The sequence below is a fragment of the Rosa chinensis genome, chromosome 4 (genome assembly GCF_002994745.2).
Source record: "Rosa chinensis cultivar Old Blush chromosome 4, RchiOBHm-V2, whole genome shotgun sequence".
Lineage (NCBI taxonomy): Eukaryota > Viridiplantae > Streptophyta > Magnoliopsida > Rosales > Rosaceae > Rosa > Rosa chinensis.
The window spans coordinates 37,127,726-37,199,814 of record NC_037091.1 but is presented as its reverse complement, the minus strand read 5'-3'; the positions used below and the strand labels follow the sequence as shown (position 1 = coordinate 37,199,814).

The window sequence follows — 72,089 nt, the reverse complement described above, 5'->3', positions numbered from 1 at the left end:
AACAAGCCCCTCAAGCTGCTGCTGATGCCAGCTTTCACCTGGATGAACATTTCCTCCGCCTGACTTATGCAGGCCGAGGGCTTTAGGCCTCTAATATTAGGCCCACTATTTTGTACGAACAATATTACTATTAATATCATTATTTATGGTTTGGTGAAATATCCAGCCCACATTTCTTGGCCCAAATATTTTGGAATTGCAGGCAGTTAAAGCGCTCAATTTTGCCTTTATTGCATTTAAAACTATTTGAAAAGATAACCTCGAAACAGAGTGGTTACTTCCTCGAAGACTGCTCCGCTTCCCACGCGTCTTCAAATTTCTCTCCTTTCTGAGATCATAGTATTCAATTCAATCCGTATTCCCATTGATGGTATTGAATTGCTTCAACTGCCCATCGAAAGGATGAAGCCACTGAGGTTGACCCTATAAATAGTCACATTCCGGAGAAGTGAACACATACACAAGCATGGCTAACCCAGAAATAACTCTACAAGCCCTGCTCCTTTTCCTTCTGTTTTTGAAATCTTCTCCTCACGATCTCACCCTTAGCCTTCAACTTTTAGGCGTTATGGCTTAATCTCAATGCCTGGGTAGGCCTTATGGCCTAATATCAGGATCAAACTCGTATCTTTGGTCTCTAGAACTCCGGATGGGATTCACCGGTTCCAGTTAGACTGAAGAACACGAGGGGCTCCTAGCGCGGGATATCAAATTCTGGGGATTCCCTCTCCTCAGATTTCCCTGCGCGGAGCACAATGAAGAAGGGCAGAAGGCCACTTGAGGCCGACCGTTCTTCTTCCGCAGTTTACCTCCGGGGTCTGACGCAACGGCTTCTGTTTTTCCCCTAGAGGTAGATGAGGCAACTGGGCTACACTGATGCGCTGATTCCATCTCCATCCCGGAGGATAGCCAACTGGAAGGGCTGCGATGGATTATTTCCTTCCCTCTTCTTTCAGTACAAATGATAGCAGCTGCCGCCCAGAGTCAAGAGATGTGGGTGAAGAGAGGAAGAGTAAAACCATCTCACTGTCTCTTCCTGCCACAAGATCCAGACGCTCTTAAAAGATATGAAATCCTTATGATATTTAGCCACTTTTGGCTTTCTAAACCGCAAATGTAATTTTCTCGAATCACATTAGACTGCTTTTGGCCGCAAAGCCATTTTATGTATGAAGTTTTCTGAGTTCTGTCATGTTCTAAAAAATTATGATATAATATGGCCTTTGGTATAGGCCCTTACATATATTCCTAACACGTATTGTCAAGAAAATTGAAAGAAAAAGTCGAAACTAAAAATCAACTAAAAATGATTGCACAATGTAATGTAATGGCCACAATCAAATGGCCTAGATGCATAGAGGGTTTCCCCCCCTAGTGTTCTTAGGTGGAGCGAATACATGAGGAGGAGGCCACAAGTTGGCCTAAATACAAAGGATGGAGCAAACCAAGGAACACTAAGATTGCCCCCCAATCCCAGGAACAGCCGGATCCGGTGGGTCTTCAAACTCCCAAATACTGGGGTAATACTTCTTCAGGAACCTGTCGTTGATGGGGTTGCGGTGGAGGTCGCTGTCTAAATCCTTGAGATGAAAAGCCCCGTGTTCCAGAATTTGGTGAATAACAAAAGGTCCTTCCTAGCGAGGAGTCCATTTACCACGGCCAGTCAACTTTTTGCCAAATGGAAGGACTGCTTTCCAAACGAGTTCACCCTCCTTGTAACTTCGACCACGTGTCTGCTTATCATAGGCGCGGGCGATCCGCTACTTTTCCATTACCAAGGTGTCCAAAGCCTCTAAGCGTTTCTCACTAAGGCCTTCATGCTCTTGCCACATAGCCTGGACATAATCTTCACCAATCAGATGCTGTTGATCTTGGACGCGCAGAGATTGAACATTGATTTCCAAAGGTAGAACCGCATCATGTCCAAACATTAACGCATAAGGGATGGTGGCAGTAGGGTTCTGCTTAAAAATACGATAGGCCCATAACGTCTCATACAATGTGTCTTTCCACTGGCGAGGGTTCTCTACAAGCAGCTTTTTCAATAGAGTAATGATGACCTTGTTGCTGGCCTCCGCTTGGCCATTGGATTGAGCGTAATAAGGCGTGCTATGGATAAATTGGATGCCATAATCATTGAAAAGCTTCTCAACATCACCACCCATGAATGCTGCCCACCTATCCGACACTAAAACCTCTGGAATGCCAAACCTGCAGATAATATTGCGAAAGATGAATTGGCTAATGGTGGCACCGGAAGCCTCCTTTAAGGGCTCAGCTTCCACCCACTTCGTGAAAAAATCGGTAGTGACGATGATGAACTTGTGCTGGAGTGAAGAATGCGGGTGAATCATGCCGATCAAGTCCAAAGCCCGACCTCATGCAGGCCAAGGTTTAATGATGGGCTGCATAGGAATATTAGGAATGTGCTGGACTGGTCCATGTGCCTGGAAATCTTGGCATCCTTTCGCGAAGGCGATACAATCCTTCAAAATGCTGGGCCAATAGTAGCCATGTCTCCTGATAAGCCAGCGCATCTTTGGACCCACTTGATGGGCTCCACACACGCCTTCATGCACTTCTCGCATTAATTGTTTCGCTTCGCGGCCATAGACTTACCTGAAATCGATGCCATCTTCACCGCGTTGACGTAGCTCATCACCTTTAAGGAAGTAATTTAAAGCAAGAAAACGGATTTTCCTGTCTGTCGTGGATTCTGGTTGCTTGCGGTAATCTATCAAAGGGATGCGCCAGTCTATGTTAATAGGCTCTAGGACCACGACGACCGGATCGTCAGGCGGGTCAGGTCGCACAAGCCACGAAGGCAGCGTGCATCGCTCAACCTTGAGAATGCGCTCGCGAACCACATATTTCAATGTAATCCCTGTAGCCAGTTGGGGGAGTTCATTGGCCGTGAAGTTGCGCTCGCTAGGAATGTACTCCAAACCCACGTCAACGAATTGGTCCAGGAGTTCAATGGCGTGATTCAAATATGGTACGAGCAGGCAGCTGACACACCTGTACTTCTCTTGAAGTTGATTGATCACTAGCAAGGAGTCAACGCGTACCAGGACATCTCTTACTACTAGCTCCAACAATACCTCTAGGCTGATAATGAGAGTGTGATGCCTCGGAAATTTACAGTTATTTTTTGAGGATTTTCCAAAATCTAATTTATGGTTATTGGACGGTTTCGTGGCTCGTGGATGGAGCGGAAGTGGTTCGGACGAATTTTTATTTGAAAAGTATGGTTTTAGGGGAGTGCAAAGGTTGACTTTTTATAGGTTGGGATTCTCCAAAAACTTTATTCATGAAAGTCGTAGAGCGCGTCGATACGAGTTCGTGGACATATGGACGCGAAAATCGGAGTTCGTATGAAGACGTTATGGCTATTGGAAGAAGTTTCCATTTTGGTATAAATAAGGAATTTCCAAAAATATTTTCAAAAAATCCCATTTCCTTTTTCGGAAACTCTCCATTCTCTTCGTTCTCTCTCCTCAGCCTCCGCGCGACCCAACCCAAACCCGCCGACCCAACCCGACTGGTTCTCTCACCTCCGGCCACCTCCGACGGCACAAGCCGAAAACAACTCAGACTAGCCTCGTGCTTTGCTCTGTGGTGTTGGCTTGCATGGTGGTTCACCGAAAAGTGGAGATCGGAGCAGCTATAGTCGACGCGATTGGGACCCGGTCGGAAGTTCACTTTTCTGGCGACGTTTCGGCCGATCCTTCGTGGTTTTGGAATCTCCTCCTCCTCTTGATCATCCTCATACCCGCCTAGAGGGACGATTTTGTGTGTGGAGTGGAAGATCAAGGTTTGAAGATCAGCGGCACACAACGAATCTGGGGCTTGATCAGACGGCAGCGATTGGCCAATCTTGTAAGCTTGATCTAGGACGATCTAGGCCGAACCAGACTTAGCCCCAGGTATGAAAGTTGCTCTATTCTTCATGATGAACATTTCTGATTGACTTGATTGCTGTGGTTTTGAGTTTTAGTTGGTGGTGGTTGTGGTGGTTGCACCGCCGACTATGGCGGAGTTTTGGCGGCCTTCCGGCCATATAAGGGATAGTTTCTGCTATTATATATCTTCTACTCGTCGATACGAGCGTTTTGATATATAATACATAATTTTTGGAGATCGAATGAATATGTTATGATTTTTACGGTTTCGGACCGTTCGATGTTTTGATCCAAGAGGAACCGAGCGTCCGATCGACTTGTGGTTTGGACATATCGATCGTAGAAGTATTCTGGAGACATTGGGTGGTCTCGGATGTGGTTTCGCCTCGATTGGCGCCACTTTGGGGATTTTAGTTCAAAACAGGGGTTTCAGACTTAAATCATTTGTGAATCGTTACTGATTTGAGATCATTGGTGATTAGGTGCTTCTAAAGGTGAATTGGACGAGTTGTTGGTGATAGTGTTAGTTCAGTTTTGTATAGAACATGCAGCAGGATTCTGAGGTGAGTAATCTCACAAGGTTCAAGGTTCATTAATGAACGGATTGCCTTTATCGTTTTGAGAGTTATTGATTTAACTGCAAACTATGGTTGGTATTAGTAGGCATTCCTGAGCGGATGACTACGTAATTATATATTTATGTGAAATATATATGTTTTGGTGGATTTGTGGATTTATGGAAACAATATGCATGAATGATGCGTTTTATTGTTTGTGATGTGACTTTTCGGAAAACAAATGGTGGGAAATGGTATTTCTATTGTTTTGAAAAGTGTTTGATGATTTGAGAGTCACAGGTTGTGATTTCTCCTTTTGGTTTGATTTAATATTTTGATCTGACGACCGGTGGTCTGAGGATTTGAGAGTCACAGGTTGTTATTTTTCCTTTGGTTTGATTTGACGTTTTGATCTGACGACCGGTGGTCTGAGGATTTGAGAATCACAGGTTGTGATTTCTCCTTTTGATTTGATTTGACATTTTGATCTGAGGGTCAGGTTGGCCTAAGGATCGGGGGTTGCAAGTTGCATCCTCATGGCAATGTTATATCGTAAGGTTAAACCTTGGCCGGGTGACATGTTACGATTCAGTTAGAGCTCTAGTCTGTCTGCCATCGTACCTCATGGATCTAAGTAGGTTACTTAAGACTCCTGGGTATATATTTTTTCCAAGTTAGACTAAAGAATCATATTCTATTTATTAGGTTAACGATAGGTATGGTTGATTTGTGTTGATACTTTGTCCATATTGGACCGATTTGATGTTTTGTCCATGTTGGACCTATTTTGATGTTTTGTCCAGGTTCGACCGATTTGATGTTTTGTCCAGGTTGGACCTATTAGATGTTTTGTCCAGGTTGGACCTATTTTGATGTTTTGTCCAGGTTGGACCGATTTGAGGTTTTGTCCAGGTTGGACCGATTTTGATGTTTTGTCCAGGTTGGACCGATTTGCTGTTTTATCCAGGTTTGATCGATTTATCATATTTGAATTGTTAGGTTAACGATTTATATGATTTTTTCACGGTGTGGCTTTCGTTGTTTTCTTTTGGGAAAAGAGTATAGGTTGAACCGATTTTGATGTTTTGTCTAGGTTGGACCGATTTGCTGTTTTATCCAGGTTTGATCGATTTATCATATTTGAATTGTTAGGTTAACGATTTATATGATTTTGTCACGGTGTGGCTTTCGTTGTTTTCTTTTGGGAAAAGAGTATTGTTTTGGGAAGCATGGTATGTTTTCTTTATTCGCGAGTTGAAAGGTTTTCTTTGTTTTTGGCGTGAGTTGTGTGTGTGTATCTTAAGTTACTCATACGGGCTTGCCAAAACTTACCGGGTTTGTTGTGTGACAACCCGGTATACTATTCAAACGGTGTAGGGGTTAATCCTGCAGGTCAGGGAAACGTGGCTAAATCTGGGGTAGCGTGCTAGCAGCTTTACGGTAGGAAGTCAATTTTGCGACTTTACCGCTATCAAGACTTCCGCTTGTAGTGTGCTCTGAGGAGCATTTACGTTTTATTTTTTTGTGGACAATTTAATTCGTAAGCTTGTGTAATATATAACTCTGTGGAGAGTGAGTGTATATTAACTTTGAGGGTTCAGGGCATCAGTACGTACTTGGTTTAAAGGGAAAAAGTTTTCAGGTATTTTGTATTGATGACTGAACGTTCACGCATATATAATTATGGGATTATATATCGATTTTATTTGTGTTAAAAATCAGGGGCGTGACAGAGGGCCTCATACTCTGCTTGGTTATTGGTGCACTTAAACTTAACTAGAAAGAATATGAAAAACGATCGCCTGCTGGGTTTCCCAGAACCACCCCTGCCCCTGCCAGTGTTTCTGTTCTTGAGCAGTCAAAAAACAATACCCAGGGTTGAAGGGAAACTGTGGCTTGATACCATACAACATATTCTGGAATGGGTGCCAAATCTGGTGGAGTTGTGGTGGCGGTCGCTATCTCTAACTCTTTCACTGCGGGGACATCCAACATAGGGTGATGCGCTAAGAAGTCTGCAATGGCCTGTCCCTTTACTGCTTTTTGTGGAACGTATTGTAACGAGAACTCGGATATGGCCAGCACCCACTTGCCAATGCGACCTCTCAGGATAGGTCGCGATAGCATATACTTAACCAGGTCGGTTTGAGCAATGATGCAAGTAGTAAAGGACAACATGTAGTGCCGTAACTTGCATGCCGAGAAATATAGCGTGAGACACAGCTTCTCCATTGGAGTATACCTTGTTTCGCAATCTGTAAGTGTCCTACTGAGGTAAAAGATGGCATGTTCAACGCCTTGTCTGACAGGACCCGACCCAAGAATCACTCCGAAACCTGGATACGAGCCTGCGGGGCCCACGTTAGGTGAAATCCAACCGAAAAATCGGCAGAACCTCCCCTAATATGGGCTACCCAAATAGTTCACAAACCTGGACATGCTTTCAACTATAACTTCTACTCAACCTACCATATCAAATTTACAATCCAAGCACATATATTACATCCGGAAAGTTCAATTCCCAACATAATCCTCCGTAAGCAACAACATCCATCAAACTTAAAAGAAAAGGTTTATCAGAGCAACATTAAACTAAGCCGATATCATACAAGGTAGGTTAAGTAATAACCTACGGACAAAAACGGAAGCGCTGATTTCCAAGTCCTTGAGCCTGGACGCGATCTCGGCAAATCTGAAATCTGGGCATTTGAAAACGAATGGCCCAGGGGAAAACATATAAAATCCATTAGAGTGAGTGGACAAAACCGAAGCAAGAATTAGAACAATTTGTGGTATGCTTCCCCATTTCTCTTTTTAACAAAACCATCATGCAGCGAGACTTTATGAAATTCCAACTCAATCCTTTTTCCAATGAAACTCATTTGATGACTAGGAAGGACTGCTTCCTAGGCATATCATACCATCTGGGAGGGACTGCCACCCAGATGACGCATCGGAAGGGACTGCCAACCGGAATAGGAGGCGGTGGTTAGTTGGGACTGCCAACTAGTCACAGGTAGTAGACGGGACTGCCGACTAACTACCTCAAGTCATCTAGAAGGGACTGCCAACCAGATGACGCATCGGATGGGACTGCCAACCGAGCTGTAGTCTGGACGGGACCGCCGACCAGACTATTACCTAGGAGGGACTGCCAACTAGGTAAAATACGCATGCGCCAAAACTGGCCTCCTTGTCAACTGCTTTCTTTTTAAATCCTTTACTTTCCACAAATCACATTTCCTCAAAATAATAAATCAACTGAAAACTTATTTCCATGCTGCATGCATTATTTAAATAAAATAAAAGTCCACTCACAAGTGAGTCCCGCAGCTAACCCTGCTGCCTGCCTGTATCCTCCTTGCTCGAGGGCTCAGTACGTCCTGTCACAATACAATAGGATATAATTGACCATAATAAGGAAATACTCTCAAAATCAACTCATTCCCCTCGGAATAAGCATCCGTTATTCATAAATTGTTATAGAACTCCCACACTTCAATTCGGAATTAAAATTCTATAATTCCTTACAATCTCAATGCCCTCCAAATCAAAACAACTCAACCGATTTTTACTTCGATTCCTTAACCATTCCATGACCTCGCTTAATCTAAACATTCACAAAGACCGTTCGATAACTTAACAAATTTTTAATTCACTTCCTTCAACACAATTTACCACCAATTTATAATATAAATCCTTTTCCAACAATTCCACATTCATTCTTAATTTTTCTCCTTTGCAAAAAAAATCACAATTTCAACTATAACAATCTCAAATTCTCTCTAAATTTCCTTTTCCAAACCACAATTTCAACACCAAATTCCTCAACAATAAAGACCAATCCCACAATAACATTGACAATAAATTACCAAGAGATTAAGTCAAAAGATTCATCAACTAAAACATTTAAAACATCCGAAAATTCCAAATTTCTCTTTGACATTCGAAACCCAATATACTTCTTCAACCTCTCAACACTCTCAACTCAACACCAAAAACATGACAACAAATTCTCAACCCAAGATAATAATCTTAACCACCTTAGAACCACAACCAACATCAAACTCGAAGGAAACTCATTAACCAACAACCTTAAATCTAACACAACAATTCATAGACTACAACTAACAGTTCCTATACCTGCAACAACAACCAAATTCAAGTAGAAATAACCAGAAAAATCAAACAAGAACCCAAGAATTCGAGAGTTACTGTTCAAGGTACTGTTCACAGTCTCAAACACCCTCAAATCTTCTTCCACCGATCAAAACGAGCTGCAACAAGGTTAGGAATACGTTCAGTACTTCCCCAACAACCAAAACCCCCAAAGAATCAGGCCAGAATTCGCCGGAAACCGGACATCAAAGCAAAAATCTATTTTTTCCCATTTCTGCAATTCTCCTCACATCTCCAAAACCAAAGCTACCCAAGGTGAAATACTTACATGGCTAGAAGGAGAAGGAAGAGAGGATCACGCCGTGCCCAAGCTTTCGTCCTGGGGTGGCCGGACGGCGACGGAATCGCCGGAGAGAGGGAGAGCAACGACGGAAGAAAAAAAAAGAAGAGGGGGGGGGGGGTGACTCGGGTTCTACCCGTGCTCTCTCTCTTTCCTCTTTTTTTTTTTTTTTTTCTGATTCTTTCCCTTTCTCTCTCTTCCATCTATTTTAATCCTTCCTTACTACAAATAAAAGCTCACAAACAAAAGCCATGCCAAAAATAGAAATTTCTATTTTTGGTCATAACTTTTCCAATATAAATCCAATTTAAACAAACTACGTGTCCACGAACTCGATTTTTCGTATTCTACGACAATCTCAAATAAATTTTCTAATTTACCGGACTAAAGAAAAAGTCACTCCTCGGTCAACCACGGTAAAAAGTAACTAGTAAAGACTTTAAGGTACGGGGCATTACATTGTCATCTTAAGCGAGTAGGCTGCCAATGGAAGCCTCAGCTGCTAAAATATACAGCTTCAATGGAAATCCAGCTCTAGGTGGAATAAGTACTGGCAGGCTCGCCAAATAGGCCTTAATTTTGTTAAAAGCCTCTTGATGTTTAGGTTCCCACACAAACTCATTTTGTCCTCGCAACTTCAGCAGTGGGGAGAAGGGCTGGATTTTACCTGCAGAGTTAGAAATGAAACGTCTCAGAAAATTGATCTTACCCAGCAGTCGCTGTAGTTCCTTCTTTGTTCGCCGGGGAGACGCGTTGATAACTGTGCTTGCTTTATCTTCAGGGACCTCAATCCCTCTCTGGCGGACTATAAATCCTAGAAAGTCACCTGCGTGAACTCCAAAACGCATTTAGCGGGATTCATTTTGAGCTTGTGTTGCCGCATGCGCTCGAAGACCTTTCTAAGATCAACGATATGGTCTCCTCTTTGCTTAGATTTCACGACGACGTCATCAATGTAAACCTCTAAAATCTTCCCGATGATGTCATGGAAAATCAGGTTCATGGCCCTCTGATACGTTGCCCCAGCATTCTTCAGTCCAAAAGGCATGACCACATATTCAAAAACACCAGCGAATCCTGGGCAACGGAACGCGGTCTTGTGTCTGTCTTCCGCCGCCACCGGAATCTGGTGATACTCTGCGGTGCTGTCCATGAAGGACAATAGTTCATGTCCTGCTACTGCGTCGACCAACATATCCGCGACCGGCATGGGGTAGACGTCTTTCGGAGTAGCAATATTAAGGTCTCTGTAGTCCACGCAGACCCTCATCTTGCCATTCTTCTTGCGGACTGGCACTATGTTGGATAGCCACTTATTGTATTTGGCTACCCTGATGATGCCTGACTTGTGCATCTTTTCAACTTCCTCTTTGACCAGGACTTAGGTCTCAGAGTTCATTCTTCGTGGCTCTTGCTTCACAGGCCTCTTGTCAGGGAGTGTGGGTAGCTGATGGCATACCAAATCCGGTGACAGGCCTGGCATGTCTTCATATTTCTCTGCGAAGCAGTCTTTGAATTCCAGTAATAAAACAATGAGCCTCTGTGTTTCGCTAGGCTCTAAATAGGCGCTAATAGCCACTTCCATAGGCTCATCTACTGTTCTAAGATTGACCTTCTAGGTAGGATCTCTAACCTTAGGAGGAGTATCATCCAGTGCTGCTGGAGCCAGCTGAATCTCCTCTTCGTCTTCTTGTTCTTGGTCAGAGAACTCCTCGTTGACTATTTCCAAGGTTGCGATTCGATCACAAGCCTCTTTTTCCACTAGGTATGAGGATAGTCTCTCGCACAGCGAGTGGAAGGCCTCTATTCCTTCCTCTGGAAGGTCGTAATTCATTAATCGTTTAAGGGTTTGGGCAAAGCGTGGCCAGGCCTTTCCAGGCCTTCTTTTACGAGCATGAGCCTCCACTGTGCCAATGCAGAGGCCGTCACCCATGTGGGACAGCCTTCATCATCGATGCCACTGACCTGCAATGGAGTAATGGGCTCCAAGTAGTACCTGGCATCTACATAGTTAGCGGAAACTAGGAAAGGACGAGGATCCGCTTTAATTACCTCAGCTTTATCTGTGACTCTGTTCCACATAATTAGTTCTTGATGAAGAATTGACGGAACACAGTAACTCCAGTGGATGCAGTCCCTGCCTAGAATGGCGATGTACGCCACATAGAAATCCTTCACGAAGAAAGCATAAACGCCCTTTGCGGGACCCACCTTGATACGTAGGAACAATAAGCCCAATGTTTTCGTTACAGTCCCTGCGAAGTTCTTGAGCGTAAGAGACGTAGACTGGATCTTTTCTTTCTTAATCCCAAGTAAATGCATGGTTCTTGTTGTGATGACGTTGACTGCGGCTCTAGTATCAACCATGATTTTGCTAACCTTGGTGCCACCAATCTCCGCCGTGATGTACAGAGGCCTCATGTGTTGGACCATGGCTGGGGTTGGCCTTGTAAAGCTCATGAAGAACTCCTTACTGTTGACATCCTCAGTTTCCAGAAACAGAGCCTTCTCGACAGGTGTCATTGCCGCTGAAGTAATCTGTAGAGGCTGCTCATTGTGCTCTTCAGTTTCAATACATTCTTGCGCGGCAACTGGCTGTGCGTACTTTGTCGGGAGCACGTAGACCATGTTGCAAGAGGTATCAACTGTATCTGTTTCGTCCATGTCCTCCTCAAGGTTGAGCTTGGGCTCATCAAGCGGGATGTCGGTGTTGAACTGCTTAACCAACTAGTCTACTAATGACTCTTTTGTAAGGCCTTTTACCTCACACTGCTTGTGTTCCTGCACCACTTCCCCTGCTGGACTTTTTTTTGGGCGAGCGACCACTATGCTTTGGACTTTTTTAGGTCTCCACTGTAAAGCTTCGGCAGTGTTGTCCTTGCCCCCCAGTCTCTCAAAGACCGAGGATTTGATGTCTGGTTCCTCGCGAAACAACCTGCGCCTGACATGTGGCCGCTTAGTTGGTGAGCTTGCCCTCCTAGCTGGCGGAGGTGTTCGTTCTTTAGTGATCCTGCAGAAGACACTGGGCTTAGAGGCCCCTGCTTCCTAGCGTGCTTGCTTTTGAAAACTGCGGGGAGCTACCAATGGCTCAGCAGCTAATGCCTCCATCTCCCTCTGATATTTCTCAGGAGATTTGACCAGTTGTAAGGGTTTGATCAAACCCTGTGTTAATGCTCAAGTCCGGCGATAGCCGATTCCTTACTTAACGCGGGTCCGGTGGGCGGACCGCTACTCCTAGGATTAGGTGATTCCTGTTCATCGAGCCGTCTCCTCGTCATTAATGTCGAGTAATGATGGATTTTGTAACCGAGGCGACGCCTCGGTTAATCCGGAGAGTAACTGTAGCTGTCGGACACGCGTATGGCTGGCAGTCGATGTCGTTTTTTAAACGGACGGCGTGGGATTGTTTGACGTTGACATAAAAGGGGGGGAAGGTAGCATATTTGGCACTGCTCTAAACTTCGAACTGTGCCCTTGTCGTCTTCAAGTGTTCTGTGTCTGAGATCGGAGAAGAAAGGTGAGGTGATATCGGCGAGTTTTCGTGTGTGGAAGAACCGACGATCTCCGGCTTCGAAGATTAGTGTACACACTGCTGTCAGAGGCTCCACTGTTAAGGTTGGTAATCTGGCCTTTTTTCCTGTTTGATTGGGTGTCTGCCTTGTTGAATTTCTGGGTTTTTCTGTGATATGTTCTTTGTCGACGTACTGTGAGGGTGTGAGTGGGTTTGGGGAAGGGTGGTTGTGATTGACAATTGGGGTTGTTAGGGCTTTTCTAGATGGTCGAATCTGGGTTTGAGTGGGTTTGTTGTTGTTTTGGCATTTTCTGGGTTGAGTGTTGTTGATGTTCTTGGGCACTAACTGATATAGGGATAGGTTAGATCCTGTGTGAGCTAACTGATTTGGGTTTTAGGGTTTGGGGATGGCCGACGTCATAGAGATCTCGAGCAGTGAGGATTCCGGATCTAAAGTGTCGTTCAGCGCGGCAGATAGAAATTTTATTGACTCGTTGCGTCCGTCTGCCCGTGCAGGAACCTCACTGCCAGAACCTCTAGAGGTCGAGCCGCTACAGACCATTCCGTGGGACGTAGATATGGGTCGTGCATCGCGTCCGGAGAGTTCTAGGGCGGGGGAGGCTGCCGCTGCACATACTTTGCACGAAAAGCGGCTAGAAAGTAATAATGTCGCCAGCGGTTCCACTGGCGGGGGAGGTGGAGCGGGGTAGGATACCGAGTCTGCGTGGGTGTTCGAGGACGGCACCCCTGTCGACAAGGCGGGAGGTAGGATGACAGCGGTTGCCGTCAACCGGCTGAAGCGGGTGTTCCGGTTGCCCGGCGCGGTGAAGTTGCGTCCGCCGACGGTAGAGGAGAAAGCTTCGATTCTGCCAGTGGGCCATGCCGCGGTGCACGAGGCCATATTCCGCGAGGGAGTGACCCTCCCGCTGGTGCCCAATCTTCAGATTCTGCTGTGCGAGTTCGGCATCGCCTTTGGGCAAGTGTGCCCTAACATGTGGCGGTTACTGCTGGCGCTGAACTCGTTGTGGCGGTTGTCCGGTTGCGAAGGACCGACCGTGGAGGAGGTGCTGCATTTCTACGAACTGGTGTACGTGAAGCGCTAGGGTTGTAGAGGGCAAGTAAACCTCAGCTGTAGGCAAGGAGCGCCCAAGCTGATCGAAAACCTGCGGGACTCAATGTCGTACTGGCGGGGTTCGTTTTGCATTGCCACAATGGGATGGGAGTACCAGGCGGGATCTAACGAGGGGGAGCCGTCATTTAGAATTAAGTCAGAATTTCAGCCCATCCGAGGTTGTTCGTTGTTTCCGCTGAACGCGACTGGCGTGGTTTCTATTTTTTTTTTTTGTGTACTCTACTGATAATGACCTGTTTGTGCAGCAGGGTTGCGGTACAACCTAACTCGCGAGGAAGAGTGCCGGGTAGCACGCATCAGGGGTTGCTGGCGGAATCGCAACTTGCTGGACTTCCGTCTCCTTAGCGGGTGGGAGTTGTTGGTAGCTCAACAACTGACGCGTGCCGTTGGTAAGTAATCTCAACTATATCGTACCTTTGGTGAGGTTGCCCCATGCTAACTGGCCTGCCACTAATTTTTGTAGAGACTCCGCCGGGAAACAAGGCTAACCGTGACGCTTTTGCAAAAGCCATGGACTGCTGAAATCGACAACTTTCTTGAAGCCAGTGGTGGACCCAGAGACACTGGCGCTGAGCTAGTCAGAGGTTCTTGTGGTGCTGCCAATGCCGCACCACTCCCATCTTGGTGGTGATGGGTTGCCTGCCGTTCAGGCAGGGACCTGCAGGGTGAGTGAAGCGGCGCTGCGGAAAGAGAGAGCACTGGCTCTGCGGCGCAGCGTGGTGAAGAAAGCAGTGCGCCCCACCGAGGGTGTTACCATAGCGGGGTTGGCGCCGCCGGCGGGGGGTTCGAGGCCTGCCATTGCTGGGAGCACGCGGGTGCTCCAGCGAAAACTCCGTCAGCCCGACTCCGGTGGGGAAGAGGAGGAAGTGGAGGTAACGGGTGCCCGAGAGCAGCCGAAGAAGTCGAGGCAGGCTCCGCCCGAGGCTGTTGCTGACGTGGCGAAAGAGGTGGGTGCGACTGGACTCATTTGCTGCCTACGCCGAGTTCCTCAACGACGGTGAGCGGGACTTTTTGTATCACCTCTGCGAGCGGCTGGGGTTCGGCGGCTTGGAAGGAATTGTTCGGTCGACCGCCGTCAGCGAGTCGCCCTTCAGCACAGCCTTTGGGCACGTCGCCATTGGGCTTCATGAGATGTTCCAGGCGGCGTCCAAGCAGCCCCTGGTTGAGCGGGAGCTGAGGGAGGAAGTGGCGGGCCTCCAGAGGGACTTGGGGAAGGCCCAGGAGAAGCTGGCTGACGTCGAGCGACGTTTGACAAAGGCCGACTGCGATGCGGCAGATGCCAGGGGCAAGCTGAACGTTGCCATTGAGCGGCACCTGGATCAGAATGGGCGGTACGCCAAGCTGGAGCAGGATATGTCCCTGGTGCGGGACCGGGTGACCGCGAAGGTGAAGAAGATTGAGATCCTTCAGCGGGATTCCGCCGCTAAACAAGCGGAGATCAAGCGGCTAGAGGGTGAAGTAGCTCGCTTGGAAACTGAGGGAGGCCGTGCTGCGGCTGCCGCTGTTGAATCGTACAAGCAGTCGGCGGAGCACAAGAAGGCGCTAAACGACGCAGCCAAGGCCGGTGCCCTGGCCAATGTGGAGATGTTGCGGCAGAAGGGCGCCATTGACTGGGCGAAAGCGGCGATGCCGGTCGTGCAGCCAAGTAAGGAAGCACCGCCGACAACAAGTACCGCTCCTACTGCCGCACCTGGTCACGTTGGAGTTTGCTTGGGTAGTGGGGAGAGTGGCGAGCTTCCAGGAGGCGACTGCTGGGTTCTTGGAGGCCCACACCCGGGCGGATGGCACCATAGAGACTCCCAGTCCCACAGCCCGAGGGTCCGACCAGATGAGCCGCTCCCATCCTCTGCAGGCCTCCGGTGGAACTGCTGAAGGTAGCGGGGTCGACCTGACCAACCCTGCCGACCCCGCCAACCCCTAAATAGGAGTAGGAGAGTTTTTTTCGTAGCCGCTGAGGCATAAATGATGTAATTCTGTTTGGGATATAAATGAAATTTGTTGGCACCCAAATTCCTAGTTTCTTTTTGTTTGTGATAATGTGTGTGCCGCTAGAGGTCTTGATACTTGCTTTTGGTCATGAATGAAACATTAAAGGAATTAAAATTAGTCCAAGTGCACAATGTAGCCGACGTAGTCCGCTGACTGGCGTTGCCAGTTGCCCTCAGTGCTAGACTTGGTAACAATGGTTTGAATAATTCCTCGTTTCATTGATAGCTGTCTGAACAGCGTTTACAAAAGCGGAGTCGTACCCGTTGGGTAGCTTCCCTTAGCTAAATATTGAACAAAAATTTAGCTAAGTCAAGATGCTCTTGGGTAGCGATATGACTATTTGTAGTAATACCGAAGGTGTTCGGTATTCCAAGGGTGGGTCGTTGTGACGTCATCCTTGTCCATTAAGTAGAAGGTGTCTGGGCTAATGACCTCTACAATTTTGTATGGGCCTTCCCAAGTTGGGCGGAGTTTCGTTGGCGAGGATATGACTTCTTTCATTACCCAGTCCCCCAGTTGGAGGTTGCGGGCTTTAACCCTGGTGTTGTAGAAACGTGATATTCGCCGTTTATTCTGGAGATTGCGCAAATGGGCTACGTCTCGCTTTTCCTCTAGTAAATCTATGTCGAGGTTAACGCCGTCGCTGTTGGTCTCGAGGCAGTAGCCTTCGACCCTAGCGGTTGGTTGGGTTACCTCGATAGGTAGGACAGCCTCAGTTCCAAACATCATACAAAAGGGGGTTTCACCTGTGGCGGAGGTTGGGGTTGTTCTGATGGCCCATAGAACCTCTGGGAGCTTCTCCGCCCACAAACCCTTTGCCTCATCGAGCCGCTTCTGCAACAGTTTCTTGATTATCTTGTTTGCCGCCTCGACCTGGCCGTTGGTTTGGGGATGGGCGACCGATGCAAAACGCATCTTGGTGCCCAGATTGGCGGTGAAAGAGATGAGTTCCTTATTGTTGAACTGTGTGCCGTTGTCTGTGATGATTGCGTGCGGGACACCGTAGCGGCAGTAGATGTTCTTCCAGAGGAAGTGGATTACCTTGGCGGTAGTTATTGCCGTCAGTGGCTCTGCCTCTATCCATTTGCTGCTGTCGTCAATGGCGACAATGATGTATTTGAATTGACCTTTGGCGGTTTGGAATTTTCCCATCAAGTCCAGGCCCCATGTTGAGTGAATCCAGGGGCTGACGATAACCGACAGAGGTCCCGCTGGAGTGTGTGGAAGATCAGCAAATTGTTGGCATTTGTGACAGGATCTTGATATCCGCTGGGCGTCATCACCAAGCGTAAGCCAAAAGTAGCCTTGTCGCATTGTGCGATTAGCCAAGGATCTGGCGCCTGAGTGATTTCCGCATTCCCCGCCATGTATTGTTGCCAGTACGAGCTTTCCCTCCTCTGGGGTTAGACAGCGGAGGTTGGGGTGAGTGAATCCCTGGCGGTAAAGTTTGCCGTTCTGCATGTTGTAACGGGTTGCTCTCCGCTGGAGCTGTCGTGCCTTGATCTTGTCCTCTGGCAATGTCCCGTTGTGCTTGTATTGGATAATCTTGTCCATCCAACTAGGATTGGCCTCGATGCTAAAGATCTCCGCTAGGGTTTTGGTGATACTTGGCCTGTCCAGAGACTCCACCCTTGTGTCTGCTGGGCTCTGGTGTGGTTGGGCGGTTGCCAGTCTTGCCAGTGAATCAGCCTTGGCGTTCTTTTCCTTGGGGATTTGTGTGATGGTGTGGAACTTGAATTTCTTGAGCAGCGTTTTGGCGTACCCTAAGTACGCCGCTAACTGCTAATCCTTGGCCTGAAAGCTGTCGTTGACCTGGTTAAAGACCAACTGAGAGTTGCTGAAGATGTTGACACTGTCGGCCCCTGAATCAATGGCGAGGAGTAGGCCGGCAATGAGTGCCTCATATTCTGCCATGTTGTTAGAAGCTTTGAAGTTGAATTTCAACGCATACTCGACGCTAAGCCCCCTGGTCCTGTTAAGATAATTCCGGCACTGCTGGCCTTGGCGGAAGCGGAACTATCCACGTGTAGGTTCCAGTCTGATTGTTGAGGTGCCGACTCTACGGCCGTAGCAATTTCCGCTCCGAGCTGTATATCGATCTTGGTTTCGGGCTGACGCTCGGTGAGCTCAGCAATGAAGTCTGCCACCGCCTGGCCCTTCATGGCGGTTCGTGGTTTGTAATCAATGCCAAACTCGCTGAGCTCAATGGCCCACTTGCTGAGGCGCCCCGAATGTTCAGGGTTCTGCATAACTTGTCTCAGCGATTGATTGGTTAGCACATGTATTGTATGGGCTTGGAAGTACTGGCGGAGGCGTCTGGCGGCAACGATGAGTGCGAGAGCAAGCTGTTCCAATGGAGGATACCGTGCTTCTGCTCCATTCATGCCCCTTCCGGCATAGAAAACTGGGAGCTCGTCCTAGCCCTCCCGCCGGACGATGGCGCAGCTAACCGCTGACTGAGATACCGCTAGGTAAATGTACAATGTTTCTCCTTGGACAGGAATGGAGAGGAGCGAAACTGCCGCCAGGTATTCCTTCAGGCCTTGGAACGCCGCCTGGCACTCTGGGTTCTAGTCAATGACCTTCTTGTGGGTTGTTTTGAGGACTTTGAAAAATGGGGCATGTGGTGACCCGAGATAGGGGTCCCACAGCGCCGCGACCCCGAGCCAATGAGAAACCGACACGTCACTAACGACATCCCGATGACTCATCAACCCGAAATCACAAGGCCTTTTAGGTTCAGGTTGTTGGTTTACAAAACACTTTCTTGGACAAATGTCTCAAAACATTCTAGCAACCGAACAACATATTTTCAAAAGCGGAATTTGAAATGGGCTAGGAGTTTTGGGCTTACAATCGGAGCCCCAATTTGGAAAATAAAACAAATTACTAAGCAACTACAAGCATGGGAGACGCGCCCCAGGGTTACGGGTCTCCCGAAATTTTGGTAAGCGAGTAGGAAATAAATAAATAAATAAATAAATAAATTAGTAAGAAAGTAAATAAATAAGTTACTTCGAAATCCGATAATGGACCCAAAACCGTACTTTAGTAAAGACAAAGAAGAATACGCCAATCCGGGCCATGTGCCTCTCCTATACGCTTCCCGACCACATGCTCAAAACCTGCACACTGTTATAGGGGTGAGCTTTTGTCCTCGCATGCCCAGTAGGGGCCGACCCAACCATGCTAGGTTTGAAAATAATAATATACTTGAAAATAGTTACTACATAATATTGTGCACGTTTATCGAAAATACTTTAAAAATAGGCAACCACAAACATTTATTTCTTTTATAAAGCATATGCAGTATGCTTCACACAATTTGGAGCTCCGAGATACTTACCTGCCGGCTAAACTCAAACAAATCGGTGACCGACCTGGTTCGTCATCCTTCGAGAACCGGCCAACTACTCTGTAGTCCTTGAAACTACAAATAGCGAAAGTGTCCATTTCCTGGCCCTGAGTCTCCTATGACTGGTTCACTGTCTGTACTTACCTTTCCTCGACAAACATAGGAGCACGGCCCCTCCGGAGGTTCACGGTTATCGACACCGTGGGATCCCTAGGAATCTAAGCGTCTAGGTCCCATTCACTTTCAGGTCACAAGTATAAACATACAAGGGTACAATATCTCAACATGCAAGCCTAGCCTCGGTTTCGCATTTAGCAATTATCAGTTTTGAAAACACATGTATCACGAGGCATCGACTAATGAACAACCAAAAACGTTCTTGCAGGCAACATACTATCTTAGTATAGCATTCTACATATACTGAAAAGCCTCTAACAAGGAAGGGACAACTCACCCTACCTGGAATTGGAGTGCTCCTCCACATTCGGGTTTGTTCCCAACTTTCGATCATTTGTCCAAATCCAAATGCACACGCTTGAGCCCTTTATAATAAAATTAAACCAATAAGTAACTTGACTTCATTATAACTCAACTAACCGAGCAACCAAAGCATTTACTTAATTTCCTTAAAGTCCATCGGATTATACTTTAATAGATAAAATCTTTACCCATTCCCAAACAATCCAGATGGCATAGCATTTGAATCATTTCGGATATGGTGATCAAACTTAGCACTTGTGTCTATTAAATATAGCAAAGCTCAACTTATTTGACCTTTCCTTATTTAGTATTTGTTCGACAAGAAAAACAAAGAATAATTTACCATTCCCGAATGACTTTGCTTATTATGTTCATTCTGAGATATGGTAACTAAGAAAGTACTTTAACTGTTACTATTTCATTAACTTTAACGGAAAATCCTTCTTTTAACTTTATGGCATAAAGTCCCCTATTGATACCCATTTCTGCCTTGATATGGCAATATCCATATCTTCTTCTTTTTTTTTTTTCATAACAACACTTCTTTGAAAGAGCCCACCGAATTAACCATTACTACACTTCCAAAATTTACAACAGATTCACTCCTTTAATTAAACCAAACCAATCTTCTAATTGCTATGAGCTCATTTACACTCGTTCATTCAGGCCAAGTTTTCGACATAACTGATATTGCACAGAACCAAGTTTCGTTTCACGTATTCAATAAAACCACATCTTCAATTTACATAATCAGACCAAGGCAATACATATCCAAGATACCCAGACCCTTACCACAACTTCTTTTCCAAATAGAAACCAATTCCTCGTAGCTGCATCTCATCACCCTTAACCTTTCAGATCCTAGCAGGTAAAACACAATCAATAATCAACCCATCACCAATCTTTGTATCCAAATCAGACACTGCAGAATGTCCTTACCATTTCTTCTTCAAGGGTGACTCAATCCAAACCTCAGCTCCAGGCTCTCCTCTTCAAGCCCAAAAACGCAGATTCCACAATTCTCACAGGTTTCAAATTAAGGAATAGAGTTAGGGTTTTCAATCTATACCAAACCGGAAGCTCCAGCTAAAAGGGGAATCACGAAATTACCTAATCAAGAAGTCCTGACGATTTCCGGCAACCGTGAGCGACGGAGCTACGGTGGTCCACGCACCTGCGGCGGCGCGTGAAGCGCGTGCAAGAGTTCTGGGCGGAACCAGAGATCGGAATCCAAGGGTTCCGGCGAACAAGAACACGTTGACTCCATTTATGGTGGTGGTTTGGCTCAATAGTGGCCGGAAGTTGGAGATCGGAGGCAGGCAATGACGGGACTTTGATGTGAGGTGCGTTCGGTGGTCTTCCGGCATCAGACGATGCAAGGGCTTCGCGTACTGAACGAGTGGCTTGTTCTGAATCAATTTGTGGTGGTGATGAGTGGAGAAAATGGTCGGAGGTAGCCTTTCCGGCTAGGCATGGTAGCGGGAACTGTGGTGGTTGGATGTGGTAGCTGGAAGCGGTACATGCCTGTAATTCTTGCTGGGTTTAGGTCGGAATTGGGTCCTGGTTCGACGGATGGTGGCGATGACGTGAGGTGGTGACCGGAAGCTGGGTTTCCCGGTGATGGCAGAGAGAAGGAGAGTGGAAGAGAGAGGTCGGGGTCGATGCATGGAGTCGATCTCTTATGGTTTTAGGTCGGATTGAGGTGGTGCTTCGATTGGTGGTGGCCGGACGGTGTGGTTCCAGCGATGGCAGAGGGAAAGGACGAGAGAGTGAGGTCGGGGAGAGAGAGAGAGAGAGAGAGAAGGACGCGGCCGAGAGGGAGAGGAAGGAGAAAAAATGAGCTAGGGTTTCCACAATTTCCTATTTATACTTGCGTATGCGAAATGTCCATTTTGCCCTTGTGATGAATTACGGAATTCTCCTTGTTGATTCCTTTCAGGTTTTGGGCTTGTAACTTTTCTTTTTCTCGTTTTTCGTCGGAAACCTCCTAATTTATTTCGCGACTTCGCCCTAGGCCCGAATGAAAGAACATGGGTCCAAGGTTTAAATTTCGGCCTAATAGGTGGTCTCGACACCAAAACAATTTCTGAAATAGATTTCGTCACTTAAATCACCTTGCGAAAAATCGTATTGGCGTAAAATTACTTTCGGAAATTAACTAAAATTTTTCAGGGGCTCACAGGGCACACCTATCGGTCAGTCTGGAGATGAATCGAGACAGGGCGGTTAGCTTGCCCTGGAGGCATTGGATGTGCACCTTCCATTCTGGGTCTTTCAGGTTGAGGATGGCCTGTACCTTGTCAGGGTTGGCCTCGATGCCCCGTTCACTGACAATATATCCCAGAAATTTGCTGGCGGTGACGCCAAAGAAACATTTCTCCGGGTTGAGGCGCATACCTTAGGCCAAGAGGATGGTTATTATGATTTTCAGATTTGCCACATGTCCGCTGGCCTTTATACTTTTGACCAACATGTCGTCTACGTAGACCTCGATTATCTTGCCCAGATGTTCCGCAAACATAGCGTTCATCAGCCGCTGATAAGTTGCCCCTGCGTTCTTCAAACCGAAAGGCATCACATTGTAACAATACAGGCCTTTGTCGGTGGTGAAGGTGGTGCATTCCTGGTCGTCGGGATGCATCCTGATCTGGTTATAACCGGAAAAAGCATCCATCATGCTGAGAAGCTCGTGTCCAGCCGTTGCGTCGACGAGTTGATCGATGCGGGGTAACGGGAAGCTATCTTTCAGGCATGCCTTGTTAAGGTTTTTGAAGTCGACGCTTATCCTCCACTTACCGCTAGGCTTCTTGACCATGACCAGGTTGGAAATCCACTTGGGATAGATGACCTGGCGGATGAACCCAATGCCCTGGAGCTTGGCAACCTCCTCTCTGATAGCGCAGTACTTCTCTTCGTCGAAGGCTCTGCGTTTCTGTTTGATAGGGTAGAAGGATGGTTTGATGCTCAACTTGTGTGAGATGATTTCAGGAGAGATACCTGGCATGTCTGCATATGACCAGGCAAAGACTGTAGCGTTCTCACGTAGGAACTGAGTGAGCTCCGCCGCCAGCTCTGGGTCCAATTGAGCGCCTATGCGGACCGTCCGCTCAGGGTGCTCGTCCGAGATGCTGACAACCCTCAGTGATGTTTCTGGGTTGACCGTCTCCTTCCTTACGTACTTCTTTTCATCCTCCCTGGGGTCCTCAAAAATGTTTGGTGGCGGTGCCTGACTGCCTACCGCTAGGATCTCGTGGCGGCGGGCTGATTGTGCTATGGTAGTAGAATAACACTCGCGTGCCAATTGTTGACTTCCCTTGACACATCCTATGCCGTTGGGTGTGGGGAATTTCATGAGCAGCATGTACCCGGCGATGATGCACTTGAGTTTGTTAAGCGTCGGCCGACCGATGATGGCGTTATATGAACTCAAACAATCGACGACTATGAACTCCGTATGTATTTTAGCCATACATGGACTAGTGCCCATAACGAGCCGCATATAGTCAGAGCCCAGCGGTTGCGTGACGTCACCGGAGAAGCTGAGCAGTGGTTCATGGTCTTGGAGCAATTTTCTGTTCCTCTTAAGGTTGTTGTAACAACCGCCGAATATAACGTTAACAGCGGAACCGCTGTCAACCAGAATTCTTCCCACTGACATTTTGCCCAGAATAGCGTCAATCAGGAAAGGATCGTCGTGGGGCAGATGTACTCCGCGTTCCTCCTCCTCTGAGAAGGTAATGGGTTCCCAACCAGACCTTGGGAGTTTGGCAGATCTTTCGTAGCGGATGTTGCAGACTTCCTTTGGGTGATTAGCTCGCGCATAACGCTTTCTAGCCCTGTGAGACATGCTGGTGATTGGAGCACCTCCGTCGATTGTGTTGATGCGGCCCATGGGCTCAATATTGGCGATCACAGGTGGCGGTTGGCGTACCTTGAATTGCTCAAGCTTGCCGTCCCGGTACAAGGTCTCAATGGCCGTTTTGAGGGCGTTGCAGCTGTTGGTATTGTGACCGCTGTCCTCGTGGTATTCGCACCACCTGCCGGTGTTCCTTGGCTTTCCTGTTTTTGGGTATTTTCCCGGGGGCGGCGGTGGGATCTGATCCTTGCACTGATTGTATATTTCTTCATGTGAAGCCGTGAGGACTGTAAATACTGCATACCGTTGGGAAGACTCCGCATGTTTGTTGCGGTTGTCCCCATGGGATGGGCGGTTTCCCTTGTAGTGCTGATCCTTTTGCCGCTTGTTTTGGTACTGACCCTGCTGCCACTCCCTCTTCTTGTCAGTTGGTGGTGTGGAGGTTTTATTAGTGGTCCCTTGCTGACTGGAGGAGGGTTGTGTCGACTTTGCCAATGCCGCTGGTGGCGGTGGGGCCTCCCCATATGTGATGAATTCTGCTTGGGCATGAATGACCGCCTTACTCATGAGGTGGTCGTATACCGCATTTGGATGATTGTAGTTGAGGTGATAGAGAAATGGCCCTTTGAGGAGTCCCTGCTTAAAAGCCACCGAAGCCATTGTTTTATCGAGATCACGGCACTGAGATGCTGCAGCTCGCCACCTTGTGACGAACGCCTTCAGTGTCTCCTCCGTACCTTGCTTGACGTTGAACAGTTGGCTTGTGTTGTGGTGCCCGGCGGACAGTAGGATGAACCGAGAAAGGAAAGCATGCGATAATGCCTGAAATGAGTCAATAGATCCCGGCGGGCACTCGAAGAACCAATTCATTGCCTCATTGTCTAGCGTTTCACTGAACAAGTGGCACAGGGTGGAGTCATCGAATCCCTTGTTGTTGGTGACTTTCTTGAAGGTGACCATATGGACGAAGGGATCAGTCTTACCGCTGTAATGTGACATTTTAGGGGTCTTTGCATACGCCGGTGTGACGGCTAGCAAGATTGCAGCGGTAAATGGTCCTGGCCTGGCCGCGAAAAGTGGGTTTGAAGCTGGTGTCGGGGTGCCCGATTCCGCCCGGATTAACCTTTGTTCCAGCTGCTGCATCCTTTCCAGTATTTGAGCGGTTACGTCGCCGGCGGGGTCCAGGCGGGTACTCCGCTGAACCGAGCCTCGCCTGGGAGTTGGCGGGTTTCCCTCTGTTCTCGCCCTAGGTCTCGAGCGGTGGGTGTGCAGTGATGACTCCGCCTCCTGATCCAACATTAGCTGGGGTGCAGGGGGTGGTCCCATTCCCGCTAGCTCTGGTGGATGCAGCAGGACTTGCATGTGTACGACCGGTGCTGGTATCAATGCTCCCGTGCCGGGTCGGCTACGCCTGGTGCTTCGTGACTGCTCACTTCGTGCCGGGTTGGCGGTTGCCTCCAGCGTTTTCTTTAAATCATCGAAGCAGGACACAAGTGTGGCCACCTACCTCTGGGCTTCGGCCTTTTCCTTGCGCTCTTGTTCACGTTCTCTGTTTGCCTTTTGAAGATCTGCCCGCGCCAGCTCGTACAGGGAGGCGAGGTCTTGGCCTGGCGGGCGGCTGCTACCTGGGTTCATCTCATCGCCAGGGTTTACCGGGGTGGTGAATAACGCGCGGTTGACGCCTACCGCTGGGTTGGTGGGTTGGGGAATGGCGGATTGATCTGCCTGCTCTTCAGCGTTTCCCCCGCTGTCGTTAGTCATGGTGATTGTGGCGGGATGACCTCTTGTTCAAGGATTCCCACAGACGACGCCAATGTTAATGCTCAAGTCCGGCGGTAGCCGATTCCTTGCTTAACGCGGGTCCGGCGGACCGCTACTCCTAGGATTAGGTGATTCCTGTTCGCTGCAACACGATAGACAGGGCGTTAGAGGGAGACCGCGTTGGGCGGTCTTCACTTCTCCGATGCCTAAGTCAGTCACTGTATATGCGCAGCATAACAATAAATGAGTAGTAATTGCGTAATTAATGAGGAGAGAGGAGAGAACCTTTTATAGGTGAGGAAGAGGTTGATCTTCTTCTTGTTTCCGATGTGGGACTGATGTGCTTCGATTCCCAACGTCTGGAGCTTCTGATGCTATCTTGACGCGGCGCGTGGCGGCCCGTTAGCGGTGATCTGGGGGCGATCCAGGGCTCGAGCGATAGGCCGCCTGGCCGTGACTTCGCAGGCCATCCCCTTGGTGAGAGTCGGTACCTCTGGCGGTACAATGAACGTGGCTCATTATAGCTAATTATGCTTGTTCTAGCACATGTAGTACACCCTGATCTAGAGCCTTCAACGTTCGCTTGGCTTCTCCAAACCTACGCTGCAGCTTTCTTTTCTTGGAAGGACTGATTTCCACTGCTTTCCCCTTTTCCCTGGTGTACCACTTGCCTTCCTTGATGGTGGAAGTTGAAGCAGGTGGGATGTAGGGTTTTGCTAAGACATCTTTGTCCTTTTCATCCTGCTTTTGTTCGGTCGTGGCCGCTTTCAGCTTCTTGAATAGGTTTGAGTCCTTCGGGGATGGCGGTGACTTCCCTTTGTCTCTTGCTCTGTGGCTCGAAGGTTCATAGTTTCGGGATGGTGAAGCCCACTTGATTGGCGGGAAAGAACCAAAGTGAAATGTTTGCTCGTCCTCTTCGTGTGACATTTGGATGCCACATTCCTCCTTGCATCGCAAACAAAGGACCACTGGTGAGGCTTCGCTAATGGCTTTAGCTTTCTTCGCACCTTCTATCCTCTCTTCCTGCCCCTTTGTGATCAGATCCAAAGTTGGCCTTCTTTGGTTCTTCTTGGGCCAGTTCACATTGACCATGTTGACTCCGGTGTCAGGAAAAGGGTTCATATCTACAAGCACTGCCTCGGTCACTAGAGCTTCCACCTGCAAACTACCGTTATTGAGCCATACCTGAATCTGATCCTTCAGCTTCACACAATCAGCTGTGTTGTGATTCCATAGGTTATGGAATTTGCAATACTTTTTCCCCTTTAGCTGATCTAGACGAGGGAAAGGTCCAAAGTCCGTCTTCACCATCTTCGCGGCGATCATCGCATCTAAAATCTCAAGTGCCTTATTGGCATCATATGTATATGTCACGAATTCAGGTTTGGTGAAGGCCACAGATTTGAGTTTGACAGGTTCCTTGGATATCTTCAGTTGTTTCAAGGCCGTGTTCTTCTTTCCTGTCAATTCAAACGCAGAGACATCATTCTCCTCTTCCTCATCTTCATCCTGGAAGATTTCTTCACTATGATGGTGGTAGTAAGGATCATAAGTAGTCGGCTGGTAGCTCAGCGACGCTACTGTGCGGTGTTTTCCTGGCACATATGTCCCTTTGGAAGCATTCTTCCTCACTTCAGTCTCTCTGAGAAGATGTTCAAAGCTGCCCACCTCAGTGATGAGTTCTCCCATTGACTGGATCATGCTGCCATGTTGCTTCTTTCGCTGGCGAGGCTCCAAGCCTTTGATGGCTAACTTAACTAGCTCTTTCTCTGGTAATACCATATTCAATTTGGCCTTCTGAATCTGGAAGAGTTGGAGATACGCTACTGCAGATTCGATGGGCTGCTGAGCCATCTGAGTGAGAGAAGCCAGGTCAACTTCAGGCTCTATGGCCATAAAAGTCTGTCGGAAGAGCTTTTCCATTGCTGGCCAATCAGCCACTGATCCTGGGCGGAGCTTAGAAAACCATCTGAAAGCAGCTTCTGACAGAGAAGTGCCAAAGATCCTGCACTTGAGAATTTCATCATTCTGATACTGGCCGCATTGTACCCTAAACCTAGCCAGATGAGTTGCCGCATTCTCAGTGTCTTCCCCTGAAAAAGTAGAAAATATGATATTCTTGTAGCCTCTAGGAAAAGACGTGAGCATAATATGCGGTGGGAAAGGCCCCTCATAAACTCCATCGAGTTGGGCCCTAGGATTAGCCATCCTGATCATCTCCTCAACCTCTTCGCGTCTCACATAATTTGGCCCGGGAGGAGGAGGAGGCATCGCCACAGTCTGGCGGGCAGTTTGCAATGGTATAGCCTGGCTGGCAGTTGTTATTCCTTCTCCAAGGCGAATGGTCCGAGGATTAGCAGATTGCTGGAGAGTTATCGCCGACACGGGTACATCCTTTACCAGAGCTGTTATCTTAACCGGGTTGCCTGACTGATCAATGCCATAGTAATTGTCTGGGAGTTCGTGATAGACATTCTCCGCCCTGTCGCTGTCGTACTGAGTAAACACGACAGGATCGTCACCGGTTTTCCGAATCTTATCCTTTTGCGGGGCCGGTGGAATGGCCTTATTACCATCAATTACCAGGGCTTTTTCCTTATTCTTGGTTGACGCGGCAGTAGGTGGAATGGCTGTACTGCTGCTCGCCTTTTACCGAGCATTCGGTGGTATATATTTACCAGAACCAGAGGGCTGGCCAAGTGAACCGAGGACGGCATTAGGATACCCTAAAGCTTTGTTCAATACCTCTTTAGCCTGGTTCAACTCGATTCTCTACATGGCGACCTCTATTGCGAGGTTAGAACCATCTTTACGAAGACCTGCCAAATCTGACGCAGTCTGCTTGGCTTGGCTCGTGATAGCTTCCATAACTTCCTTCTGGCGCTGACTCTGCTCATTGGCGATACCTTTGGCGTGGGCCCGTACTGCATTCTCTGATCGTGTGATTTGTTGCTTAGTATCTTCAGCACGTTGGGCAATGCGCTGATCTAGTTCGCGTATGAGCTGGTCTGTCCTCGCGATTTCCCTATCAAAGTCAGCAGCTACCTTTTTACAATGTGCCTCGCTATTTTCTATAATGATAATGAGCTTTTCCTCGAAAGTTGCTCCTTCTGGAATAGGCTTCGGAATGAAAGCCTCTCTTTCTTCACTTTCCGCAGCATTGGAGACGACGGTAGTGTTAACAGGCTCACTTGCCTGGTTGGTAGTGACATTTTGACCCTCAGTAGCGGGTGGGTGATTCTCTCCCTGTTCAGTCGACATGTCGGATGATTGGGGGTGAGAAAACATTTGAGTCACTTGTTCTTCAGAAAGACCGCGACAGTCCGCGCGAGAATGCGGTCTGTAACTAGGGGTCTTGTGCTTTGAGCAGTTAGCGTAAACCTTTTGGTAAGGGTTTTCGCTTGACTTTCCAATGGTTACGTTCACGAACAAACGCTATGCACAGGGGTCCCACTGGGCGTGCCAAAATGTTTGGCTTCAAAACCAGTTGGCTTGCAAACTGTCTCTTTTGAGCGTGTGCACCGTGGGATGCAGTCATCGGGGAGTCCCTTGACCTGACTTCTTGAATCAAGCGCTGTGGACGAGGAGAGCACCAACCTCGTCACAAGGCTCTTTTCTCTGCCTTCCGGAAAAGGATTTCTTGCCTTACGGATAAGGGCTTTGGTTGTGATCTCTTCGCGTCACCGAATCGATACTCAAACATTGCAGGTTGAGCAGAGCAATCACTGGGAAGTTCTGAGAAAGCACGGGTTTTGCTAAAGCGTGACTTTAGCTTCGCTGCGTTGCGAGGGCATTACCCTTGCTTTGCTGGTTTGCAACTAGGTTACGAGTAGGTTTGCTCCGGAGAGGCTTTGATAATCTGTATGATTAGCTGTTTTGAGAGTTGTTCTTTTATTCTTCCTTGAAACCTGATATTTATACCTAGGGTTTCGACTGTTCCTTGCCATTGAAGAATTATTGATTGAAGTTTCCTATTAAATCTCTGCTACTCAATTCCAATAAGGGCTCGTTTTCCTTAAGGATCATGAAATGAGTGAAGTTGTAACCCAAACCCAAGTAGGCTTATTTTTGGGCCGCAGGTATCGGCCCGCTATACTAAATCCACTCAAGGATCTTGCCAAAATTACTTTTGGACTCAAACAGGTCCCTAGTGGAACTAATACTTCTCCAGGAAAACGAGGGAGAAGCATGGGATGAAGCCTCCCCAAAAGAAGACTCTAGGAAGTACTTAGCTTTATAAATTCTTGCAATGAGAGAGTCTGGATAATGAATCACCCGCCATGCCTGTTTTGCTAGCATTGCCGAATTGAAATTTGTAAGACTTTGAAATCCCAATCCTCCTTCCTCCCTTGGATTACACAAAGCATTCCAAGTCTTCTAATGTATTTTCTTCCTATCCAAAGTAGTACCCCACCAAAACTTGGCACACATTTGTTCCAAGTCCTCACAAAAATTCTTTATCAACTGGAAAACACTCATAGCATAAGAAGGTAAAGCTTGAGCTAGCTACTACCTGAATCAATATATCCTTCCCCTCACAAGTTAACATCTTACCCTGCCAACCATCTATCTTCTTGGCCAAGTTATCTTTAATGTATTGGAATGTAGCAGTCTTCTTCCTCCCCACATAAGTAGGTAGCCTGAGATATTTCTCATGTGAAGCTACCACTTCAACCTCCATTAAACTAGAGACCTCCTCTCTCATCTCTTCCTATACATTCTTGCTAAACACAACGGAACTTTTACTAAAATTAACCAACTGACCAGGAGCTCGCCCATATGTTTCAATGACATCCTGAATCTCATAACAAGCCTCCAAAGATGCATTAGCATAAAGCATACTATCATCTGCAAACAAAAGATGATTAACATAGGAAGCATTGTCACTTACTTCGATCCCTGGCAAAAGACCAATAACCTGTTTCCTTTGCAGTAAAGCCGAAAATCCCTCAGCTCCAAGCAAAAATAAGTAGGGAGATAAAGGATCTCCTTGTCTCAATCCTCTACTCGGACAAACATAGCCACGCAGTTTAATTCCCACGAATTAAGGAGTATCTCATAGAACTGACACACTGCATCACCATTTCAATCCAATCATGTGCAAAACCAAATCAGATCAACACCTTCCGGAGAAAGGACCATTCCATCCTATCATATGCCTTACTAAGGTCAAGCTTCAAAGCCATTAAACCTTCACTCCCTTCTCTTTTGTTATGAACAAAATGGGCAATCTCCTTAGCCACTAGAATATTATCAATAATTAACCTCCCTGGCACAAAAGCACTTTGGAAAGGAGAGATCAACTCAGGTAAAATCAGCTTTAGTCTATTGGCCACCACTTTGGAACAAATTTTATACAGCACATTGCACAATGCAATAGGCCGCAAATCCGACATCTGCTCGGGATCATTCTTCTTTGAAATAAGACAAATATGTGTAAAGTTAATTTGTCTTAATAACTGACCTGTTTGTAGGAAGCTTTGCACCGCTAAAGTAATATCCTCCCCAATTGTATCCCAATAATGTTGGAAGAATAAGGGAGGCATCCCATTTGGTCTGGGAGACTTCATGGGATACATCTAAAACAATGCACTACGTACTTCCTCATGAGAGTAAGGAGCACATAACTGATCGTTCATAGATGGGGTAACACAAGGCTGAATAGCGTCAAGAGTCATATTGACCGCATCAATATCAATAGCTTGTGTTGGAAACATCTTTGTGAAGTAGGTAGTAACAATGTTTTCCACACCTGCATCATCCTCACACCACACTCCCTCTTCATTATAGAGACCATGAAGCTGATTTTTCCATCTCCTATTAGAAGCTTTTCTGTGGAAAAAATTTGTATTCCTATCCCCATCTTGGAGCCAAGTAACTTTTGAACGTTGACGCCAAAAGGTCTCTTCCTGTGAGAGAAGGACTTGGAGTCGGTCTTGCAAATTCTTCTTCTCTAATTGTACTATCTCCGAAATAGGCACATCGATTAGTTCTTCTAACCAAGATCAAATACCAAGCATGCTCAGTTGCCTCGCCCTAAAAGTTTGTTTCTGCCATTTGTCTAACTTCATTCTAGTGTGCTTAATCTTCTGTGAAGCACAGTACATGGGAGTCCCCATAACATCCGTTTGCCATGCCTCCTGTACCACTCCATCACACTCCGCATGTTGCAACCAATATGCTTCAAATTTGATGTGATAATGACGCAGTCTGTGAGCTAGAGGCGCCGAACTAGCTTGCAACAAGATAGGAACATGATCGAAATCACTTGGAGGAAGATGACGCAACCTTGAGTAACCAAAGATGTCACACCACGAAGGTGTACAAACTGCCCTATCTAATCACAACTACGTTTCCGAGTTCCACCAAGTGCACATTGGTCCCAAATACCCTAGATCAAGCAAGTCGCCATAACCAAGGGCATCTCAAAAACCTCTCATCTGACGCTCTGCCCTTTCCAGCCCATCAATCTTCTCATTGCTATTCAGGATCTCATTGAAATCACCGATGACAACCCAAGGAAGAGAATCAAGATCGCTGAGATCCTTGAGAAGCTGCCACGACCTATCTCTATCTCCCGTTCGTGCGAAGCCATAGAAACCTGTCAATCGCTAGGAAGGTTCCCCTGGACCGCCTTCAATAACCAGATCAATATGGTGGGCAGACAAAGAACGTTCCTGGACTCCCATATCACCATTCCAAAACATCCCTAGTCCCCCCGAGTTTCCATCACTCAGCACCTCCTTGAAGTGCTGAACACCTAATGATGTTTGATGAATATATTGTTCTTTTAGACTGCATATTAGTCATAGAAGAAGTATTAGGTAATAAAGTCAATTCTTATTGACTTAAATTAACTGTATAACATGCTGAACATTTTTTTTTAATTTCATTTACTCTACAAAAGATGTCAGTTGATAAATCATGGATGAAGTTAGGACGGTCAAATCCATAGTATTTTGATGGAGTTGCAAATTTCATTGATTATGCAACTAGGCATGTAAAAGACAGTGATGGAAGAATTGTCCATGCATTAAATGTCAAAATGGAGATAGAGAAGTTCCAATAGAAGTACACAGACATCTTTTGTACAAGGGTATTCTGCAAAGCTATACTGTGTGGTATAAACATGGGGAGAAGGAATGGTGAGACTGGTGATAGTGACACTGATGGTAATGAGGCTGGCAAGTGATTATTACAAAATGTTATACACTAGCACTTGATTTTGATCATATCAGTATTGGAGTTTATGTGGAATGCAGAAATTGATATATATGGTCTTGAGCAGGTGTGTTTGTATGAGCATACTTATTTCTTCATTCTATAATAGTTGTTGCATTTTGACAGAACTAAATGGATTTTGAGTACCTATATATTTCAGTGCACACTTTAGCTATTTTTTGGAATGAGTTTTTGGTTTAACTTGTATATATAGACAGTAATGGTGCAAGTGGGAGAATGTAAGAAAATTGATGGACTTATCACTTTCTATAGTTTAAGTAAATAACTTTTCATTAGACTCTTGACAGATAATAGGAAATATATAGTTTGCCTAGTTACCTAATGAGTTTTGATTTGATAAATATAGAATATATAAACTCTAAGTAGGTCTGGGACTCTTTTATGGGCAAGGCTCAGATTATGATATATATACATAGATTTGGTCCCTGTCTGTCTGCAACAAAGCATTAAGTCCTGCCCCATTGAAGGGGCTTGAAATCAGAGAAGAGGAGAAGATCATTTCTTACTGTGTAGCAAATCCCGTTCATTCAAATGGCCAGCACGGACAACTCAGGTACATGTTCTAAGCCTTGTGTTTCACTGCTCTATGAGTAACTTTATTAGGTTTTGTTTATAATCTTGTGGAAATGATCTTAGTTGCTTGTTGAATTTAAATTTCAGTTTTACAATGTTTGTTGAGGTACAGCTTCTAGCTCTCCTAGTCAGACATGGAAACAAAAGCTGGGTCAAAAGGAACCAATGCAAGTGTAGATTATGCTTCAAGCTAAGGTACTACCGTAGAGGGTGCATGTAATAGGTGAGTGGCCTCCTCCTCAGTGCCACTAGGAACCAAACTTTCTACTGCTGAAGAGAGCAGTACTACAAGAAGAAGCACAAACATGGAGGGGGAACTGCCGATGTGCTCAACCCAATAATAGTAGGGCTAGGACTGAGTTTGCATCTGGCCACCCAACATCTGAGTTTGCATCTAGACTCCATAACTTTTCTTGTTTTAATTGTGCTAAATTACACATGTATCTTTTGAGTGATACGGTGGATTTTCCTTGGCAAAGTGGCTTGAGTATTGTTCATAAAAATAGGATTCAAACATGAAACAATTAAGGAACGAATTTCATTACTCCTTTTTTTTTTTTTTTTTTTTCTCCCTTGAATAAAAGCAACAACTTTATTATCAAACTGGTAACATTACAAAAGAATCTGTAATGAAATGGCCTATAAATATAAGTTCCCCACACATAATGAATGCTACACTTACATACGCCTATTCCATACTCCATTTTTTTTTATAATGGAGCCAGTAGGCGAATATATATTCATCAAAAGCCAGAATAGGCTATTACATACCCTTTCGCTCCCATTTACAGACAAGAAGATAGTAGTTGTACCCACAATGGTACATAGAAAATAAACCAACTCATTGTACAATCAATACGTAGACATAGCGTGATCCCCCTTTGGTACTACACCGGAGGCGCTAGAAGGTTCTGGCCCTCCCAACCTAACTCATAACCAGCAAATCTAGTCGCCTAGAGACCTCAATTGGTGTACAACTAGAGACACTGAAAGTTAAGTCATCAAGACCAAGACTAAAATTGAAAACTAGATGCACCAAGGTGCCTAGACTGTCCCTGAATGTAGGGAATTATTGAAGACTAACCAAAACAAATAGGGACTAGGACAAAACCAGCCCAAACTAGGCCCGAGATAGCAGCCCAAGGAAATGAGTCCAGCCCAAGGCCCAACAAAAGACTGATCCGAGCCATCCACCAAAACATCCTCCTCCAGCGCCGCCGATCACCGCCAGACCCGTAGTGGCCGCGACCCCCGACGAGACCGCGCAAAACCGCCTAGCCACGCTGCCACCACGATCACTCCAGATCCATCATGGCCCCGCCCCTGCAGCGATCCTCTCAGACCACAAAACATGCGTTGCCACGCCGATCTCCTAGAGAACCGCCATAGCCACGCCACTAGCACATGTTCAGGAGAGCTCCTGACAAAACCCCGCTGCCAGCAGTCGTGGAAACTCTGACGACCCACCAAACCTGCACAAACCAATCAGCACGGACTCCTTTGCCAAAGCTCGAGCCACCCCCATTCAGAAGACTACACGACCATTGCTTTCAAAACCCGCCCGGCAGCAGCCCAATCGGCATGGCGAACCACCACCGATGAGCGCCGCCGGACGAGAAGGCTAGGAGATCTTGAAAAAACCCTACGCGAGGTCCGAGTTTTTTGGAAAGCTGTCAATCTTTCTGTCTTTAGCACATGAAAACATGCCTATTCCATACTCCATTAGTGCAAGTCATCTCACATATAATTAATTCCATACTCCATTAGTACCAGTCATCTCACATATAATTAATTACAATTACAAACACTACTAGAATTCTGTTCATTTACATCAGTCCAGAACCGATGTAAAACTAAATTCTGACCGATGTCTTTGTGGCTGATGTAAAAGATATAGACATCAGTATAAGCGCGTTTTTAACTGATGTCCCAAACAACAATCAACATCGATTCTAAAAAACAAATCGATGTATAATCATTATAATCATCATAATCTTATATGTTAACTTTATTTAATTCTTCAAATTTTCACATTTTATGCTTTATAAAGTATATCTCGAACAATACTTAAGTGAACATTTAAATCGATTACAATTTCAAAATTGATGTCTAATACACTCGTAGACATCAGTCTCCAAAAATTTTTGTTTGTTCGTGTCCATTTTTACGTGCATCTGGCCGCCTTATTCTCCTGAGAACGATGTATGTACCTTTAGGCAACATCAGTTAATCTATTAAGAGTGATGTTTTATGTTACTAGGAACATCGCTTTTCGTTTGTTGAAACGATGTCTAGTAGTTTTGTAGACATCATTTTTGGGTGACATTTCGATATGTTCATAATCATGAGACATCAGTCTAGTCTTAGGTACTGATTTGTAATCTCTGAATTGACATCGTTTTCTTTGACATTAGTGTTTTGTTTCCCATTTATATACATTAGTTCATATATATAAGAATGATGTGCAAATAATCATCTAGCTGGTGGTGGTTGGAAAAGATCTAGAAATACATTTCTCATCATCCAAAAATTAGGGCTTTCCATTAATTTTCTCATCTTCATTCATGATTCTACATAATTCACAAAATAAAACCCCAAAACCTACAAAGGCTAGCCCATAAACATAATAGCAACCAACTATATCAGTTCTACATATATACACCAAACTTTCCTTCAAAGCAAAAACTAGCTAGCCTTACTCAAAAATTTCTTCGTAGCCACAAGTCCTACACCCAACTCTGTATATAATCAGCCACTTCAATGCGCATCTCGTCAATTTGAGCTTGGCTATATGATTTGCGCGTCTTTACCGCCCACTAGAAATGTATTAAAGAACATAAGTCACAATGGGGCTAAACAAGCTAATACTTAATTAAACCAAAATGTTCTTCATAATAATGCATATGCCACTAAACTATCAAAGGAAAGCTAATCAGCACGACAATATAGCTAATTAGCAAATATACCCCCAGTTCAAAGTTTCAACTTCTCAGCCACAAGCAAGTTCCAAATGATTCAAAGGCTCACTAACATTAATAATCAAATTCTCAGCAATCTATATAATTTCCTAATTCTACAAAGCATTACCAGCTATATATTCAATCCAAAATGCATGAACATCACCTACAAATTCTTATTTTCATACTCCTAGATGCAGGTAACCATCAATATTTCCAAAGGTAACGAGTATATAGTACCTACCGAGAAGATGTTGCATTAGCCTCCATGCTTTCAGTTTTCCGTCGGCAGTTCCCCACGTTCAAGAGTTCAAGGATCTTATCAGCTGACTGAACCTGAATTAGTGGCACATGTCATAAAGGATCAGCGAAAATTCTGCCCATAGTACAGACATAGTTGCCCTTGAATTAACACATACTGTTGCTTACTGTAATATAAAAACCAAATTATTTTAAGAAAAACATTTGATATAAGGCAGAATGGCAAATTGACCACACTTGTGGAAAGTTAAATGGGATGCAACTAAGTGGCCAAGTGTGGACCTTTATACACCTGAGGCCAGCAACAATGATTCCTTGCTCTGGATCCTCTCTGAGTTCCAAATGGCCGGATGACTTTTCAAGCAAATCATAGATAACCTATATTTGATGAAATTAGAATATTTACACATTTTTCTACGAGAATAGAGGTAAAGCATAATAAATTAAATTTTCATAACACATTGCATGACCCACTTCATTATAGACCTCAAGATAGGAGCAGGTAACTTCAAATTCATCAGAGCTCTTGTCCTTTTTTATGAGATCAAATATTGTATGCAAACTGAGAACCATGAGCCCGGGATCATTTTGTGTCCCCACCATTGTATATGTTTTACCATTGAAACCAGAAAGACAAAGATGTAAGACATAATGGAGAATATTTATCAAGTGATCGACAATGCAAATGACAAAAAAGCGTGGTGAAATCACAAAATCAGAAGAATACTTGCACATTGGACATTGACCTCAGAACTCAGACAAACACTCCCAAAAAGTAAATTAGTCACACATGCAATGAACAGTTATTTGAGCATAAACGCAAAGTACCTCAGCTCATATGGAGATCATAAAGATGAAAATGAAACACAAGAATACATGTTCTTAGTACCTTCCCGTAGAACCATACGCAAACACAGTTGCATTGAGACCATGAACAACCCCAGAGATCACGGACGATATGCATTTTGTGTTGACATCCTGTATACATATATAAAACAGTCAGAAGAATAACTCCAATCACAGCTACCAGAAATCAACAACTACATCTTCTGTGGTTTACGCTAAATTTCAAGAATCAATTTACCAAATTAGTACAGTCAGGATTGAATGCATGATCAAAGCAATACTTCTTCTCCTTGGTTCGATTCTGTATCCTCTCCAGAATTGATAACGTCAGGCAATGCAAGCTGCACAGTCATGTAAACTAATTGCAAAAGTTCTTTCTACTGAGTCAAAAGTTGAAAGGAAAAGATTAGAACTTGCCTGAAGCACAACAGAATTGATAACGTCTGCATATCTGACAGCTAAGTTCCATGAAATTAAACAATATCACCAAATACACACACACACACACATATAAACAAACCTTTGCTTGAGAAAGCTCATATATTTCCAGGAATAGCTGCTTTGGAAGCTCTTCTAACGATTGCACCTCTGCTTCCATGTTATATATATATATATATATATATATAGAGAGAGAGAGAGAGAGAGAGAGAGAGAGAGAGAGAGAGAGAGAGATAGAGAGAGAGAGAGAGAGAGAGAGAGAGAGAGAAAGAGAGTATCAGGGAGATAAACTGAATAAAACAACTATGGAAATTCATTATATAGAAATGAAATAATGATGATCCTCTGAAAACTTAATAATACAACAACATATTTTGATTGTTTTAGATGCATGCAAGTAACTTGGCTATAAAAGTATAAAAATTAGAAACGATCAAATTCTACAAGAAAAATATGCAGTACGTATTCTATTCTAAGGAAAAACATAAAGATACCAACCTTGCTCCTTTTGATCCGCTTGCATAGATCGCACAACAGTGCCAATAATTCTTTTAAAGAAAATTCTAGCTTTAATTTTTGCAACATATAAATTTAATAAGGCAAAACCAGGACTTGGGTTTATAAACAATGCTAGTGACTAGAAAGTTATAGCATATACTAGTAGAAATTAAACCAAGGGGCACAAGTACTAGAACTATTGAACCAGAGGATAAAACATCCAGTCATAAACAAACAGTCCAATTAGTCTATCATTCATGGTGCCTGAATACAAATCCTGACCAGAAGTGAATGCCAGAAAAAAAAAACGATCGGAGTATCTAAAATTTTTTCTATAAATTCATTACCATAATTTGTAAAACACAAGAACAGAAACTGAATAGCTAAAAATGAGTACCATACAACTAACATACCAATCTTCTCTGCTTGCCGCCACCATTTGACACAAGTAGTCCGTCCACATGAGGATGATGATATGATCATTTCTGTCTCATTGTTTTGTATCTCACCTTTGTTTCTGTAGTTAATCAATGAATGATACATGAGCTACTTTAAAGCCAAATACCAACACTAAAGATTGAAACAAATTGGGAGGTGGCTAATAAACCCTCTGTCTATACAACACATGGATGAGATAAATAGACAAATTAAGTCTTTTGCCTTTTTTGCTTATGGTTGTCACTGCCATCTTTTCTTTCCCGTCTTCCTTTCTTGGGTCCCTGGCATTAGATTATAACAAATCAATTAGCAACTTCTGGTCTCTGCCTACCAACATGAAGTATAATCATGAAGAAATAAGTCCAAAAAGGAAGCTAAAGTATACCTGAGCACTGAGTGACTTAAGGGGGTCCTTATCTTTCTTGAATCCACGGCGACCAGGGTTGTTGTTACCCATTGCAGCTCTCGCAAGCTTAACTTTCTCGTTGGCTTCTTTAGCTGTTGCATCCAACAGATAATCAGGCACAACTCGCAGGTGAGGAGTAGGGGGCTTCTTGCTCAGAACCTTGTCACTTTTTAGAGGTGAGAATTTCATTCCTCAAATCCTGAGCTCGGGATTCTCTCACGGCAAGTTTTGTCACACTCTTTGAGACATCCTGCATAATTCACATTTTACCATTAATGACCGTCCATCCTATCTTTCTATCATCCAATGCAATGTCAGAATTAGGAATCACAAGAGTGCAACTTAAACAAGGTGATTAAGACAATTAAAGAATAGTACAGGGGTTCAGAGCCAGCAGAAAAGCATAAAACTTTACATCAAAATCCCAACTTCTGGACACCCAAATACACCCAGTCACCAGATCTCAAACAAAACACACAAAACCCATCAACCCAACTATAAATCCATCCTTCACTCACTACCCAAAACCTAATTAAGCAAAATTCCATCAATTTTCTTCAACAATATTCCAAATAAACCAACAAAACCGCATCAAAATCGCACCTTGATGAGGATTGTGTCGCCCCTAAAGAGCTAAAGCTTCTCCATGGTCTCAGGGTGGAGAGTGACGACGGAGTTGTCATCGTAGATGGCCTCATCGACGACGAGGACATTTACTGCCTTCTTCCGCTCGAGAATCGCAGTGCTGAAATCCCTCTTGGTCCCCTTATTGCAACAATTTTCAAAGCAATCGCATCAGAAATCAAAATCCCTAAAAAATAAAAATTTCAGAAAACCAAAAAAGTTAGGTCAAAATCGAAAAGAAGAGGAATTGGATCTGAGGGATTACGGGTCGGACGATTCAGCTTTATCGGTCATGGTGGAAGAAGAGCAGGAAACTTAGACTCATCCATAACTCATTCTCCTTATATGTGAGGCCGGGCTCTAGCCCACAAATCCATAGAATAAAAGCAACTAGAAGAAAACGTCGAAGAGCGAAAAAGAAAAATAGGGGTTGGATTTAGAGTAAGGACCTCAGAATGGCGGCGAGTTCGAGTGAGCTTAGGGTCCAGAATGGAGGTCGAGTTTGGGAGGAGATCCAGTTTGGGGTGAGTTCAGAATGAAGGAGTGGTCTTCGATCTGTTTCAGTTTTGGGGTCGGGCGCAATTTCTTTTTCTAAGTGTGAAAATTTTAAGTTTTCCTCCCCGCGTACTTGAATTCATTAAAACACTTAGCGCGTCCATGAAAATGAGGTTCCCGCAAATTTTCAAACAAAACTTTTAACACCGGTCATTTTAAGAACCGATGTTAATAGTATACATTTAAATCGGTATTTTTCTAAAACGATGTTAACTTACTTTTTTACATCATGTGCAAGTCTGACCGATTTAAATGACGTGATGTAAATGAACAGATTTCTAGTAGTGAAAAGTCAGATAAAGATGGATTAGTACTCTACTCAAACTTGACATTACATGAAACGATTGCTGCCTTACTGACAGCACCTCCCCTCCTTGCAAGTATAAAGTAACTAAGAAATGCTCCAATTTACTACATTCTTGTTTGCCATAAATTGCAATCTATCACATAAAGATATTACAAATATTACTGTTTAACAAACAAGATTATACCAGCAGGTCCGTAAAGTCATTGTCTGGCTATGTACGAAGGCCACCACAAACCTTTCTTTTTCTGGGAGGTGAGGATATAATTCTTACATATAAATACATGAAAATCTACATACTTTAACTGGTATATATTAGGATCCCAGCTAAGAATTTTTCTTGTAGAGTTCATCAATTTGTTCCTTGAACTGTGCCACAACTTTGTCTCTTCGAATTTTCATAGTTGGAGTCATCAAACCACTATCAATCTGCAATAAAATTGTATAATAAATTAGCCAATCTGTCAAGTCTGCAACTGGGATGCAAGCATTGATATTTACCTTAAAGGGCTCGTCCACAATCAAGATTGGTCCAATTTGAAATGAACACCCTGAAGTCCTGCATTAAATAGAAAGAAGGTTATAAGAAACCTCAAACAAGTCTTGTCTTCATCCAGAGTCGCCACATTTGAGAGTACCTGGGATGCATAAACAACTCTCACCTCACCCAGAAAGATTTCGGATGCAATAAAACAATTCTCGCCTCCCGCAGGTATTATATAATAAGTACCTGTAATCCTACCAACCTCATTTTATTCTACTTGCGAATTGGAACTTAGAAATAATGATTCCAAGAGAAACAAAATATTCTAATTCTGAGGAGAATCTATGCAGGTTACTAATACCTGGTCTCTGTGACAACTGTCCTCATAGGCCATAGTTCAGGTTTCTAAAGAATCTATGAGAATTTTTAGATACTCTGACTTAGTAGATGTTCATTATGATCATATTATGGCAATTATTATTTGATTGTTTGTAAACATATGAATTTTAACCTTTTAGTTCCGATAGAAACATGACTTGAGAGTTGAGTCAATAAGCATGGGACTCCGTAAGCATGGGAAAGGTCAAACATTCAACTTAATGAACCAAGGTGTCGCATGCAGTGACCCCAAATCCATCCACTATATCCAGAATAGCTGAATAAAGAAATATTACCATTTTCTCAGTTCTTCATACAGCAAGCCTGTCAATTTGGCCTTACTTAGGTCAGATGTATTAGCATCGACACTCAACGTCTTTGTCGCTACAAGTAAGGCCTCTTCTTTGTTTGGAACAATTATTGCCCCAAGGCGCCGTTGATCCTGTACATACATGAGTAACATTGAATCAGCATATATCCCCCAAAACTAGACAACTGCAGTTCTGAAAGTCAAAAACATAAAAGTGAAAACTAAATGGAAGTCAGCTGCTTAAGCTTAACCTGGCCAATGACGACAATTTGTTGAATTAGACTACTTCTCATGGCAGCTTCCTCAAGCTCTACGGGTTCAACGTTTTCTCCTATTTTTCAAACAAAAGTTAAAAATAACCAAAAATACCAAAAATCTGGGATAAGAAAGATCAGGTAACACATTAATATCATGCATTTTTAAAGCTAAACAAACCTGTTGAAAGGACTATAGTATCCTTAGCACGTCCTTCAAGGACAACAACACCTCCACAACGACGGCTTCGACCTATTGAGTGGTGAGGAGCAATCCAACCGATATCACCAGTACTTAGCCAACCATCCTCATCTAATACTTGCTCTGTAGCATCTGGATTCTATTTCATACATTAAAAACGTCATTTTCGTTAATCCTGATAAATCAAAACGATGAGAAATAAAAAAATCTTATCAGCAATTAAACTAGAAGCAGGTGATTTTCAAGGATAGTGGATTAGTGGTGTGTCTATACAAATACATGGATAGTTGACATGGATGTAGTACAAGACACAGACCCATGCTAAACTAATTTAGCTACTTCAGTACTAAAACAGTAAAAAGAGTGTTTTAGTTCAAAAAAATTTATTTGGTCGAAATTCTAAAAACTAGAAGATTACCACAAATATAACAAAGGGCCCTTCAGCTAGATCATCTATTTACTGAGGAAATAGACCTTTTAAAGAAGTGAACAAGATTGTTGGTTATACTTTAAAGGCCCCATTAACAATGGCTTTGTTACATCTTCTAACGATCTTTGTTCTAAATCACATGTGCACTTGAGTTATCAGCGCATATGGAGAAGAATGGGAAAAAAGATCTTTAGTGATGTTTGTTCACAAAATGACTAAAACTTTCAAGCTTATCCTTCAAAAATTCAAAATTATAAAGATCATTTTGATCAATAAAAACAATGATACCTTGTAATATCCTTTCATCACTTGTGGACCCCTGACGTTTACAATGCCACTTGAACCAGGTGGGAGAACTTCACCAGTTTCAGAGTCTACAACTTTGAACTCTGTATGTCGAAGTGGATGCCCAACTGAACCAAGAACCTTCAAAAAATTAAATCTATGACTTTGTCATACAGTGCACCAGCCTATACAGGATATGATTGACACTAACAAGAAATTGATAACAAAGTCAGAAAAAAGTCTGAAAGGTATAAACTAACGAGTCCTAGAAATGGTTTAGGACACTGAACAAGTGAAGACTTGATCAAAAGCACACTTGAGGATTTCAGTATATGAACGAGATTATATATCACCTAAAAAGATAAACTTAATACATGGTAACGGCTTTCTATTAGCAATAAGAAGAGCATGCCAGTCCCTATTTACAGAGGGTAACCGTTATGATTATTGATTCAAAAAGCTTGAGTTTGCAGGAGTCGAACCTACCAGCGTTTATCAAGCAAAAACTCAACAACAACACATAATACCCGATTTACATGTCCACACAACTGAATCTATCTGGGCTGTACATGTCCAGAATAGAAATTACCAGAAACAGATGTAATGATGAATTAACAACCAGGCTCTGATATATCATGCTAAATTTCCCTTTGATTCTTAAAACTTAAGCTGTAAAGAGGCAACAACAACAATACAAATCAAGCACTACACAACATAAACTTAACCTATCACTGCTTCAAGATCCCAACCAACAATGTGACAACTGCATGAAGGGTTAGACCTTCAAACATGCAAGAGGTTCTCCTGAACAACTGCTTTATCATCATCATTCCTTGAATATTTTCTTATAAATTTCAGTTTTGATCCTATAGAGCAAGTAATAGATTGTTTTATATCTGATTATTTCAATTTGAGTAATCAAATGCACTATCACAGGTGTGCTTAACAAACAAGTAGATATAGTACATTTTAATGTAAATTAGTTATATCTTACATTACAGTTTGGTCTCCGTGCAGCAACAGCAGGAGAACTCTCTGTTAAACCATATCCATTCTGCAGTTTTACGCCTATTGCCTGCAAATGAACAATACTTATATGACAGGAGCAGATTATCCAGACTACTATGTCCAGAAAATAGGTGGGAGAGTTCAACCTCAAAAAATTTATCAATATGTGCTGGCAAACTACCTCCAGCACTGATGCCAGCCTGCAGTAAGCCAAGGAAAGTTCTGCTTAGTCCCCTACCTTCATCATAATGAATACCATATGAATGAAATATAACAATCAAGAAAATTAACAAGAGAATGTTGAAGGAATATCGATTTAGTGTGCCTTATCAAACTAGGAGTAGCAATAGGAGAGAAGGTTCTAGATTTCCCAATCCTACACGGATTGGTATTCCTTGTAACATTAGAACTAGCACTTTGTAATCCCTATATATAGGGCTCCTATTCTCAATAATAAGAACACATCTCTCTCATCAATCTCTCTCAAATACATTATACTTAAACACGTTATCAGCACGACTCTAACCACAAAACAGAAAACCAAAACTCATTCACAAAGCAGCCCCTAGCCCGAGCTAGCCGAGCCTTCGCTGCAGCCCGAGCGCCCGTGCGTTTGCAACCTTGCACAGAAGCCCCTGCTGCCCCCTCCCTGCAGCCCTGCGTTCCAGCCTGCTGCCACCGAAGCATCCCTGCTGCGCAAACAAGCCAACGCACACCCACTGCATCTTCTTCCTCTTTCCTGTGCACGTCAGTCTACTTGAAAGCCTCGAAACGTCTAGTTCGGAAGCTCAGATCGAAAAACTTTCTTCATCAAAGTTGTTCGTCTCTGTCTCTTCCATTTAACCTCCGAATTTCAGCCTTATCGGAGTTATATTGAGATCTGTACACCAATCGAAGTACAAGCTGTGCAGAACAGAATCTGCTCCGAATTTTCAACAAGTAAGTTTTTAAATTAAAGTTCATGTTTTCCGAATTTTAATTTCTCCTTCTTTTCTTCGGGGACTTGCAATCTCCCTTCTTCTACATCCCACCTTTCTTATAACGTGGGTTCGATTCTTGAAAAGCGGAATCGTGGGGATTCACGCAATTAACGAACTAAGAGCGTTCGTAAGACTTCGGACTAAGAGCGTCCGTAAGCATCGATTTAACGAACTAAGAGCGTTCGTAAGCTACGGACTAAGAGCGTTCGTGAGCATCTATTTTGACCATTCAAACATCATTGTTTCGGTCTAATCCAAATTTCTTGGAAATCGATTTCTTGGTAGCATTACTGCTTAGAAATCTCATATTAGTTTTCGTGGAAGCATTGACTCCGAAACTAATACGTTCTTGCTTTCCTTTTTAGGATGTAAGACTTGAACGAGCTCGATTTTACTCCATTAGATTCTACGGGCACGGAATTTTCATGTGGACTCAAAATGTTGAGCTTCACCTAATTGCCCTTGATTTATTGCCTACAATCCAGGAGTCTTGTTCTAAAAGAACCACTCAAGGCCCTCAAACTGAGATAGATAATTCCAGGGCATTTACCCTGATGAAGCGCCACATGAAGATGGCCCTCCAGTTTGAGTACATGAATGAGGATAACACTAACAACCTTTGGGTTGCGCCTCGTGAACGTTTTAGTAACATTCACAATTTTCCGGACTTAGAAGCATAATGGAATAATATCCGCTTCTCTAAACTTTGAAAGAGTTATGAAATATTGTTCGGAGGCTCTCTACATCATATTATTGATGCATGATTGTGAAAAACACAAAAGAACAAATTGATTGAGAAGACCCTAACATGACCATAGGAGTCATGACGTTGAGGGTATAGGGTTGGACACCATGGCGCCACTTTTGGCCATGGTTGCACTATTCCAACGCCATTGGTCCTAGGGACCATATGTATTGTGTCAATACATCTCAATCAAGAGAGCATCCTCTTCATGGTATTTTATGGAGTACCTGATCAATGGTAATCAAGATATCGAGCTATAAAAGACTTTAAATCTGGCGATGAAAATAGAATGCCGCAGATTTTATTTAGAATAGTCTTTTAATTTCCAAGAATTATGTAATGGCAATTATGCCTTAATCAATAAAATGACTTATTGGATTATCTCTTTTCCTCTAGGTGTACTCAATTAAGTATGATGTCTAGGAAAGTAATTGAGATTAGTGGTACTTAAGAGAGCTTCGCTCCACCGACATCTCTCTCTACTTCCCTGGTCATATTTAATTGGAATTACCGAACGAATTGAGTGACTACAATTTGTCTAATGTTTGATTTTACTTTGGATTAGATTATGGTCACGAAACTTTGATGTAATCATTGGATATTATTAATAAAGTATCAATTTATTTTATCTCATGTCGTAGACATGTTTTTCGAACTTTATTATTTCAAAGATATAAGAGCCAATGGTTTTCATGTGGAAACACATTGTGAGAATGGACAAGAGTTCCTTTGCATCACCTCTAATGACTATGGACATAAACGAGTATTAGAGAAACTTATGTGTCGATCTAGTGGGTTGTATGCAACCACTATTCGCATAATTGAATCCAATCATGTTATGAGAGATGATTTATGGGATTCTGACACATATAGGCTTTGGCATGACCGTCTGGGACACCTAGGTCGTGATATGATGATCCGTATATTAAAGACTTCACACGGACATCCATTCTTCAGAACGAAGAGAAGTAAAAACCAAAAATTGGTTCGAGGAGATGCACCTGCGCCTCACGGCGCCAAGACTGTGCAAGACCGGCCACTTAGGGCCGGCGCCGTCTACCCCCTACGGCAACAACATGGCATTGACGCCATGGATCATTGTTTGACTCCTCCTTCTACTTCTAAAGTCAATTGTGACTTCATGGCTAAACCAAAATCCTCATTGGTTGTCTCTAAAGCCCATCATTCGTTCTGCAAAGCCTGCTCTTTAGCAAAATTAGGATCGAGACCATCCTATGCAAAGGACACCAAAGAAAATATACCATTCTTGCAAAGAATCCAAGGTGATATTTGTGGACCCATTCAACCACCATGCGGACCATTTAGATATTTTATGGTGTTGGTTGATGCATCGACACGCTGGTCACATGTCATGCTATTGTCCACAAGGAACGCTGCATTTGCTAAACTCCTAGCACAAATAATTAAGTTACGGGCTCACCACCCTGATCATCCCATTAAGTCTATAAGATTAGACAATGCTGGGGAGTTTACATCAAAGACTTTTGATGATTATTGCATGTCCATTGGGATTGATGTTGAACATCCTGTTCCTCATGTTCATACCCAAAATGGTCTCGCAGAAGCCACCATTAAACGACTACAAATGGTTGCTCGAGCATTGGTGATGCGCACCAATCTCCCTATTTCTGCTTGGGGCTATGCAATATTGCATGCAGCTGTGCTTATTTGTCTGAGGCCCACTACTACTCAACCCTTCTCTGCGTCCCAGATGGTTACTGGGTATGAGCCTGATGTCTCACACTTACGCATATTTGGGTGTGCAGTCTATGTGCCTATTGCACCGCCACAGCGCACCAAAATGGGTCCTCAAAGACGATTAGGCCTTTATGTTGGATATGATTCTCCAACGATTATCCGCTACATAGAACCCTTGACAGGCGATCTCTTTACCGCTAGATTTGCGGATTGTCACTTCGATGAGACAGTCGTCCCGTCGTTAGGGGGAGATAAGAACATCAATGTTCAACAGGAACGACAGGAATTGTCGTGGTCTGTCCCCACTCTGTCTCATCTTGATCCCCGAACCGCACAGTCAGAAATTGAAGTGCGGAGAATTCTCGATCTTCAGAACGTAGCAGATTCGATGCCTGATGCGTTTTCTGATATCGCTAAAGTGACGAGATCACACATACCTGCTGCAAACGTGCCTGCAAGGATTGATGTCCCTAAAAGTAGAGGACATGACGCCAACTCAAGAATGCATGAGTATGGCGCCAACGTCCCACCTCTCAATGATGGTGACGTTGTGGCTAGGCCCACGGCTCCCGCCAAGAAGCGCGGGAGGCCCATAGGTTCGATGGATTCTCGCCCAAGAAAGAAAGCGAGTTCGGCACAAAATAATCCATTAATCATCGATGTAAATAATCCATCTCATGAGAATATTCCGGATTATGATTATGTCCAAGAGACATCATTGGGGGACGCTCCAATGTCAGAACCAACTCCAGAGAATAGAGAGATCTCCATAAATTACACTAGTGTACATGAGATGATGGATAGAAATTCTATGGCGATTGATGATGCATTTGCATATCATATTGCAAAAGGAATTATAGAATCTGATGATATCGAACCTCGCTCTGTTGAAGAATGTCAACAAAGAGCGGATTGGCCTAAATGGAAAGATGCAATCCAGGTTGAATTGGATTCACTAACAAAGAGACAGGTATTTGGGCCTGTAACGCAGACACCCCCAAGTGTAAAGCCTGTTGGCCATAAATGGGTCTTTGTTAGAAAGCGTAATGAGAAAAACGAGGTTGTTAGATACAAAGCCCGCCTTGTGGCGCAAGGTTTCTCACAACGCCCTGGAATTGACTACGAGGAGACATATTCTCCCGTAATGGACGTTATAACGTTCCGCTACCTCGTCAGTTTGGTAGTTTCCGAAAAACTTGACATGCAGCTTATGGATGTGGTTACAGCATATCTCTATGGGGATCTAGATTCAGAGATATATATGAAGGTTCCAGATGGACTTCAATTACCCAAATCAAGTGGCTCTAAACCACGGAGCGCGTTTTCAATAAGGTTAAAACGCTCACTATATGGATTAAAACAATCCGGACGGATGTGGTATAACCGTCTAAGTGACTACTTGATTGGGAAGGGATATATTAACAATGAAATATGCCCATGCGTGTTTATTAAAAGAACAAGTTCCTGATTTGCAATCGTAGCAGTTTATGTCGATGACATGAACCTAATTGGAACTCTAGATGAGTTGAAGGAAACTGCTAAATACTTGAAATCCGAATTTGAGATGAAAGATTTTGGGAAAACACGGTTTTGTCTCGGTTTAGAACTCGAGCACCGTAGTGATGGAATCTTGATCCATCAGTCTGCATATACTCAGAAAATCCTAAGGCGCTTTAATGAAGATAAAGCAAAGCCTACGAGTACTCCCATGATCGGCCGTAGTCTTGAGCCCGGAAAAGATCCGTTTCGTCCAAGGGATGAGGACGAAGAACCATTAGAGGCCGAGGTGCCCTATTTGAGTGCAATAGGCGCATTATTGTACTTAGCTCAATGCACAAGACCGGATATCTCATTCGCAGTGAACTTGTTAGCTCGACATAGCTCTGCGCCAACACGCCGCCATTGGATTGGTATAAAGACAATCTTTCGATACCTAAGAGGTACGATTGATATGGGCCTATTCTATCCCTACAGAGAGAAAAGGAATGACGGAAAATTGGGATTGGACCCCAAGAGGCAAAACGCCCCCGTCCATGGAATGGCCGCCGGCCATGTTGCCGCCGCCGGCGCCGCCACCGCTCATGGTGGCCGGCGTTCTCCTATCTCCCTCCATCAAAACGACAATGATGTCTTGATGGGTTTTGCTGATGCAGGGTACCTCTCTGACCCTCACAAAGGTCGCTCCCAAACTGGTTATGTCTTTACCATGGGAAGCACTGCGATATCTTGGAGGTCTACAAAACAGACCCTTGTTGCTACTTCCTCAAATCATGCAGAGATTATTGCTCTACATGAAGCTGTACGTGAATGTGTATGGCTAAGGTCCGTAATTCGACACATTCAAGGAAGTTGTGGTTTGAAGTCTACCACAAATGAACCTACATGCATTTATGAGGATAATGCAGCTTGTATTGAACAAATGAAGTTAGGTTTCATCAAGGGCGACAACACCAAGCATATATCGCCTAAGTTCTTTTATAATCAGCAACAACAATCACTTCTAAAGATTGAAGTGAATCAAATCCGATCAGAGGATAATGTAGCGGACTTATTCACTAAGTCGTTACCTAAATCCACCTTCGAGAAACATGTGAAGAGCATCGGATTGAGAAAGTTATCCGAACTCCCACGATTATAGCAATCAGGGGGAGATATCGACATCAGGGGGAGTTATGATGTCTACATGTTCGATCTCGAAGAGTGAAGGACGTGTTGTGCTCTTTTTGTCCTTCGACCAGGGTTATTTTTATCCCACAGGGTTTTTGTTACCTGGCAAGGTTTTTAACGAGGCAACGGATGAAGCGTCACCACCAAGTTTGAAGCGGCACAAGGGGGAGTGTTGAAGGAATATCGATTTAGTGTGCCTTATCAAACTAGGAGTAGCAATAGGAGAGAAGGTTCTAGATTTCCCAATCCTACACGGATTGGTATTCCTTGTAACATTAGAACTAGCACTTTGTAATCCCTATATATAGGGCTCCTATTCTCAATAATAAGAACACATCTCTCTCATCAATCTCTCTCAAATACATTATACTTAAACAGAGAATAAATTATCTGTAATAAACATGGAAACTTCTGCAAATGAGGAAACAAAATGAAGCCAAGGAGGAATTTCTATGACTGTTTTGGAAACTAGGATTGATTGAAATATTTCTATGAGTATTTAATTGGCCACGATCTGTCAAAATGAACCAACAAATTTAGAAAAGCGAGTCTTAATAGTTGAACCTAAGTACAATAAATAACTTAAAACTAATAGCACCGTACATATTGCATTATTCAACAAAACCAAGCTGCAAGATACATACTATTTCAAAGTCAATTCCTATAAAAAGAAAATGACACAAAGAACTGAAATATCCTGGCTTGTCAGTCCAAAAAGTAAGAGAAATAACCTTTGATATTCCAATAGCAGAGTGAATTTTACTATAGACTAGTTTTGTTCCCAACACATGCAAAGGCCATAATATTGCAGCAACAATCCTTGCTCTGATCCAATCAACTAGTGAAGCATAATATGAAGGCTGCTTCTGGTTCCTTGTCAAATATGTCCCCTGTGAACCACATTGAAATCATCCAATGCAATAAGTTTAGGTGGGAAGCCAGCTGTTTCTTGTGAAATAGACAAAATAGTTTGACAAGAGGATACAAAGTACGCAAGCATTAACTGAGTGAATATCATAAAAAAGCACAAGACTCAAAAGTGAGAATTGTTCAATGCAGCACGAGCACATATCCAAATATTATTATGGTTTTAGTTTTATGTGCTTAAGATCACCTGTGAGAATAGAAAATAGCTCGATTTAAACAACACAAAAATGCATAGTAATTCAACCTCATAAATTCTCTTAAACTCCATGTATGCCGAACTGATCCTTAGGAATGAAAGTGCAATAAGCTTACGAGCTTTAGAACTTGTAGAAATCTGTTTCTGGATCCCCCTGCAAGAGAAAATAAATAATTTAAACAAAAAAAGAAGAAGAAGAGCTCGGGGTGGATAATAGTGCAACACTTAAAAGATCTGGATAAACAAACCCAAGCAGGGTGCATCACTTATTGCTACTATTACAGCGTAAAGTTTCAGAATTGAAAACCAGGCATACAGGTGAGAAACAGATCAATAATACAAAAAAATAAATGAAAAGTTAGGTATGTTGCACAAAATCTAGATAAGCTAGATACTGTTACATAATTTTCCAAAGGACTTAACTAAATGCAATAGAAATCCTTTTCATCAATCAAAAGCACAGCTGCTAGCACCAAAAGGAAGAGGGAACCCAAAAAAAAATAAAAAAAAGAGCATACCTATAAAGTGTCTCGTACACTAAAGGAACTGAAACAACATAATTTGGTTGATAATGTCGCAGATCATCCTATCAAATAGTGATAAATATCAATTAGAACATATAAAATCATAACAATATCCCAAAAATAGGATTAAAATGAATGCTTTTGCAAGTATTATGGCAGTAATTGTATACTTCTAATTCTTCATCACTGCCAAAATATTTAGTGTAAATTAAACCATCGAAATAGTTGTGAGGATTGGAGCAGAAGCTAAATGCTTGACCTCCTTATGATATACTTACAGTGGTCTGTCGAAACAACATTTCAGCTACAGAAATCATATTTCCGAAAAGTCTAATAATACTAAAGCAAACAGCATTTCTACATGCATGAAAATCAATACTTTCAAATAGTAGTACCTTCAAGTTCTTCACAGTTGTGTATACTTGTTCAATTCCATTTGTAAATGTGAAATACTCAGCAGCACGTTCATAGGCATGCCATGGTGGAAGCATACTGAGAAATCTGTCCCCAATTTCAGCAGGAACAACATCCCAGAGGTTTCTTATCTGTGAAAAGAAACGGAAACATGTCTCAAAACAGAATTAACAACTATGGAGCAAAGCAAGTATTAGCTTCAGTTATAACAAATGAAAAGTGATTGAACTGCACCTACGGACGATCATTTTCATATGAAATGCAACTTATCCGCCAGAAAAACAAACACATTACATTGTCACTTATATGATCTTAGGATTTTGTATTCTTTGAGATGGCTCTTTTGTGTACATCCCATATAACAGGATGATACCTGTATTCAACAGTATAGTTTACCTAACAGATAGAAACAGTAAGATTGGAATAGTTTACTAGATGCAGTAAAAACTCCCGATTTATTGCTTTGCCAATATATATGTATATCAGAAAATAGTACCATGGCTATCTATAACACAAACCTGATGTAATAAATTTTGATGAGTGAGCATGACACCTTTCGGGTTGCCTGTTGTTCCACTTGTATATACTAGTGTAGCAATATCATTTGAATTGATAGCTTCATGTGTATAGTATTTCCCTGCAATTATGCCACGTATGCATAGGTCACATTATATTCCAGTTGCAGAAAGACGAATATTGGATCAAGAGAAAAGGATTAGTGAAAATTTATAACTTTTGACTAATGCATGGTCTATGATAGTGAGTAACAGGAAAGAGGAAACACAAAGTTTGGGATAAAATAAAAAGAACAAAAAATAACACCCTTTAGCAACAAGTCTGAAACCACAATTCAGAAGAACTTTTCAAATGTAGCTTAACGTAAAAAGTGTTTAAGTATAATGTATTTGAGAGAGATTGATGAGAGAGATGTGTTCTTATTATTGAGAATAGGAGCCCTATATATAGGGATTACAAAGTGCTAGTTCTAATATTACAAGGAATACCAATCCGTGTAGGATTGGGAAATCTAGAACCTTCTCTCCTATTGCTACTCCTAGTTTGATAAGGCACACTAAATCGATATTCCTTCAACACTCCCCCTTGTGCCGCTTCAAACTTGGTGGTGACGCTTCATCCGTTGCCTCGTTAAAAACCTTGCCAGGTAACAAAAACCCTGTGGGATAAAAATAACCCTGGTCGAAGGACAAAAAGAGCACAACACGTCCTTCACTCTTCGAGATCGAACATGTAGACATCATAACTCCCCCTGATGTCGATATCTCCCCCTGATTGCTATAATCGTGGGAGTTCGGATAACTTTCTCAATCCGATGCTCTTCACATGTTTCTCGAAGGTGGATTTAGGTAACGACTTAGTGAATAAGTCCGCTACATTATCCTCTGATCGGATTTGATTCACTTCAATCTTTAGAAGTGATTGTTGTTGCTGATTATAAAAGAACTTAGGCGATATATGCTTGGTGTTGTCGCCCTTGATGAAACCTAACTTCATTTGTTCAATACAAGCTGCATTATCCTCATAAATGCATGTAGGTTCATTTGTGGTAGACTTCAAACCGCAACTTCCTTGAATGTGTCGAATTACAGACCTTAGCCATACACATTCACGTACAGCTTCATGTAGAGCAATAATCTCTGCATGATTTGAGGAAGTAGCAACAAGGGTCTGTTTTGTAGACCTCCAAGATATCGCAGTGCTTCCCATGGTAAAGACATAACCAGTTTGGGAGCGACCTTTGTGAGGGTCAGAGAGGTACCCTGCATCAGCAAAACCCATCAAGACATCATTGTCGTTTTGATGGAGGGAGATAGGAGAACGCTGGCCACCATGAGCGGTGGCGGCGCCGGCGGCGGCAACATGGCCGGCGGCCATTCCATGGACAGGGGCGTTTTGCCTTTTGGGGTCCAATCCCAATTTTCCGTCATTCCTTTTCTCTCTGTAGGGATAGAATAGGCCCATATCAATCGTACCTCTTAGGTATCGAAAGATTGTCTTTATACCAATCCAATGGCGGCGTGTTGGCGCAGAGCTATGTCGAGCTAACAAGTTCACTGCGAATGAGATATCCGGTCTTGTGCATTGAGCTAAGTACAATAATGCGCCTATTGCACTCAAATAGGGCACCTCGGCCTCTAATGGTTCTTCGTCCTCATCCCTTGGACGAAACGGATCTTTTCCGGGCTCAAGACTACGGCCGATCATGGGAGTACTCGTAGGCTTTGCTTTATCTTCATTAAAGCGCCTTAGGATTTTCTGAGTATATGCAGACTGATGGATCAAGATTCCATCACTACGGTGCTCGAGTTCTAAACCGAGACAAAACCGTGTTTTCCCAAGATCTTTCATCTCAAATTCGGATTTCAAGTATTTAGCAGTTTCCTTCAACTCATCTAGAGTTCCAATTAGGTTCATGTCATCGACATAAACTGCTACGATTGCAAATCCGGAACTTGTTCTTTTAATGAACACGCATGGGCATATTTCATTGTTAATATATCCCTTCCCAATCAAGTAGTCACTTAGACGGTTATACCACATCCGTCCGGATTGTTTTAATCCATATAGTGAGCGTTTTAACCTTATTGAAAACGCGCTCCGTGGTTTAGAGCCACTTGATTTGGGTAATTGAAGTCCATCTGGAACCTTCATATATATCTCTGAATCTAGATCCCCATAGAGATATGCTGTAACCACATCCATAAGCTGCATGTCAAGTTTTTCGGAAACTACCAAACTGACGAGGTAGCGGAACGTTATAACGTCCATTACGGGAGAATATGTCTCCTCGTAGTCAATTCCAGGGCGTTGTGAGAAACCTTGCGCCACAAGGCGGGTTTTGTATCTAACAACCTCGTTTTTCTCATTACGCTTTCTAACAAAGACCCATTTATGGCCAACAGGCTTTACACTTGGGGGTGTCTGCGTTACAGGCCCAAATACCTGTCTCTTTGTTAGTGAATCCAATTCAACCTGGATTGCATCTTTCCATTTAGGCCAATCCGCTCTTTGTTGACATTCTTCAACAGAGCGAGGTTCGATATCATCATATTCTATAATTCCTTTTGCAATATGATATGCAAATGCATCATCAATCGCCATAGAATTTCTATCCATCATCTCATGTACACTAGTGTAATTTATGGAGATCTCTCTATTCTCTGGAGTTGGTTTTGACATTGGAGCGTCCCCCAATGATGTCTCTTGGACATAACCATAATCCGGAATATTCTCATGAGATGGATTATTTACATCGATGATTAATGGATTATTTTGTGCCGAACTCGCTTTCTTTCTTGGGCGAGAATCCATCGAACCTATGGGCCTCCCGCGCTTCTTGGCGGGAGCCGTGGGCCTAGCCACAACGTCACCATCATTGAGAGATGGGACGTTGGCGCCATGCTCATGCATTCTTGAGTTGGCGTCATGTCCTCTACTTTTAGGGACATCAATCCTTGCAGGCACGTTTGCAGCAGGTATGTGTGATCTCGTCACTTTAGCGATATCAGAAAACGCATCAGGCATCGAATCTGCTACGTTCTGAAGATCGAGAATTCTCCGCACTTCAATTTCTGACTGTGCGGTTCGGGGATCAAGATGAGACAGAGTGGGGACAGACCACGACAATTCCTGTCGTTCCTGTTGAACATTGATGTTCTTATCTCCCCCTAACGACGGGAAGACTGTCTCATCGAAGTGACAATCCGCAAATCTAGCGGTAAAGAGATCGCCTGTCAAGGGTTCTATGTAGCGGATAATCGTTGGAGAATCATATCCAACATAAAGGCCTAATCGTCTCTGAGGACCCATTTTGGTGCGCTGTGGCGGCGCAATAGGCACATAGACTGCACACCCAAATATGCGTAAGTGTGAGACATCAGGCTCATACCCAGTAACCATCTGGGACGCAGAGAAGGGTTGAGTGGCAGTGGGCCTCAGACGAATAAGCACAGCTGCATGCAATATTGCATAGCCCCAAGTAGAAATAGGGAGATTGGTGCGCATCACCAATGCTCGAGCAACCATTTGTAGTCGTTTAATGGTGGCTTCTGCGAGACCATTTTGGGTATGAACATGAGGAACAGGATGTTCAACATCAATCCCAATGGACATGCAATAATCATCAAAAGTCTTTGATGTAAACTCCCCAGCATTGTCTAATCTTATAGATTTAATGGGATGATCAGGGTGGTGAGCCCGTAACTTAATTATTTGTGTTAGGAGTTTAGCAAATGCAGCGTTCCTTGTGGACAATAGCATGACATGTGACCAGCGTGTCGATGCATCAACCAACACCATAAAATATCTAAATGGTCCGCATGGTGGTTGAATGGGTCCACAAATATCACCTTGGATTCTTTGCAAGAATGGTATATTTTCTTTGGTGTCCTTTGCATAGGATGGTCTCGATCCTAACTCTGCTAAAGAGCAGGCTTTGCAGAACGAATGATGGGCTTTGGAAACAACCAATGAGGATTTTGGTTGAGCCATGAAGTCACAATGGACCTTAGAAGTAAAAATGGGAGTCAAGGGAGCAGGGGTGGCGTCAAAGCCACCCTTGGGCCGCAGGGGGATGGCGGCGCCGACCGGGGATGGCCGGACTTGAGGGGGAAAGGCGCCGTGAGGCGCAGGTGCTCCTCCTTGATCCAAATTTCGAGTTTTACTTCCTTTCGTTCTGAAAAAGGGATGTCCGTGTGAAGTCTTTAATATACGGATCATCATGTCACGACCTGGGTGTCCCAAACGGTCGTGCCAAAGCCTATACGTGTCGGAATCCCATAAATCATCTCTCATGACATGGTTGGATTCAATTACTCGAATAGTGGTTGCATACAACCCACTAGAGCGACACATAAGTTTCTCTAATACTCGTTTATGTCCGTAGTCATTAGAGGTGATGCAAAGGAACTCTTGTCCATTCTCACAATGTGTTTCCACATGAAAACCATTGGCTCTTATATCTTTAAAATAATAAAGTTCGAAAAACATGTCTACAACATGAGATAAAATAAATCGATACTTTATTAATAATATCCAATGATGACACCAAAGTTTCGTGACCATAATCTAATCCAATATAAAAATCAAATCGTAGACAAATCGTAGTCACTCTATCCGTTCGGCAATTTCAATTTAGTTGTGACCAGGTAAGGTAAGGCGAGATTTTGGTGGAGCGTTGCTCACTTTTAAAACCGTTCTCTCAGATCAAACCTTGCCTAGACATCACAAGTACTCTTGAGTACGCCTAGAGGGAAAGAGTTAATACAATAAGTCATTTTATTGATATAAGGCATAATTGCCATGACATAATTCTTGGAAAAATAAAAGACTATAAATAAAAATCTGCGGTATTTTGTCTTCATCGCCAGATTTAAAGTCTTTGTGAACTCGAAGTCTTGATCACCATGATGCGACTACCTTCGTAGGTACATTGCAAATTCAGGTCCATTGATCAGACGTTCCATATCAGAAATAGACACCATAAAGAGGATTCTCCCTTGATTGAGGCGCATTGGCGCAATATGCATAGTCCCTAGGACTGGTGGCGTTGGAAAGTGGTGCCCATGGCCAACGTTGGCTCCATGGTTTCCAACCCTATTTCCCTCAAAATCACGCCTCCTACGGTCGTGGGATTGTCGCCTTGAGCGATTACCTTCTTGAGCATTTCGATCGTATGGATCATGACGTCGATGGCGACTTTCTCTAGCCATAGGACGATGCTCTTGATAGCTATCTTGAAGCCTATCAAATCTTCTTCTCACAAGTTCATTGCCATGTCTTTCAGTAGTGACCATAGCTTCAATAAGCTGTTGAAAACTTGTGATCCGCCTTGCATTTACATGAGTCCGGAATAAGTCAGAGGACCTCATAGCATAGACGGGGAAGGTATTGAGGGTTTTCTCAATCAATTGGTCTTCTGTGATTGTTTTTCCACAGAGACGCATCATTGCTCTGATGCTGAGAGCTTCCGAATAAAATTGCATGACAGTGTCAAATTCAGAAAAGCGAAGATGTTTCCATTCTGCTTCTGTATTCGGAAGTATGGAGTCACGAACATTGCCATATCGTTCGCGAAGCGCATGCCAAAGCTTTATGGCGCTATCCTCATTTATGAACTCAAACTGTAGGTCACTATCCATGTGACGTTTCATGAAGGCAAGTGCCTTGGAATTATCTTTCTCAGTTTGAGGGTCTGGAGCTGTTTCTATAGGACAAAGCTCTTGGATTGTATGCAATAAATCACGGGCAATGAGGTGGATCTCGACATCAGTGGCCCAAATTAAGTACCTTTTGCCTGCATAATCCAATGGAACAAAATCGAGTTTGTTTGTGTTTGACATCCTGAAAGATGAAACAAAAACAAGTTAGTTTCGGAGTCAATGCTTCCACGAAAACTAAATAAGATTTCCGAGCTATGCTACCAAGAAATCGATTTCCAAGAATAATTGGATTAGACCGAAACAATGATGTTTATATGGTCGTTAATCGATGCTTACGGACGCTCTTAGTCCGAAGTCTTACGAACGCTCTTAGTTCGTTTAATTGCGTGAATCCCCACGATTCCGCTTTTCTCAAAGATCGAACCCACGTTATAAGAAAGGTGGGATGTAGAAGAAGGGAGGTTTTCAAGTCCCCGAGAAAAGAAGAAATATTTAAATTTCGAATTATAGGAACTTCAAAACTTACTCTTTTGAATACTTACTTGTATTTGGATCACGCGCGTGTCGATGCAGGCGTGATGGAGCGAAGCAATCCGAGTAGATTCTGTTCTGAACACCCTCGATTGGTGTACAGATCTCAATATGACTCCGATAAGGCTGAAATTCGGAGGTTAGATGGAAGAGACAGAGACGAACAACTTTGATGAAGAAAGTTTTTCGATCTGAGCTTCCTAACTAGACGTTTCGAGGCTTGCAAGAAGACGGATGTGCACAGGAACGGGAAAAAGATGCAGTGGGTGTGCGTTGGCTTGTTTGCGCAGCAGGGATACTTCGGTGGCAGCAGGCTGGAACGCAGGGCTGCAGGGAGGGGGAAGCAGGGGCTGCTGTGCAAGGTTGCAAGCACACGGGTGCTCGGGCTGCAGCGAAGGCTCGGCTAGCTCGGCTAGGGGCTGCTTTGTGAATGAGTTTTGGTTTTCTGTTTTGTGGTTAGAGTCGTGCTGATAACGTGTTTAAGTATAATGTATTTGAGAGAGATTGATGAGAGAGATGTGTTCTTATTATTGAGAATAGGAGCCCTATATATAGGGATTACAAAGTGCTAGTTCTAATATTACAAGGAATACCAATCCGTGTAGGATTGGGAAATCTAGAACCTTCTCTCCTATTGCTACTCCTAGTTTGATAAGGCACACTAAATCGATATTCCTTCAACAAAAAGGAAAATTTTGATGAAACATATAGATGACATACGTGCATCATTAGAATTAAGCATACGCTTGCGGCTTTCTCGTCCCAAATCTAGAATATCCTTGTAGTTAAACACAGGGATGTTTCCATGACTGGCCAGGCTTGACTTCTCCCCCCAAAGCAGAATTACAAATTTCATGACAACCTTGGAACAGAATGGTTCTGCAATCCGATTGAATAATTCAGGACTATCCACCGCAAGTGCAACACTGTAGAAGCAATGAAATTAAACTCAAGATCATTCTGTGCTATCATCAAGGGAAAAGAGAATGATAGATTTATGTATACTAGCACAAGATGTGTTTTTGTTTGTCCAAGTGGTCTATAATGATCCAAAATCTGTCCTCAAGTTGAATAGAAAGAAAGAAAGAGGAAGAAAAAAAAAAGGAACTCCTCCAACCTTCATAGAATGAGAAAGCGACATCAAAATTTATTATCAAACAGTAATAATTTCAAGACTGCGAATTAAAATATAACTATAACTATCTAATTCTGTGAGACTCCTCAGATACTTTGTATTTATACTATACTCAAGCAAATATATTTGCAGTGATTGATGCTTGATAAGAGATCCATCAGCCTCCCTGGTCCCCCTCAATATTTTCTCTTTATCTTCTTATTTCCTGACAACTAGAACCAATGTTCTCGCTTGTATTGGTGTTTCTCTATTTTCCTTTTGGCTTTAAAAGAAGTATCAGACAAAAAGAATGGGTGCAAGCAGCCTAGTATAAGTCTATAATAAGTTTCAACTGCACAAATCAACAAAGAACAATGAATATCACTTAGAGACCATGCTATGCATCAAGTTGGAATGAATTACAGAAATGCACTTAATAGCATATATACAGCATCTTAGAGATTATATATTAATTTACAAATGATGGTGAGATGTCTAGCACAAGAACATTTGAGAGAGCTATTACTGAACCTTTCAGAGTGATTGTATATTTGTATCAATTCTTCAACTGATGACCTTGAACCTCTTGCCACATTGATTGCTCCAGTGGCCATTATGCCTAAGCCAAAAAATAAAATATTAGGATGGAGATTTGAACTCTAGAGACTGAGCTACTGTTTACTAATGATATATAACTGTAAAAACTAATTTTAAATAAAAATCATGTGTACCAAAATTGATATTACTTCAGTGTTTTTAGAGAAAAACATAAAAAATAAAAGTCACTTACACTGTTTATTAAGAAGAAAGCGAGCAGCTAAGTATTGTCGCGTCCATACTGAACATATAAATTTTCGACCTTACAATTTTAAGTTCATTCAGGAATTGATAGTTAAAGTTCTGATAAAGTAATCTGGAGTTCACATCCAAAACCAATTGGCAATTGATGGAGTGGCCCAAACCCTTATAAACTCATAGGCAATGTCCCATTTTTCCCATGTGGGATGTCATATATTCTCAACACACCCCCGCACGTGTGGCGAATTTTCAAGCCATACACGTGGACAACTTTGGGTGACGTGGTACCATGATAAAGTCATCTGGGGTTCACATCCAAAACCAATTGGCAATGGATGGAGTGGCCCAAACCCTTATTAACTCATAGGCAAGGTCTCATTTTTCCCATGTGGGATGACATATATTCTCAACAAGTTCAGACCCAACAGATCCAAGTTTATCCTATAAAGTTATACAAATTGCTTGCGATATGGATGGGTGGATTGACAACCTCATACATACCACACAAATTGAGCATGGGGTCTATATGTTCCAAGAAAAACACAAATTTTACATTCAAGTATAAGATATCTAGGTGTATACAGTGTATTCATTAGAATAACTTAAATGCGACAAGATTAACTCTTAACTAACAACTACAGCCATGTCAGACAAGATGTTGGAACACAAATGTAGATGTTTACTTAGATTCTTTTGTATGCTGCTCAAAAGCGGATTGACGCTGTTTTGTACCAAGAATAGGAAATTCATATGAAAGAATTCAGAGTAATTAATGAACAAAATATTACCCGAATCACAATTGCATTCTCAATTTCACAACCTGTTTTTTAGAAGGAATTACTATATTTCGCTATCTGCATAGATACAACATGGACTTGATTTCCTTTCAAGCATACACTTTAGTTCCTATACCAATTATCGATAGAAGGCCGTGAAGTTACGAGTTTGAGAAGCATAGTGTGCTGCCAAGGATCCAAAACAAACCTTATCTCATAGTTGATCCAGATCCTCACTCCTAGCTTCCACAAGGTTTCTTTTGTTCTCCATCCAAATCACCCTAAAACCAGCCACCACAGCGCATCTCCCTAAAGACATGCTTTTTTCCTCTCTCCAAAGAATTTATATCTCTGACACATGAGAGCATTACATGAACCTGGATAGTCCCAATTCTAATGTGACTCCCTTTTGAACGTTTTCCATGGAGACAGAGCAACAGGAAACTGAAGCAACATATCATTTTCAAACTTTCAGCTGCTCTTGACGCATAACACACCAGGACCCACCATTTTTGCTCACTCATATAGCATCAAACCATCTCTTAGTTAACCAGATTCATTTCTGTTACAGTTTTTAACTAAAGCTGCTATCAACTTGCAGAGAGCCCCCTCTGGGGACCTCTAATAGGCAACAGATTTTCACAGTAAAGAAACCGTGTAACCCCTTCAACTCCCTACCAAATATTTTTACCCTGAAACTTTCACTGCCAGAAGCAGCTGGACAAACTAAAGACCAGTTATACTACCCCACAAAGCGTCTAAAGTAAATCTTTATAAATGCTTAAGTGGTCAAACCCCAAGAATAAATCATATTTAAACAAGGCAATACAATAGCATAATCACACCTTTCTGTGGAAACGTTGTTAAGAAAATATTAATCTTATTCAGAATATGAACAATAATAATTTGCATACCCTGATCTGCAACAAGCCAACGACAAGAATTATCAGCAAAAAGTGCAATTTTTTCTACAGGCTTTACTCCAACAATTCTTAGGCCTTCAGAGAAGTCCAAAATCTCCTGTTCCAGCTGCAATTACAAAAAAGCTAAATGCCTTACAAATCTATAAGGTATCACACATTTTTTTATGAAAACTGGAAACCGATACTCATTGAAATAAAGCAATATTAGGAGTCAATATGAAAGCTACTAGAAGGCATGAGAAAATCATGCTTTCCAGCACAAGGAACTTCTTCTGGTTTCTGAAACTTTTGGATATAGAGGAAACTTATGCAGGGGATTTGAAGAGAAAATAGTACGGTAAAACAACTATCACAGATAACTGAAAAAGAAAAGAAATTTAACCTGTTTAAAGGTCATATTTGAAGGTGGATCATGGTACGGATCTGTTAATGCTACACGATCCCCATATTTCTCAGCTGAAGTTCTCCAAATGTCAGGAACTGCCTGCCACTCATCGGCTACCAAGGTACCATTACCATCTAGTAATGCACTTTCTAGAAATGGTGAATACCTTCTTATCTGCACTTCATCTGTCTGTAACAAAATAATTTTGTTATAAGATACAAATACATTTCAGAACCTTCTAGAATCAGAATATGTTTACAAATCCAAATTCTTTAGCTTTGCCAAGCTAAGAGAAACAAACAAAATTTCCATAGAACCAGAATTAGTATTCTTTAATATGACATTATGATATTAGTACATTCATGTCTTATCAAGTAACGGATTAAAGAAACCTAATATTCATCTAGATATATTTATAACAATAAAATTAAAATTAAAATAAAAAAACGGAGGAACTATTCTATGGAAGTGAAATAGTCTAAAGCAAATCACACAAACATCAGACATAGGGAAATATAGGCATATAATAGTATGTATGAGTATTTGTGTGTGTTTTGTATTAGTGCTTAGTTCATCTTTGAAAACAAATTTACAAAACAATGAGTATATAAAAGCAATGAGTCCATGTAAATTTTATTCTGTGTTATCACAATGATGCGCTTAAGTCCGAAGTCCCAACTCTCCAAGTACCACCTAGAATGTGAATTTCATCATATTCAGAAGGTAGAACGTATTAGTAAAGATTATTAGGAAATGGAAGTCCTTTGGGAAAAGGCCACATGTTTCGATAAACCGGGTACTTCTCTTTTATAATTTACTTCTAATGACGAACTTTTTAGTATTCCTAAAACATTTACCGCTGTATTCATATATTTAGGTATCTTTCAGTATTCAAATTCTCTTCCATTACATGAATATCATGAATTGCTTAAATCTAGTGACCAAAAACTTGAAAGTTGTTCTAAAGAGGCAAGCCAATCATAGACAATCAAATTATCGCATTAAGAAAGTTTGCCTCTAGATGCAAACTTAGTTTGTTCCAATCAACTGAGCATATAACAGATGTTTCTAACAGGGTTTCATGAGAAAATATGAGGGCTGTCAGAGGGGGACTTCTAACTTGTAATTACAGGGAGTTTTCCACCCTCTGCCTGCGAAAATAAGCATCACAGCCAAACCATGTAAAACAGCTGTCTTCATTTCACTGATCTATTATCTTTTATCTTGTTTGTTGGGTTTTCTCATAAAGGGACCCCATTGTAAATCAGAACTCTACCAATAAAAGACAATTGTCTATCAAAACAGAAAAATCATGGTAAGAATGGCAGGGCCAGTGTAGCTCAGCAACAAAAACAAATTTAAAAACTTATGAAGCCAACAAATTAACACAGAACATGACTACAAGGCAGGTTATATCTCACCAGCATTGGTAACATTGAAATGCAATATTATGACTTTATGAGTGCACGGAAAGTATACTAAAGTCTATGAACTAGTAACTAACTAATCAAACTAACCTTTGATAGGCAAGAGACACGAAACCCACGATTCTGAGGAAGCCCAGCTCGCCTCCCATTACACTTTCTATGATGAAAGAGTTGTATGCTTCTGAATTTGCAGTTGGGAAAAAGGAACTGAAGGGCCTGCCCACAATCAGAAGGGCTCAACTTGGGCACTAAGGAAATGGTGGCCATTATTTGCAGAAACAAGAAACAGGGGAAAGTGGGTTCAGCACAGAGGTACCAGCATAGCTGTGTTTCTGGGTTCTCAACGCATGATTTGTACACATCCAAAAGAAGAAGAAGAAGAAGGAAAAGGAAAGCGAGAAGAAACAAAGGTAAGAGACGTGAGGTTTGGGCAAGTGTGATATAGGATGGGATCTTTGGAAGTGTAGAAACAAAGACGGAGACCCAGTTTTTCAGAGTCTGATAAACAATTGCATGAACTTCTGACGAGTATGCGTCTGCTTCCTAAAAGACAGAAATAGTCAAATTCAGTCCTTAATCAATATTCAATATTCCAGTCCTGACTTGGACCACCCAAAGAAAGGGATCCGTGGTTTCAGCTTGAGTTACAATTCCTCAATTTCTCATAGAATAAGTGTAGATATTATTTCAGTTCTGGACTTCCGGATCACTTTAAAATAAAAGGGTGTCTAAGATTAAGATTCAGAGACCATGGTGGCATTCGCAGTAAGCTGCAACTAGCATATAGTATTTTCTTACATTTACATATATATTAATTTTCATACTTTAAGTTCGGCTACAAACTGGATTAATTAAGATCAAGATATGTAGCTTAATAGCTGTGAGGGTTTTTTTTATTTTTTATATGAAGAAGGAATTTCATCAATCTCATAGCCAGAGGGACACATACAATAATTTTTCATACTTACACCCTACATCAATGACAAAAGAGATTAATTAAGATCAAGAAAACCTTGCCGGTTCTTTTGAGGAGATTTTCTCTCAACTAGGTTTTCTCTCCAAAACCCTAGCAAGCGGCCTCCTTGCCGCTCCCTACCCCCAACCTCTCTTTCACGTCTCTTTCATGGCTTCCATCAATGCCGTCACCGCTAGCTTTGCCGCCTCCTTGGCTCTTGCTGAGGGTGGTAAAGCCCCTGACCTTGGAAAAATTGGTGGAGGTCTGGTGAAGAAATCCTCCCAATCTTTTCTTCTTGGGAAACCTCTTACTTGCAAACTTGTGGATTCTGCCACTTTCAAATCTCACTTCCTTCGTACTTGGATGGTGGAAAAGGAATTTAGCGTTCAGGAAAAGAATGACAATCTATTCCTATTCTCTTTCGGATCAGCCCGAGACCGAAATAAGGTTCTCAAAGTTGGAGTTTGGTGTTTTGATCGTGCTCCAGTCTGCCTGGAGGAGTACGACGGAGTTTTACCCATGGCTGAAGTTTCCATGAAACATGTTCGAATCTGGGCTAGGGTTTCAGGTATTCCCCCACTGTATGAAGAGCCTGATAACCTAGTCCTCATTGGGAATCTCTTGGGGGGTTTCCTGGATTACGACAAGAAGGAGTTTCGAAGAGGATCGATGCGCTTCTTCTTCATGCATGACATCTCCAAACCTATCCTCTTTGAGCGTAAGATCTTCTTGGATACAGGGATTGAACCAATCTTGAAGTTTCAGTTTGAGCATCTCAAAGGTGGAACTTTCTCTTTTTCAGCCCAGGCCAGCCGAGAACTCCCACAACCCTCCTCTGCCTTGCTCAAGAAGAAAAAGCCTGTAATCCGAAAGCTAGACAGATCATTATCAGAAGTTGATCCATCTGGGAGTCCAGTGCCCGATATGGCTGCTGAGGAAACTGATGAACCTGTAGGAGCACAGCAGACAGAGCAGGTTGGGACCGATGCTTCCGGTTCGGCCTTCAGGGTTAGGAGTTCCGAGCCTAGCCCACCTGTTCAGGCTGCGCAGGTGGAGCCTAAGGTGTATAAGAAAAGAAACAGGACTGGAGGTTGCACTCCCTCCCCAAAGAAACTCAAGACAATCCTGGGTGGCAAGATACCCATACTGCAAGCAGATGCCCTAGGGTTGATTGAAGCTGCTAATGAGAGTGAACAAGGAATTCTGAAGAAGAAGGTTGGAAGACCTCTAGGAAGCAAGAACAAACATCCTCGCCCACAGAAGAAGATGAGTGGGACTTTGCGTCTGACTTACTCTTCGGTTGATGCTGCTCATGAGATTAGCCCTAAGAATAAGGGCAAAGGAAAGCCCTAAGCTTCCTGTGTTCGGTACCTAGCATTTGATTCTAGTCTATTTCTATTTAGGTTTAGTTTCTCTGATTGTACACCAATTGAGGTCCTTGGCAATTAGAGTTACTTTAGAAAGGGTCTAGATAGTTGTTGGATTTGTCTCCTTATGGCTAGGTTAATTCTTTGTGCTCCAGTTTTGTTCTCAATGGGGGTTACCGTGCTTAACAGCTTAGACCAACTAGTATTACTTGGTGTAAGACAGCATATAATGTACGTGCCTTCTGGCCATGGATAAGTAATGAAATTATCTCTTCTCAAAAAAAAAAAAATTAAGATCAAGATATGTAGCTTAATAGCTGTGAGGGTTTTCTTTTTTTTTTGACATGAAGAAAGAATTTCATTAATCTCATAGCCGGAACGGTACATATAATAATTTTCTATACTTGCTCCCTACATCAATGGCAAAGTATTTTAGAAACAACTAGTATAATCCGTTGTAACATTGACGCTCACTTATTCAATGAGCCTACAAGATTATAACTAGGTCTTATAAAAAGTTATAAGAGAATCTATTTGTCAATGCACTCAATTGTTGTGTTTAATAATCCTCTTTAACCAAGTGTAAAAACCATTGTATAGAATGTAGGCTAAGAAAACCTTCCTCTTGGACCAAGAGTTGGGCCCAAGTTGCTTCACTTAACCCAAGCTTGCTCACCAGCCACCAAACATTGACAAGGATGTTGTCAAGACCACCGAGCAGCTTCATCAATCCAGCAACAACTATCATATCTATATAACCCATTAAGACAAGAAAGTAGTGGTAGTACCCACAGTGATACATAGAAATAGACCTACTCATTATACATTCAAAAATGTAGACATAGCAGAGTTCCTCCTTTGTTATTACCCCGGATGCGCTAGAGATCTAGGTTCCTAATGCAAGGAATTTATTGAAATTAGACAAAACTAAAAACATAGGGTTGGGCCAAGGGCAAAGCCCTAGTCCAAATTAAAGACCCAATGGGGTAGCTCAAAGAGGAGAAGCCCAAAACCCTAAGGCCCAGCAGGATTTGGAGCAAGGCCCAACTCATCATCATCCTCATGTGTCTGCCCGTGCAGCATCGCCCACCACCACCAGTCCGCCATATCGTGCCGCGCCAACTCACGCCCCAACTAAGTTGCGCCGGCTAACCTAGTATACGATGCACCACCACACCTCTCCAAAATCGAAAGCCGCTGCCCATATCATCCAGGTCTTCACTGCTGCACAACTCCTCAAAACCACACCACCGCTCATCCGATCAAAACCCCGCCGCAACCCAGATCTGCATAGCCCACGCCGAAGGCTGCTATCCTTGCATAATGGAACCACATCTAAAGATTTTGTCTAGAACTCACCACCACCACCCGTCCAAAACCTTGAGTTTCAAAGCCTCTTTTTATCTATACTGTATTTAACAGAATAAGCTTTGTTAGTGTTTTTTTTTTTTTTTTTTTTTAAATCAAACCCCTGGGGCGAAATAATATATTCATCACAAGCCAAAATAGGCTGTTACATATCCTTCCACTGCCATTTATAGACAGATAAGAAGATAATGATAGTAGTCACAATGGTACATATATAGAAATAGACCTACTCATTATATACTTAAATACGTAGAGGTAACTAGAATCCTCCATTGGTACTACGCCGGAGGTGCTACAAATCCAGGTTCCTATATAAGGAAAATCATTATAATTAGACAAAAAAGCTAAAAACATAAAGTTGGCCTTGGTCCAAAGCCCTAGTCCAAATTCAAAGCCCAGCAGCTTAAAGAGCAGAAGCCCAACTCAAGGCCCAACAAGATTGCTAGAGCAAGCCCAAAATCCATCACCATCATGCGTAGTGTCCGTGTAGCGCCTCTACCGCACCGACCCTTACCCCACAAAAACTTCACCGGCTGGAACCCAGCAAACGCCATCTAGCCTATGTTACCGCGCAACTCTCCAGCCACCAAGCCGTTGTCGGATCATCCAGAAACTTCACTGCTACACAGCCCCTCAAAACCACACCGTTGCTCAGTCCATCAGACCGGCCCTCACCGCTGCAAGATCTGTAGAACCCATGCCAAAACCGGCCATCCCTACCTAACACAACCACCACGCATAGACTCATCTGATACTCATCACCCAGCCACCCATCCGCATCTTGAGCCAAAAACCTCTCTCTAGAACATGCTGAGCAACATAGCTTTCACACATCCGTCCGGTAGCGACCCATTAGCGGCAAGGCAAACCCAGACAGATCTCGAGCGTCGCCAGATGAGCAGAAATTCTCAAACCTTAGACCAAGAGAATCCAGATTTTTTGGAGCTCTGTTCGAGTTGTGGCCATCACCAGGGGCGGAACTAAGTGGTAAGCTATATGGGCTCAAGCCTAGACAATATTTTGGGCCAAAAACCACTAAGTGTGTGTGTATATCTTCAGCCCATACCCAAAGAAAAAAAAAAAAATTTATATGTAAAAGTCGCGTACTCCCCCAGGCGACCAGGCCACAACAGCTCACTTCTCAAATCTCAACTCTCAAGTAGTCTAGGTCAGTGGCTGGCGCTGCTTGATTAGTTAAAGTGAGTGGAATGATTGAATACTCCTACAAACCGCCGCCGGAAATCGCTGTGAACGATTGGAGTTGCTGACTTGCTACTGTGATTCTGCCATTATGGGTATTGAGTTGATTCTTGCCTACTTGAGTCACTTGACCACTTATGTTTTGATTCTAGGTATTAGGCGTATTACATTGAGTTACCCTCTGGTTGATTCCATTTCACTTGAACTTCCCATTTCAGCTGACATTGCAGATTTACAGAAATTCTTGGCTTCTTGCAGAGTCAATTCGAAAAACTAGAGTGATTGCCTGGGTTTCTGGAGGAGTTTTGGCCCTCCATGTAATTTTGGATTCGTTTGTGTACTGCTTACTATTGGTTTTGCTTGGGGCTATTGGTTTTGGGTCTCTCACTCTCTCCTTTGATTATGTTGTGATTATGTTTTATTTAAAGATGTGCATTTTGTGTTGTAGATTGGAGAATCTTTATTTTAGAGTTTTGGTGATAGTGTCTGGGTATATGCACAATACCGTGACTGTTGTTGAGTGTTGATGCCCTTTCCATCTGGTTAGTGTTACTAACTTTATATTCTTTAGCCTATCTTATTTAAACAGTGAGTGTTCCTTTCACAAACCCATTAGAATTATATATATGTTAAGGAGGCACATATTAAATCCATTAGACATTAAAGTCAACTACAAGAATTTTTTTTTTTTTTTTTAAGAAAAGAGATTTTAATTGTGTGCCTTGGTATGGAACCCTTACAGACGTCGTTGAGCTCTGGTATACAGGTCACAATAAAGTTGTCTTGTTTCACTGTAATTGGTTTGACACAGCTACCAACACTATGCCAAAAAAGCTATCAGACAACAGAGTTCAGACGACAGAATAGTCATTTTCTGTCGTCTGAGTGTTTCAGACTAAACTCAGACGACACATAAATTAAATGTGTTGTCTGAATACAATGAGAAACCATGCTTGTTTCATTTTGAAGATATGGTCAGACTCAGATGACACTTAAATGTCGTCTGAAAAGATGAAAATTTTCTTAGCAGAAAGTTTAGATTTCCCTCCAACAAGATTAAAGATTTTCCCTCCCAAATGCCCAAACCCTAGCCTATGGGTGACTAGTGAATGTAAAACTATTCAGACAACAGAGATAAGAAATTCTGTTGTTTGAAGAAGGTGAGTTTGACTTTTTTTTTATTTGAAGTCTCTTTTGACATAACACAAAACCTAGCTTCGTGTTTTTCATTCCCACAAACATTACCTCTGTCTAAAACTCTCTTACCAACCAGAAACTCGGTACCTCATAGCATCTGGAGGAAAACTTAACCATCTATACCTCTCAAAAATCGGCCATCTCTCAAATCTTATCTCTCCTTACCCAAAACTAATCTCTTCTTCAACCCCGACATCCTTACTGTTTGCATTCAAGTTCTGCTTAATGGAGTTCTCCACCAGCTACTCAAGAGATTAGAAGAAGCTGGACTATTCTATTTTCGATTGGGTTATTGGTAAGAATTTTGCTTCATTTAGTTTAGGGGTTTCGATTGGGTTCAGTGTTCCATTTTAGGGTTTTTCTGGAAATTGGTTTGGGGTTTTTCATTGCAAATTCGATGTAGTTGTTAGGTCTTTGTTCGATTGAGTTTAGATTTTGCTTCATTTAGTTTACGGTCAACATTCAAAACGACGAATAAAGAGACTTCATCTCTCATTCTTTAAACGGAAAGTCTGATACCTAGTCCTCTCTCAATCCCCTTGATTCAAAACTAAAAATCTGACCACTCACAATCCTTTCTAAAACCCAGTCCTCTCTCACCCAGATTTCTCTCCTAATCTCCTTGACAAATCGATGATCGATAGCGGTTGCATGACGGGCAGCGATACATCTCTTCTCTCGGTCTCTCCTCGAATGACGGTCTTCATCTCTCTCTCCACATCACTCGATATCTCAGTCTTTAATTCAAAATTTTGATCAGTTTACTAGGTGGGTTTTGATTACTAGGATTGGTTTTGATTGATTACTCTGAATCTGGAACTAATTAAACCTAGTTCTTGGCTTATTCTATTGTTCTATTTATAAATATGATTATATGAATTATGAGAAGTGATGTTATTTTGTTAATATATCGGTTATTCTCAAAGGGAAGTGATGTTATTACAGAAGCCAGGCAGGGAGTGTTATTCTGTTTTGAACTTTTGATGGGCTTTGAATTGAATCAATCGATTACTCTTGTTGGTTTTCCAGTCCATATATCCACTTAGTCATTAATTCTTCTTCCTTGCTTCTACGTTGTGAGTCCTGAAATAGTTTTCACGTTGTAATTGCAGGAAACAAAGGAAATACAGTTTTGGAGAAGGAAAACCTAGAAGCGAGGGATTTAGCCACAAGGGAGGTAAGGGTGATGTGCTTGATTATGTTTCCTATTGTTTGGAATAACTGAATTGGTATTCTGTCCAAGGTTCGAAAAATCGCTAGGCGCTAGTAGGGCGGAGGTCAGGCGACTAGCGCCCAGACGACTAGGCGGGTGCCTAGGCCGTTTTATATTTTTTAATTTTAATTTTAATTTTATTTTTATGGTATATAATTAATTAAGTATATAATTAAGAATACATAATAGCTATAGCAATTATATTATATAATTATAATTATAGCAATACCCATGAATTTATAATTACTAGCCTTCCTACACGCGCTTCGCGCGTGCGGAAGGACTTGTCAATTGTTCATTTATGTTAGTGGTTAATAATCAAGCATCTTCAACCTCAATCACAAAAAGCTACCATTTTCATAAATAACTGAAGAATTAGATTGGAAATGTATCCGATAACGACCTATTAACATTGATCTGCAAAAAGAAACACAAAGTTAGAACTTTGCATTAGGAAAAGATGAAATCATTATCTCTCTTGAAAACCTTGTAGAGAGCATAATAATTTTGAAAGAAATATAAGTCCAAAGTACTTCATAATATCCCCAGGAGAATGAGAAGGAAATATGACTTGAATGCCTACTTAAAATATGTAACCTATCAGAAACTTAACCATGCCATTTTGACATCTTTTGACGTTACGATTTCTCCTTCTCTTGTTCACTACCACGAAAGAACACAATTTTATTAAGCTCACAAAGAAAGAGCATCTCAGCTTCAATAATTTCCAGGTCTGATCAAGTTCTCCATCACACATTAAAATTCTATATAACAACATTTTGAGGAACAAAAATGCAAATACTATTTCCAACTCTTTCAAAATCTTAGCAGTTACCACCCCATCATTTTAAAAAGATTACAATACCTATTTCAAATGTCTCCTGGTGTAAACAAAAGCCAACCATTACCAATAAGATTACATCACTACTGAAAGACAATGCCACTTTTAGTTCACAACATACAAAAAAGAGATATACCCAACTCAGCAT

The 72,089-nt window shown here is 42.8% G+C and overlaps 2 protein-coding genes and 1 long non-coding RNA gene across 3 annotated transcripts in view; 1 reads left to right on the top strand and 2 right to left on the bottom strand.

The window, feature by feature from the left end:
• LOC121052552 overlaps positions 1-4 on the top strand; it is a 1,297-nt gene extending 1,293 nt beyond the window's left edge. Inside the window, exon 3 of the long non-coding RNA XR_005809436.1 lies at positions 1-4. This exon is cut by the window's left edge and continues 735 nt beyond it. This is a non-coding gene — a long non-coding RNA (uncharacterized LOC121052552).
• A 31,609-nt stretch (positions 5-31,613) lies between these two features.
• Positions 31,614-38,908, bottom strand: LOC112197402. The gene is made up of 10 exons (XM_024338049.2): positions 38,641-38,908; positions 38,478-38,536; positions 38,231-38,334; positions 37,402-37,469; positions 37,163-37,222; positions 36,925-37,013; positions 36,522-36,597; positions 36,318-36,413; positions 36,019-36,110; positions 31,614-31,797 (listed from the first exon to the last, which is right to left on the bottom strand). Exons 1-10 carry the CDS (start codon positions 38,848-38,850, stop codon positions 31,614-31,616), a joined length of 1,038 nt encoding a protein of 345 aa, XP_024193817.2. The 5' UTR covers positions 38,851-38,908.
• Positions 38,909-40,232: 1,324 nt separating this feature from the next.
• On the bottom strand, positions 40,233-64,339 carry LOC112197401 (probable acyl-activating enzyme 16, chloroplastic). Its single transcript, XM_024338048.2, has 18 exons — positions 63,891-64,339; positions 62,371-62,562; positions 61,980-62,094; positions 60,023-60,110; positions 59,098-59,303; positions 52,186-52,304; positions 51,649-51,798; positions 51,248-51,315; positions 50,778-50,883; positions 50,338-50,496; positions 43,642-43,695; positions 43,482-43,562; positions 42,491-42,628; positions 41,752-41,911; positions 41,568-41,647; positions 41,303-41,448; positions 40,646-40,703; positions 40,233-40,573 (listed from the first exon to the last, which is right to left on the bottom strand). The coding sequence occupies exons 1-18, from the start codon at positions 64,065-64,067 to the stop codon at positions 40,472-40,474; spliced, it is 2,199 nt and encodes a 732-aa protein (XP_024193816.1). The 5' UTR covers positions 64,068-64,339; the 3' UTR covers positions 40,233-40,471.
• Between the last annotated feature and the right edge of the window lie 7,750 nt (positions 64,340-72,089).

Coding starts and splice junctions, on each gene's coding strand:
- LOC112197402 (XM_024338049.2), bottom strand. CDS start 38,850: ATGAAATTCTCACCTCTAAAAAGTGACAAGGTTCTGAGCAAGAAGCCC. Junction 37,223..37,401: donor ATGAGCTTTCTCAAGCAAAG/GTTTGTTTATAT, acceptor ATGACTGTGCAG/CTTGCATTGCCTGACGTTAT. Junction 31,798..36,018: donor GCTAATGCAACATCTTCTCG/GTAGGTACTATA, acceptor ACTAATATGCAG/TCTAAAAGAACAATATATTC.
- LOC112197401 (XM_024338048.2), bottom strand. CDS start 64,067: ATGGCCACCATTTCCTTAGTGCCCAAGTTGAGCCCTTCTGATTGTGGG. Junction 41,648..41,751: donor TACTATAGTCCTTTCAACAG/GTTTGTTTAGCT, acceptor TTTGAAAAATAG/GAGAAAACGTTGAACCCGTA. Junction 40,574..40,645: donor TTGTGGACGAGCCCTTTAAG/GTAAATATCAAT, acceptor ATTTTATTGCAG/ATTGATAGTGGTTTGATGAC.